Raw genomic sequence first — 72089 nt, 5'->3', positions numbered from 1 at the left:
CTCGAGTCTTAATTAACACATCGAACTGACCAGAACTTAAATCTATACTCACCCCAGTCCCAATGTATACCCCACAGTATCCGTTCAACAGATGAGCGAACGAACGAAAAATGACTATGATTTTACTTTATTTATTTTATGTTTTTCTATCAATTTCGCTAGTTAAGTTTTTTTTTTGGTAAGTATTTTTGTTCACACAATTTTACAACTTTCCGACTTTCCCAAAAAAACAGATACTAATTGTCCGTGAATTCGGCTTTTCATTTCCCTACAAAAGCTGTCATCCCTTCCTTTCGATCGTCCTGCGAAATGAAAGAAAAAGAGAAAATTTTCCTTAGGGAAAGTTTCATCGCAAGTCTTTACAAGTTCACTATACTGTTATTCATCACCATGGTAACAATTGAATAGACGGGGTAAGTTTCTAGAGAAACTGTGGTGCTGCGGCGGGTGGGGTATCACAAATATCATTTTTATCAAAAGCGTTGATAATGCAAAGTGGCCACCATAAAGAGTTTCTAAAGCTGACGTTCCTAGCCTTAGCCGTTCGTCAGAGCGAATAGAGGAATTGTGGGTGGTGTGTAGTTTACATGCAGAAAGATGGAGCTGCACTTTTGGTGAGAACATAGGAATATTTTCATGTTTTAAATTGAACTCACTTCGGTTGCGCAGAAGACGTGAAGAGTTCAGTGGATTGCTCTAAATCAGAGAGAGTAGGTGATATGTTTTCGGGAAATGGTTGAGTGGCTTTACCACTTTGTATTGCAATTGGCGTCTTCTTTCAAGTGTAAACGCCGATCAATATTAACTTACTGTTGAAAATGTTGAGTGAAACATTCTTTTCTCAAAATGCAGTCCTTCTCGTAGCCTAATAAATAAAAGAGGAAAAAAAGGATTTCAGACGCCTGAACAAAAAGACCTTTGGGAAATTCAACGGTCTAAGGAACTCTCACAATAGTCTCGCAATAGAACAGTCAAATAGAAAAGATAATTGTTTTGAGATTAACTACTAAACCAACAAGAAACGACTAGCGATGGACAAGATAAACGCCGATTGCAGTAGACATCAAATCCTTCGAATAATCGAAGTATAACTCGTAGCAAGAAGCAGCCAGTGGGACGGTTACAACTGCCAAGGCAATACCTGTGTTGACAGCTTCTTTGGCGATCTGCGCAGCGGTCTTCGACAAGGATGATATTTTAAAAGCTGTCTTGATAGCTTCATTTACGAGCTCTTCTGCGGGGAAGACTTTACTAACCAGGCCTAATAAAAAATAGGAAAACTGTCTAATTCTGTAATCTCAAGAATGAGTGTGCACCAGTTTTATCACAGGAGGGCATGCCCCAAGTTCACAGTTTAGTCCTTTAACCTAGCTGAACAATTTGAAGTAACGCGGCCTCAACTACGAATTTTTGAAAAAAGTATATAGAGCAAATCTACTCGAATCAACACGAAGAGAAAGGTTGGTGCAAATAACTTTTTCCGAGAGCTTTTAATACGAGAGGAGTACTGAAGACATGCAAGTTTACGTAAACTCTAAACAACGTCTTAGGAAGTGAACGGTTCCTTCGCGGAAATGCTAACAAACAGAGGGGAAAAATCTACGACTTTAACTCAAATTTTGCAGGCTTACACAAGTGTTTAGCATAAAACAGTGTGTCTCCGTTGTAGTCCTTGATGATGTGGAAGTACTGTACACATTTCTCAATAATTTGTGTGAGAATTTCCCTGTGCCACCGGGAAGACTTACGATGCTAAGTACCTTCCTCCTTGGCCCTTTAACCCCCAAGATCTGATTGTTAATTCTCCCCTCTAGCTGCTACACATTTCCTTTTTACGAGAGTTTGATGTTAGATCAAAATTACAACTTTGAACTGATAAGTTTTAATATTCTCACTACCCGTTTGCTGGTTGATGTATGAATATTACAGGGAGAAGTTGCATGTTGATCGATTTTGTAAGGTAAAGAGGTAATGATGAACAACTGGTCAAAATTAGGAGCTAAGGGGAAAGGAACATGAACCTGATTCCTGTGCATCTTCTGCTGAAATAGGATCTCCTGTTAGTACCATTTTCATAGCCAGAGACTTCCCAACAGCTCTTGGAAGTCGCTGTGTACCACCGGCACCTAAAAAAATGAAAGAAATCTTCGAGTTAGTTGCAGCTTTAAGCACAAACTTAAGCTTGACACAGTTAACCCTTTAACTCCCAGATCAAATTTGTAATTCTACTTATTGTCAACCCTACAATTCTTATAACATTAGTTTAAAGAATTTAATATTGGATCAACTAATTATCCCCAAATTGAAATTTTTCTTTATTCTCACCATTTATCTGGTTAATATTGTATTGATAGTGTAAAGAGAAATTCTTTCTTGATCACTCATGGGAGTTAAAGGGTTAAAGAACATATAAGCAGCAATATAAGAGAGTCTAGAATAAAAAATATCCATTTCATAAAACTGAAAGCCATCTTACTCCTATGATCTTTCCTGATTACAAGTCTTTACTTCTTCAACTAGCATCTAGTTTCTCCTTACAATATCACCCCTGAATCACACATTAAGGTCACAAGAATAAAGGAAATGATCATCAATCAACCAAGCTCTTGATTGTTAAACAAATTCTCCTTGTCAGCACATTAGGAAATGTATGGAGAAAAGTATGGAGAACTTGCAGACTGATGTTTGGGTGTAAGGGGCTAATGACTAATACTCTTAAGAAGTATAAAATAAAATCTTGGAAAGGAGAAGACATCATTTTCATTTTCTTCATCTGCTATCCTGTAGCTTATTTCTGCTCTCTGATATTTTAATCAAGGTCAGTGGAATATATTATATTTTCTTATTGTGCAAACTGATAAAGTTGTTTCTGTGGGTAATTTATGTGTGCCATACCTGGAAGAGTTCCAAGCAAAATCTCTGGTTGATCAAACTTAGCTTTGTTTCTAGCATAAATGATATCACACATCATGGCTAACTCACATCCTCCTTCAAGCTGTGAAGAAAGTATTATACAACATACTTCAATCGAGCAACAACGAAAAAAGACAAACTTTGTTTGCCACCCTTAATAACACAATGACAGCTACAAGAAAATCTCTTGATTATTGGACAATCTGAGCACTGAGCTGGTGATTTGCACCAATAACTGAGACTACTGGCATCTTATTCATAATAATATTTTGGACATATTAATAATGGTAACAGGACCGAGTGGAGTCTAATTTGGACTGTAACCATACGAGTGATTAACAAAATCGTAGGACCGCAAAGCGGGAGTCCGATTTAATCACGAGTATGATTTCAGACAGAATCGGACAACAAGAAGGCCTGTTACCAATTAATCAAAACTATGACAAAATGTGGGAAAGAAGCTAGACATTGGTTATACGTTTTCAGAAAAACCAATAACATCAGTTTACTCAGCGAAATGCGAGACAACAGCGCGCGCACATGACGCGTTCTGTCCCCTCATACAGGCATGACGTGTTAACTGTCCCTTTAACTGACCTATTACACTGTCCAATTACAAGTATGACGCGTATACTGTCTTGTTGTGCTCAAATCGGCCGGCTGGTGATAACCAATCGCGTTGGAGAATTTTGTTACAGTTTCGATTAAAAAACATAACAAGGATCTTTGTAGAAAAAGCACGAATAGCCAAGACCAGAATGTTCCAATAGAAAGTGCTCCAAGTCAAATATACTCCTGTTTAAGTCCTGATGTCTCTGAAAAAAGACTTATTCACTTACCACCATATCTTGACAAGTCACAATAGACCCTCAAAGGGTTTCCACTCTTCTCTGGGTCGATCCAATACTCTCCGTCTCCTTTGGAGTGTCCAGAGTCCAGAATTTCCTTACAGGAGAAGGCCGGATGAGCAGAATCCCAGCCTCGTTTTTCTAAATCGGAAGAGGGAAGAATAATCATTTGGAACGAGAAGAGGATCAAACTTAGAAACAAAACAGCCCTCATAGGTCTTATTCCAAATGTAGTTCCTTTCGCGTGATCATTAGATAGCTTTTGATTTTGGAAATATTTGTAGGATCCATAGCATCCTTCAATCTCAATTTAAGAGAATGGAAAAGTTATAAGGAAAGGCAAGAGATCATAAACTTTATATTCTCTGAAAAGCGCTGAGAAGAAGTATGGAATAGGTCACCATTTTTCGCTTAGAAAAAGGGGGTGGGAGGGGTAGGAGGGTCTTACCGGGGGTGGGGGGTATCCTGGTTTTCAAAGGGAACGGAAAGGGGATCAGTCGTCGCCGATAGACCTTAAAGGTTGGACCTAAATTGAAAATTGATTTGAAAATTGACTGACTCGATTTATTGTGACAACCAAAATGCTGTGACCTTTGCTTCACCCTCTTCTCCCCTTCTACCCAGGCGATAAAAATATGACTTGTTCCTAAGGTTAGGCACCTTACTCAACAGTACCTCTTCCATATTAAGTAGAACGTGGGTTACGCCTCAAGTTTTCCGGACTTGATTTTTTAGTTAAGTTACTCAGTTGACATTCCTTCTTTGCATCACTAACATCGGATTTGCTGTTGTAAGATTGGCATTTTTCATCTTGAAGGCATCTCAATCCACAGGTCATTTCGTCAGCGTATATAATGTCTTGGTGATATGACCAATTAGCTCAAATCCTAGAAAAACAACACAATCGTGTTTCATTTTATTATCATACAGTTTACTTTGGATACTTTCATAATACAGTATGTGTGTAGTTGTTCACCCTGTCTTAAGAAGTCATCTTGATTCTTGATATCGTGCACAGGTGAATATGAAGAAGCCTTAAGAGTTATGAGTGTTGTGCGTAGACAGTTTCCGTTGTTTTTACCCGATTTTGGGGCAATCCCCATGTTTTTTTTAGGAGGATTTGTTGTGGCCAACAGAGTATAAAGAGAGACCGGAAGTGTAGAAAATTGACTGCCAAAGAGGGGGTCGTAAGATTGTTACAGAGCCTTATGGGGGGAGGGATCATGTAAAGTTTATCGTTATCAGTAAGTTATATTATATTGATTTGGCGAGTTTTCGCCCATGGCAATTGACGCGTTCATATCCCGTCGGAAAAAAAATATCACGGTGTTATAACAGAGGCATAACACATTCACGTGTTACCTTCAACTCTCTCGAAAACCTCGTCCCTGCTCAAGTCAGCGCGGGCCGACGAACTGAAAGCCACAAGAAATGCAGCAACACCACTCAATAGAATGGGACAGAAATGGAAACCAACTAGAAGCCCTCTCATCCTGTAATTTGAGAAAGAAAGAAAAACAGATGACAAATGTCGCGCTTTCCCTTTTTTGATGCAACAAATAGTTTTGACTGCGAATTTAGGGTTTTAATTACACTTTGTCTGACTCGGCGAAAGAATACCGAGGCCTTTTTAAACTACCAGCTCATAATAATAATTATAATAATAATCTTTATTACCGTTTCAATGTATTTAGCTCATAGAGCTAATTGGGGACACCTACTATTACTAAACTAATAAAAAACTATGTACAGTATCACAATAAGTAACAATATAGCCGATAAACTATGCATTAAAATTTAAAAATATTTAGACATATTAACAATGTTCAGACAACATAAAAATACTTGTACCATGCAGATAATTAAAAAAAATCACGTGCTGCAAAGATTGCAGCAGTTACCACTGTCTTCCACTAGGCTGACCAGGTCAACTCTACGGATTCTAGTTTTAAAGATGCTAAGGCTTGGTAGTTCACGCATACCATTTTCTAATTTGGACCAGATATATGGTCCTTGATACCTAAGTGTGTGTTTACCATAGCGTATAGTGTTAAATCGTGGTATTTCAAAGTCACTATTCCTAAGGTTATAACGAGTACCCTTTCGAGTAAATATCTCAGATATGTAGCTGGGTACTAGATCGTTCTTTACTTTATACATTAGTATTGCTATGTCCTGTAAGCGTCTATTATGAAGGAACCTTCCCTGCTAAGGATTAAAACTTGTCCGCTGGCTTGCAAAAGTTACTCAACTCAGCGTCGAAATGATAAACGGTTCAGCTAGCTGTACTTTGGTTCAGTGACTTGACACAACCGAGAGTAGTGTGAAATAGCTAAAGCTATCGGCAAATGGTTGATAATAGGCCGTAATGGCTTAGTAACGCATCAACCTACTCAAAGGAAAGTGAAATGGTTTAGCGTGACGACAAAAGGTTTAGTACAAACCGAAACCGAAATGGTTTAGTGTTACAGCAGTTGGTTTACGCCGTAACCGCCAAAAATACAAAAGTGAAATGGATAAGTCAAGCTTGAAATGGAACAGTCTATGTGGGGTCTTACGTCACAATCCTATAGTTTTTATAGTTTTTAAGCGCCCTCTAGTTGCAGTTTGGCCGGCTTAAAGCAATGAATCACTTAATCACGTTTCCTAGCGATAGTTCTGAATGTCTAGACTGTAAGTGTGCTGTCGCGTAAAATGATGCATTTTATCTGAATTTTTGTCATTCCTTTTATTTCAGATTCTTATTTTATCTTGAGGTAGTCAAATGGAGAATTCTTCCCATGAGTAGGCGGACAATCCTCTCTCGACAATTAGTTAAATACAACAAACATGTGTCATGTCTAAAAAGTGGAAAAAACCCTTCCCCAGTCCCCGAGGGGTTGAAGGTCAAAATCTGTATGATTACTTTTTTATTGTCCGGGAGATTTCCCAGCTACCCTCGACCTCTTGTGCTAAGCATGGTTTTTCTCAAAGGCTTCCCACCATATCAAACAGGTCGTTGAAATTTTCTTGTGTCAGTAGTGATTTTTTTTCGAACTGCAAAGTATTCTTTCCCCTTCCTCTGGAATTTTTAGTATTCACGTGCGACGCTCGCGATCCGATCAACTAGCCAATCATGTTTAGAGTCCTTCAATTTAACGTTGAGGTTGACATGGTCACTAGTTAAACCTTTTATTTAAGCAGTTGTGAAAATTTAATCGTTATGTATCTCTCAACTCAAATAGGTTTTTTGATTGGACGGTTGAATATGTCACGCGCCGTGAATCAAAATACGCTAACTTTCTAGGGTGAACAAAATTCTCTAAGCCCCCGAGGAGACAACAACTTTAACTTTCGACTCTCGCGCGATAAGGTTGTTCACCGTGAAACCGCGGCAAAAGTGTGTGCCAGCCACGTACAAAAAGGGATTTTTGCAGTCATATTCGGTTTGGGATGTATGAGAAAACATTTTCAAAAATAAAAATTAAAATAAATGGCCCAACGGGACACAGTGAGGATTGCTTTCCCTTGCCCCGAAATGGAAACAAAAACAATCTTATAACCTGATGAGTGTAACGGTGCATTTGTCTTTATTTTGCTTTATTCGTTTGTTACTGTTATTCGCACAGTCAAGGGTTGCTTGATGTACATATAGACGAAACTAACGAACAAAGACTCTCCAGAAATCGCCGTTTGTGTCGTTAGTGTTACGGAGGTCATCATCACATTCCATTTTTCTGAGGTCGCCAACGTCATGCAATTGGACCCTAACTTGATACTTGTTTTTTCTCATGACGGGATACCAGTATAGCCTGTTTTGATCTTCACCATGTCCCCACTTTCCAACCCGGACCTCTCCACTTACTAGTCGACCCCATTCTTTGCAAATGCCAGCTAACTGGGAATTGTCATCCAACGTCAATCTCACAAACGAACCACAGGCGTCCGGTTGCTCATCTGTCTGACCGCTAAAGTACCGGACCACAGCTTCGCCTGAGCTGTTGGAAGTTGTGACCACGTGGAATGTGCGTCCCTGTTTCTTGCGGCAGTGGAATCTCAGCTGAGTGAAGGACAAGTGTCTTCTGAGCTCTTTCATGGCACTTTTCTGCAGAACCATGTGTGACTTACCTATTCCACGGTATGATGTCTCAATTGACACCTTAGGAGAGGGACTTCCCAACTCAACATTTGACACCAGAAGCCAACCTCCTAAAATAAAACAAACCCAGATGATCTGGTGACATCCATGTAACTAGAACTTTGGACATATTAAATAGTAACAGGACCGAGTGGAGTCCAATTGGGTCTGTAATCATACGAGTGATTTACAGAATCGTACGACCGCAAAGCGGGAGTCCGATTTGTTAATCACGAGTATGATTTCAGACAGAATTGGACAACAAGAAGGCCTGTTACCAATTAATCAAAACTATGACAAAATTTGGGAAAGAAACTAGACATTGGTTATAAGTTTTCAGAAAAACCAAAAACAACAGTTTACTCGTCGAAATGCGAGACAACAGCGCGCGCACATGACGCGTTCTGTCCCCTCATACAGGCATGACGCGTTAACTGTCCCTTTAACGGTCCTATTACACTGTTCATTTACAAATATGACACGTACACTGTCCTATTAGTGTTCAAATCGGCCGGCTGATGATAACCAATCACTTTCGAGAATGCTGCTGTAGTTTTGATTCAAAACATAATAAGGATCTTGGTAAAGAAAGCAAGAATAGCTAAGACCAGAACGTTCCAATAACAACTCTACCAAGTCAGATATACTCCTGTTGAGGTCCTCGTGTCTCAAAAAAAACAATTCATTTTCTTACCACCAGATCTTGACATGTCACAATAGACCTTCAAAGGGTTTCCACTCTTCTCTGGGTCGATCCAATACTCCCCGTCTCCTTTGGAGTGTCCAGAGTCCAGAATTTCTTTACAGGAAAAGGCCGGATGAGCAGAATCCCAACCTCGTTTACCTTTGGAGTGTCCAGAGTCCAGAATTTCTTTACAGGAGAAAGCCGGATGAGCAGAATCCCAACCTCGTTTATCTGCATCGGAAGAGGGAAGAATAATCATTTGGAACGAGGAGAGGATTAAACTAAGAGACAAAACACACCACAGAGGTCTGATTCCATAAGTAGTTCCTTTCGCGTAATTATTAGATAGCTCTTGATTTTGTAAATTTAAATTTAAACTAAGAAAATCAGATGGAAAACCTATCATTATAAGGAAAAGCAAGAGATTTTAAACTTCATATTCTCTCGGGAAATATTATACATGGATGTACACGTGACACGAAAGAGCTCTGAAAAGCGCTAATCAGAAGTAAGAAATAGGTCACCATTTTTGACTTGGAAAGAGGGGTTGGGAGGGGTGGCAGGGTCTTGGGGGAGATATCATTGTTTTCAAAAGGAATGGAGAGGGGATCAGTGGTCGCTAACAGAGTTTAAAGGTGGGACTAAAGAAAATTGACGGCCAATGAGGAAGATCGATAGAATAATTTGGAACGTTATGGAAGGATCAGGAAAACTTTACTGTGACAACCAAAATACTCCGACCCTTCATACCCCCCCTCCCACCTCCACTAACTTTTCCATAATGTTAAGCACTTTACTCAACAGTATCTCTTCCATAATAAGTAGAACGTGGGTTACGCCTCAAGTTTTCCGGACTTGATTTTTTGGTTTGATTACTTAGTTGACATTCCTTCTTTGCATCATTAGCATCGGACTTGCTGTTGTAAGATTGGCAGTTTTCATCTTGAAGGCATCTCAATCCACAGCTTATTTCGTCAGCATATAATGTCTTAGTGATGTGACCAATTAGCTCAAATCCTTGAAAAACAACACAATCGTGTTTCATGTTCTCATCACTCAATTTTTTTTGGATACTTTAATAACACAGTTTGTGTGTAGTTAATTACCCTGTCTTATGAGGTCATCTTGATTCTTGATATCGTTCAAAGGCGAATATGAAGAAGCCCTGAGAGTTATAAGAGTTGCGCGTAGAAAGTTCCTGTTGTTTTTACCCGATTTTGGGGCGATCTCATATTTTTTTGGGGGGCCAACTGTTGTGGCCAGAGTATAAAGGGGGAAGAATGGAGATTTACTACCAATGAGGGGGATTGTAAGAATGTAACAGAGCCTTATTTGGGGGGGGGGGATCATGTAAAGTTTATCGTGACACAGCCAAAATCTGTGTCATCCGATCCGAGTTTTCGCCCTTAGCACTTGAAACATTCACATCCCATCGGAAAAAAATATCACTGTGTTAGGAGGTATAAGACATTCATGTGTTACCTTCAACTCTCTCGAAAACCTCGTCCCTGCTCAAGTCAGTGTGTAAAGACGAACTGAAAGCCACAAGAAACAAAGCAACACCACTTAACAGAACGGGACAGAAATGGAAACCAACTAGAAGCCCTCTCATCCTGTAATTTGAGAAAGAAAGAAAAACAGATGACAAATGTTGCTCTTCTCCCTTCTCAGATGCAACAAATAGTTTTGATTGTGAATTTAGGGTTTTGTTAATTACACTTTGTCTGACTCAGCGAAAGAATACGAGCGCTTTTTAAACTCCCAAGTCATATAAAGGAATCTTTCCTGCTAAGGACTAAAACTTGTCCACTGGCTTGCACAAGTTACTCACCCGATAGTAAGTAAATACATCGAGTTTCTCACTCACACTCACCTTCCTTTTCTTACTTTTCCTGGACTTTCCTTCTCACGTTTACGCGGTAGTAAAGGTCTTTTGTATATATACTTCTCACTCAAACGTATTTTATCGAAGCGGCTGACTATTCAAGATTTATGTTGTTGTCAAAGTTAGAGAGCAATTTTCTCATGAAGTTTAAATTAACCAATCTTCTCCAAATTGAATGACTTGGTTACTCTTTGAAACCAGTATATTCTTACCTTCAGTTTCTTTCCACTCCTCTTGTATTTTTGTATTGAAAAACTCTTTTATCAACTTTTCATACAATTTTAATGAACCTTGGGTAACAATGAAAATTATAGAAATGAATAGAAACAGCTTGAAAACCCATACATAAATTATGCATTGGTTAGTTTTGCACGAAGTACTGATCACGACTCGATTTACCGATTCTTTACATTCGAGTAAAACGTGGGGGCGTTTGACTTTAATGGAGAAAAACCGCGATTATTCGGATTCTTTTTATTATCCGAACTTGTTTTGTCCTGCACCCTTTATGAGTATCAATAAGTCGCATTTGGAATCCATAACAACTTTTTCCCACCAAACAAAGCTAAATCCGCCTAATGGAAAAGAGCTCCAGGGTGAAATTTCAACTTAAAAAGTTTTTTCAGAAATGAAAATTGACAGAACTTCTTCCTACGTTCTGACTCGTACATTTATGAGTCATAATTTGTAGGTATATCTGCCATACCATTCCGTGCACGTTAAATCTGATAACCGAAGCCAATATACTAAGAAACATGTATTTCTTTAGATGCTCTAATTAATTTCTCATCTTTTGCACTCTAGCTACCCTGTTAATATTGTTTACTTTCGCTTTCAGACAATTCTGACACAGACTCCTGGCAAGGTAGATAAAATAATTGACTAATGTCTGACTCCAAGGGAAACAATGAGTTTTGTTTCCATTGCGGGGCAATCCTCATTGTTTCCCAGGGGGGCTTAGTGGTTCTTTACATTCGAGTAAAACGTGGGGGCGTTTGACTTTAATTGAGAAAAACCTCGATTCTTCGGATTCTTTTTAATATCCGGACTTCTTTTGTCTTGCACCCTTTATGAGTATCAATTAGTCGCATTTGGGATCCATAGCAATTTTTCCCTACCAAACAAAGCTAAATTCGCCCAATGAAAAACAGCTGCAGGATGTAATAGGATGCAACAGAGAGAGATGATTTCAGGTTCTAACTCCTACATTTATGAGTCACAATTTGTAGATATATCTGCCGTACCATACATGTAGTTATGTGTTTCTATTTCGGACCCGTGCACGGATCAAAAATCTGGTGCCGAAGCCAATATACTAAGAAATATCTATTTCTTCGATGCTCTAATTATTTCCTCATCTTTTGCACTCTAGCTACCCTGCTAATATCGTTACCTTCGCTTCTAGACAATTCTAGTACAGACATCTGGCAAAGTCGGTAAAATAAGTGACTAATGACTGACTCCTAGGGAAAAAATGAGTTTTGCGGGGCAAGAGAAAGCAGTCCTCACTGTTTCCCGTGGGGCCAGTCACTTCAATTTTCATTCTTTTTAGTATTTTCTCATACATGTCAACACCGAAATGACTGCAGAAAAATTATTTTTTTGTACGCAGGCTGTTGCGGCTTCACGGTGAACGACCTTATCATGTGAGAGTCGAAAGTCAAGTCGTTGTTTCCCTAGGGGCTAGTGAATTTTGTTTACCCTTGAAAGTTGGTGAATTTTGATTCACGGCTCGTGACATGTTCGACCCTCCAATCAAAAAATTAGACAATTCAAGAATTAAATTATGCTTTTAGCACCCATAAGCTACATTTCCTTCAAGTTTCAGTTGACTGAAATCCCAATATTAGCAACGTTATGTGCCCCTTGGAAGAAAACGTTGCCGTTGTGGCGGACCAGAGTAGGTTATGTAGGGGCTTTTTTTATACCACATGCTTGTTTACAGTTAGGAGGCTAAAATGACCGTCATTCTATACAGAGGGGGTAGTCTTATCATATCGAAGGTCTCTGTGTCAGAAAGTCAACTGAACCCACACGAGCGACAATCTCACTAAGAGGTTGAGAATGGCCATGGCTTGTTTAAAGACCATTGGTATCTATGTTCTCTCAGTGATGCAATGCCGATGCCTCGATCGCGCGTGCAACTTGTTCGATTGTTCGTAGAGGTAATCACATGATTTCAAGTGCAATTTGGAATAAATAAGCACGAGTAAGTTTTTTTAAAGACAAATTTTAACAAATTACACAAGCCCGTAGGGCGAGTGCAATTTGTGGTCTTTGAAAAAATTAACAAGCGTGTTAATAACATACATGGAAAAATACGAGATAGCTCATCATAATTAAGCATAAGCAAAGCGCGCGCATCAAGTGCATGCAGAAATTATTTATTCAAACCGTGCGTTCGGTCAAAACAACCGCGTACGATCAAAACAATAAGATGCAATAATATCTTTACAACTTTAAGGCGCAAAAAAGTCCGGCTAAACAGTTCAAGGAATTGTTCAGTCTGTGTCCGGATCACTTTCGATAAAATGGAATCTTCGTTTCCTAGGTTTAACCATGTTTGTTTTTAATTTCGTTAAGCTGGGTCGGCTCGTAATTTTCGATTTCCTTAGCAATTCTCTTCTCTGAACACCACTTTTTCCAAACTGACAACCAAATAGCAGTGCTTTTTACAGCGTTTTCGTTGTTTGAGCTGTTTTTCAGCTGCGGTGGCGAAAGAAAACCTACTTAAAACGCCGACATCCAAGGCTCACATTTGATTGGCTATTTGTGAATTTCTTTGATTATTGACCAATCAGAATGTCCGATTTGTTACTTTCTTTGCACTAAATTAACCCTCTTCTACATTGAATTAACTCTCTTCTACATTGAATTAACTCTCTTCTGCACTGAATTACCTGAAAACTGCATTTATCTTAACCAATCAGAACTGATTGATTTTTCCATGTATATTATTAATGATAAAATACTGTAAACAAATAATAACCACAACTCATGTCTGTTCTATGAGTTAATTCTCGAGTGAGGATTGTTCATTCATTTTTCTAGTTTTTTATTTAATCCTTACAGGCCTTCGGAAACGAAAGAGTTCTAAAACTAATCTGAATGCATCTCTTTACGTAATAAGATTGATAGATAAATTGATCCGTTAGTTGAATCGAGAAATTCTCACCTGCACTGATCTGTTGATAACGTTTTTCCGATTTTCGAGATCTCGAGGATGTAAAACATAGTCACTCAATTCATAGTAATATGTTCCATCGCCTTTTGGTTCGATGTTGATCGACATACAATCATCCTCTAAATAACACTTTAATTCACAATCCTCTGACGATTCTGTCACATGTACGCTGATTACGTGATCGACAACCAAGGCGCTTCCTTCATGTATAGGAAACAAAATTGAAGATGGTGTGCCTTTGAAGCCTAATTGTTTTAATAATGTTATATTTTAGAGTGTTACTTTAAACATTTTATGGTAAATGAAACATTTCTTGGTCTACATTCGTCATTCTAGCTCATCACCTGTCCTGTGCTTACAAACCTGAATTTCCTTGAATGATATCCCCAATCTCTGATTTATGATTAAAATACCCGAGAATTACGCAGAATTGTTTTATACTTCGGAATCTTTGACCTTAACATCCCTCGTCTCATTCGATCCCTTAACACGGACAATTGAGCTTTATCTAACTAGCTGAAAACGGCGATGAAGGAGACGAGAGTATAAAGAGAATACGGAAACTTTGAGCCAAACTCAAGCTTTCACGAAGGGCTTTAAAACTATAGTCAGTACTGATCACTTTTTCGTTGCTGTCAAGAACACAGATTTTTAGAGTGGTCGGAGTTTTGATATTTGTGACTATAGTTAGTTTACGTAAACTTTTTCATTTACAGAACCACGCAACACTAAACTGATTCATAAAATGTCAGATTTGTCTAACACATGAAAGCTTAAACTGACATAAAGTGTGATCTACAGTGTCGGAAAACTAATCTCATGCAGTAACATCATTACTCATTCGAGGTTTTATAGGTTATAGAGGGATTCATGAGAGGATCATGTTCTCCTGTAAATGAGAGAACCAAGGGTGGAATGATGTTCTTCATCCTCTCTTAAGGAAACATAAGTGAAAAATGTTAAACGAATAGCTTACCACTTCCTTGAGAGACTTCGAACGAGCCAAGCGCTTTGGAAAGGAAAAGTACGATCGGGAATATTCGTTCTGACATGCAAAAAATTTTGTTAAGCTGTCGGGAAAAAAGTCATAAAACTTGGCGCAGCACTTTAACCCTTTAACCCCTAAGAGTGACTAGCGTTTACTTTCTCTTTACAATATCACAGCTGAATCACACATTAGTGTCATTAGGATAAAGGAAATGATCAGCACGCGGGAAGTTTAGAGAGCACTCAAGAAGCTAGACTCTAAAAGCTAAATCTAGCTTCCTGAGTGCTCTCCAAACTTCCCGCGTGCTTCATATCTCGATGAACACACAGCTGACATATGAGCCAATTGTTATATAACATTTTCAACCGTTGGAAATTTTTTTTGCTCGAGGGATTTGTTTGCTGACGTCATGAGCGTGCACAAAAGGAATATGAAGCACGCTCGCGCAATTGAATTTGATTAGACAAATTCACTAGCTATGTTATAATTACACTTTTTCTGACTCGGCGAAAGAATACGAGCGCTTTTTAAACTACCAGCTCATATAAAGGAACCTTCCCTGCTAAGGATTATAACTTGTCCGCTGGCTTGCACAAGTTACTCAACTCAGTGCCGAAATGACAAACGGTTCAGCGTGAAATGCCTAAAGCTGTCGGCAAATGGTTGATAGTAGGCCGCAATGGCTTAGTATCGCATCAATCTACTCACCGTTGAGTGAAATGGTTTAGCGTGACGACGAAAGGTTTAGTACAAACCGAAATGGTTTAGTAATACAGCAGTTGGTTTTCGCCGTAACCGCCAAAAATACAAAAGTGAAATGGACACGTCAAGCTTTAAAGAAAACAGTCTCTATGGGGTCTACATCACAATACTATAGTTTTTATAGATTTTAGGCGCCCTTTACCTGTAGTTTCGTCGTCTTAAAACAATGAATTACTTTATTACGTTTCCTAGCTATGATTCTGATTGTCTAGACTTTAAATGTGCTGTTGCGTAAAATGATGAATTTTAACTTTATTCTTTATTTATCTTGAGGGAGTAAAATGGAGAATTCTTAACATGGTCACACGTAACCATGGTAAGAATTCTCCATTTAAAGTACAGCAGTTTTCACTATAAACTATTTATAACCATGTAGTTTTTAGCTATAAAAGCTATAAAATTGTTTTGAAGTTTTTAGGCGCCCTTTAGTTGTAGATTAGTCGTCTTAAAGCAATGAATCACTTCATCACGTTTCCTAGCCATAGCTCTGACTCTCTAGACTGTAAGTGCGCTGTCGCGTAAAATGATGCATTTTATCTGTATTTTTGTCATTCCTTTTATTTCAGATTTTTATTTAAACTTGAGGTAGTAAAATGGAGAATTCTTCTATGGTTAGGCGTAAGGCCGGTAAGGATTAAATTAAAAACTAGAAAAATGAACGGACAATCCTCTCTCGACAATTAGCTAAATACAACAAACATGAGTCATAGCTATTATTCGTTTACAGTATTTTGTCACGAACAATCGAGCAAATCTGCACGCAAGGCATCGGCATTGTATTACTGAGAGAACATAGATACCATTGCAATGTCCAGTCTCAACCTCTTAGCGAGATTGTTGATCGTGTGAGTTCAGTGGACTTCCTGACACAGAGACCTTCGATATGGTAGGACAACCCCCTCTGTATGGAATGACGATTATTTTAGCCCCCTAATTGTAAACTGCATGCGGTATGAAAAGAGCCCTTACATAACCTGCCCTGGTCCGCCACAACGGCAACGTTTTCTTGCAAAGGGCACATGACGTTGCTGATGTCGAGATTTGAGTCGACTGAAAACCCGAAGGAAAAGGAGCTTATGGGTGCTAAAAGCATAATATAGTCCTCGACTTGTGTGAAGCTCTGAACACGATAAAAAAAAAAAAAAAATATATATATATATATATATATATATATATATATATATAATGCCCGGTTATTATGTTTGATATAAACCTCTCAATCATTGAAAATTGGAGTTTCTTCGATTGTGATTGGTTACAGTCTAAAAACTCGTGTCATGTCTAAAAAGTGGAATAAACCCCTTCCCCAGTCCCTGAGGGGTTGAAGGTCAATATCTGGATGATTATTTTTTTATCGTCCGGGAGTTTTCCCAGCTAGCTTCGACCTCTCGTGCTAAGCATGGTTTTTCTCAGTGGCTTCCCGCCATATCAAACAGGTCATTGAAATTTTCTTGTGTCAGTAGTGAACTTTTTTCGAACTGCAAAGTGTACCTTCCTCTTCCTCTGGAATTTTTAGTATTCAAGCGCGACGCTTGCCATCCGATCAACTAGCCAATCATGTTTAGAGTCCTTTAACTTAACATTGAGGTTGACGTGGTCACTAGTTCGTTTTATTTAGAAGGAAGCAGTTGTGAAAATTTAATCGTTATGTACCTCTCAACTCAAATAGGTTTTTTAATTGGATGGTTGAATATGTCACGCGCCGTGAATAAAAATACTCTTACTTTCTAACGTGAATAAAATTCACTAAGTCCCCGAGGAGACAACAACTTTAACTTTCGACTCTCGCGCGATAAGGTTGTTCACCGTGTGTGCCAGCCTACGTACAAAAAGAGATTTTTGGCAGTTATATTCGGTTTGGGATGTATCAGAAAATATTTTCAAAATTAAAATTAAAATAACTGGCCCCACGGGAAACAATGAGGATTGCTTTCCCTTGCCCCGAAATGGAACGAAAAAAAATACTTATAACCTGATGAGTGTAACGGTGCATCTTTCTTTATTTTGCTTTATTGGTTTGTTACTGTTATTAGCACAGTCAAGGGTTGCTTGGTGTACAGATAGACGCAACTAACGAACAAAGACTTTCCAGAAATCGCCGTTTGTGTCATCATTGGTACCGATGCCATCATCACATTCCATTTTTTTGAGGTCGTCAACGTTATGCAGTTGGACCCTAAGGTGATACTTGTTTCTTTTGAAGACGGGAAACCGGTATAGCCTGTTTTGATCTTCACCATGTCCCCACTTTCCAACTAAGTACTTTCCACTTACTAGTCCCCAATCTTTGCAAATGCCAGCTAACTTGGAATTGTCATCCCACGTCAATCTCACAAACGAACCACAGGCGTCCGGTTGCTCATCTGTCTCACCGCTGAAGTACTGGACCACAGCTTCACCTGAGCTGTTGGAAGCTGTGACCACGTGGAATGTGCGTCCCTGTTTCTTGCGGCAGTGGAATCTCAGCTGAGTGAAGGACAAGTGTCCTCTGAGCTCTTTCATGGCACTTTTCTGCAGAACCATGTGTGACTTACCTATTCCATGGTACGATGTCTCAACTGACACCTTAGGAGAAGGACTTCCTAACTCAACATTTGACACCAGAAGCCAACCTCCTAAAATAAAACAAACCTAAATTATCTGGTGACATCCAGGTAACTAGAATTTTGGACATATTAAATGGTAACAGGACCGAGTGGAGTCCAATTCGTTCTCTAATCATACGAGTGATTTACAGAATCGTACGACCCCAAAGCGGGAGTCCGATTTGCTAATCACTCGTATCATTAGAGACAGAATTGGACGACAAGAAGGCCTGTTACCAATTAGTCAACATTATGACAAAAATTGAGAAAGAAACTAGACATCGGTTATACGTTTTCATAAAAACGAAAACCAACGGTTTACTCGGCGAAATGCGAGACAACAGCGCGCACATGACGCGTTCTGTCCACTCACACAGGCATGACGCGTTAACTGTCCCTTTAACGATCCTATTACACTGTTCAATTACAAATATGACGTGTACACTGTCCTATTAGTGTTCAAATCGGCTGGCTGATGATAACCAATCACTTTCGAGAATTCTGCTGTAGTTTTGATTCAAAACACAAGAAGGATCTTGGTAGAGAAAGCAAGAATAGCCAAGACCAGAACGTTCCAATAACAACTGCACCAAGTCAAATATACTCTTGTTGAAGTTCTCGTGTCTCAAAAAAACAATTCATTCTCTTACCACCATATCTTGACATGTCACAATAGACCTTCAAAGGGTTTCCACTCTTCTCAGGGTCGATCCAATACTCCCCGTCTCCTTTGGAGTTTCCAGAGTCCAGAATTTCTTTACAGGAAAAGGCCGGATGAGCAGAATCCCAACCTCGTTTACCTTTGGAGTGTCCAGAGTCCAGAATTTCTTTACAGAAGAAGGCCGGATGAGCAGAATCCCAACCTCGTTTACCTGCATAGGAAAAGGGAAGAATAATCATTTGAAACGAGGAGAGGATCAAACTAAGAAACAAAACACGCCACAGAGGTCTTATTCCATAAGTAGTTCCTTTCGCGTAATTGTTATATAGCTCTTGATTTTATAAATCTTTGTAGGATCCATAGCATCTTTCAATTCAAACTAAGAAAATGGAAAACTTGTCATTATAAGGAAAAGCAAGAGATTTTTAACTTCATATTCTCTCGGGAAAGATTATACATGGATGTACACGTGACATGAGAGAGCTCTGAAAAGCGCTAATCAGAAGTAAGAAATAGGTCACCATTTTTGACTTGGCCATGGAAAGAGGAGGTGGGAGGGGTGGGAGAGTCTTGGGGGGATATCATTTTTTCCAAGGGAATGGAGAGGGGATCAGTTGTCGCTAACAGAGTTTAAACGTGGGACTAAAGAAAATTGGCGGCCAATGAGGAAGATCGATAGAATAATTCGGAACGTTATGGAAGGATCAGGAAAACTTTATCGTGACAACCAAAATACTCCGACCCTTCATACCCTCCCATCTCCTCTAACTTTTCCATAATGTTAAGCACCTTACTCAACAGTACCTCTTCCATAATAAGTAGAACGTGGGTTACACCTCAGGTTTTCCGGACTTGAATTTTTGGTTTGATTACTCAGTTGACATTCCTTCTTTATATCACTAGCATCGGATTTGCTGTTGTAAGATTGGCAGTTTTCATCTCGAAGGCAACTCAAGCCACAGCTTATTTCGTCAGCATATAATGTCTTGGTAATGTGACCAATTAGCTCAAATCCTTGAAAAACAACACAATCGTGTTTCATGTTCTCATCACTCAGTTTATTTTGGATACTTTCATAATACAGTTTGTGTGTAGTTAATTACCCTGTCTTAAGAGGTCATCTTGACTCTTGATATCGTTCAAAGGTGAATATGAAGAAGCCCTGAAAGTTATGAGAGTTGCACGTATATTTTTTTCCAGGGCGAACGGCTGTGGCTAACAGAGTATAAAAGGGGAAGAATGGAAATTTACTACCAATTAGGGGAATTGTAAGAATGTCACAGGGGGGGAGGGATCAAAATCTGTGTCATCCGATCCCAGTTTTCGCCCATGGCACTTGAAACACTCACATCCCATCGGAACAAAATATCACTGTGTTGGGAGATATAATACATTCACGTGTTACCTTCTATTCGCTCGAAAACCTCGTCCCTGCTCAAGTCAGTGTGCAAAGACGAACTGAAAGCCACAAGAAACAAAGCAACACCACTCAACAGAACGGGACAGAAATGGAAACCAACTAGATGCCCTCTCATCCTGTAATTTGAGAAAGAAAGAAAAACAGATGACAAATGTTGCTCTTCTCCCTTCTTAGATGCAACAAATAGTTTTGATTGTGAATTTAGGGTTTTGCTAATTACACCTTGTCTGACTCAGCGAAGGAATACGAGCGCTTTTTAAACTACCAAGTCATATAAAGGAATCTTCCCTGCTGAGGATTATTTCTTGTCCGCTGGCTCGCACAAGTTACTCACCCGATAGTAAGTAAATACATCAAGTTTCTCACTCACACTCACCTTCCTTTTCTTACTTTTCCTCGACTTTTCTTCTCAGGTTTATGCGGTAGTAAAGGTCTTTCGTATATATACTTCTCACTCAAACATATTTATCGAAGCGGCTGACTATTCAAGATTTATGTTGTTGTCAAAGTTAGAGAGCAATCTTCTTCTGAAGTTTAAATTAACCAATTTTCTCCAAATTGAATGACTTGGTTACTCCTTGAAACCAGTATATTCTTACCTTCAGTTTCTTTCCACTCCTCTCGTATTTTTGCATTGAAAAACTCTTTTATAAACTTTTCATACAATTTTAATGAACCTTGGGTAACCATGAAAATTATAGAAATAAATAGGAACAGCTTGAGAACCCATACCTAAATTATGCATTGGTCAGTTTTGCACGAAGTACTGATCACGACTCGACTTTTCTTTCACGTTTATGCGGTAGTAAAGGTCTTTTGTATATATACTTCTGACTCAAACGTATTTATCCAAGTTAGAGAGCAATCGTCTTGAAACCAGTATATTCTTACCTTCAGTTTCCTTCCACTCCTCTCGTATTTTTGTATCGAAAAACTCTTTTGTCAACTTTTCATACAATTTTATTGAACTTTGAGACAATGATTAAAAGAAATAAATAGAAACAGCTTAAGAACCCATACATAAATTATGCATCAGTGAACTTTGCACGAAGAACTGATCACGGCTTGGGGTTAGCGTTTCTTACATTTGAGTAAAGCGTGAGGGCATTTAGCTAGAAACAAACCTAGATTACTCGGATTGTTTTTATTATGTTGTTATCAAAGTTGGAAAGCAATCTTCTTCTTAAGTTTAAATTAGCCAATTTTTTCCAAATTGAATGACTTGGTTCCTCCTTGAAACCAGTATATTCTGACCTTCAGTTTCTTTCCACTCCTCTCGTATTTTTCTATTGAAAAAATCTTTTATCAGCTTTTCATACAATTTTAATGAAACTTGAGACAATAATTAAAAAAAAAATAAAAAGAAACAGCTTGAGAACCCCTTTCGTAAATCAAGCAATAGTCAGCTTTGAACGAAGTACTGATCACGACTAACATTTCTGATTAACATTTCTTTACATTCGATTAAAGCGTGGGGTCGTTTAACATTAATAGAAACAACCTCGATCATTCGGATTGTTCTTTTTTTTTCCGAACCTCTTTTCTCTTGCACAAGGATTTCTATGAGTATCGATTGGTCGCATTCGGGATCGATGACAACTTTTTCCCACCAAACAAAGCGAAATTCGCCTAATAAAAAAGAGCTACAGGATGTAATTTCAACAGAGAGAGATGAAAAGTGACAGATTTCCTTCTCACCTTCTAACTCGTACATTTATGAGTCACAATTTGTAGATATATCTGCTGTACCATACATGTATTTCTGCGTTCCTATTTTTGACTCGTGCACGTTAATATTGGCAACGGAAGCCAATATGCTAAGAAACATTTGTTTCTTCTGATGCACTAATTATTTTCTCATCCTTTGCCCTCTAGCTACCCTACTAATAGTGTTTACTTTCGCTTCCAGACAATTATAATGTAGACACCTGGCAAAGTTGGTAAAGTAAGTGACTAATGACCGACTCCAAGGGATACCGTGAGTTTTGTTGCCATGGCAGGGCAAGGTAGAGGAATCCTCCCTGTTTCCTGTGGTGCTCGTCACTTTAATTTTTATTTTTTTAAAGTGTTTCTCATACATCCCAACTCGAAAATGACTGCAAAAAATAATTTTTATAGGCAGGCTGGCACACACATTTGCTGCGGTTTCACGGTGAACGACCTTATCACGTGAGAGTCGAAAGTCAAGTCGTTGTTTCCCCGGGGGCTCAGTAAAGTTTGTTTATCCGAGAAAGTAAGTGTATTTTTATTCACGACTCGCAACATGTTCAGCCTTTCAATCAAAAGACGTATTTAAGTTGGGCATTGCATAAATGTCGCGTTCAGAGCTCTCTACAAGTCAAGAATTATATTATGCTTTTAGCATTCATAAGCTACTTTTCCTTCAAGTTTCAGTCGACCGAGATCCCGATATTAGCAACGTTATGTGCCCCTTGGAAGAAAACGTTTCCGTTGTGGCGGACCGGAGTAGGCTATGTAGGGGCTCTTTTCATACCGCATGCATGTTTACAATTAGGAGGCTAAAATAGTCGTCATTCTATACGAGGGGGTTCTCCTATCATATCGAAGGTTTCTGTATCAGAAAGTCCTCTGAACTCACACGAGCGAAAATCTCGCTAGGAGGTTGGGACTGGCCATTGCTTGTTTGAAGACCAGTGGCATCTATGTTCTCTTAGTGATGCAATGCCGATGCCTCGATCGCGAGCAGATTTGCTCGATTGTTCATGACAAAATACTGTAAAACAAGTAGTAACTAGAGGTCATGTTTGTTCTATGAGTTAATTCTCGAGAGAGGATTGTTCGATCATTTTTCTAGATTTAGATTTAATCCTTACAGGCCTTCGGAAACAAAAGAATTCTAAAATCGTCAAATTCTCACCTGTACTGATCTGTAAATAACGTCTTTCTGATTTGCAATTTACGTTAACAATTCAGTTGATAAAACCAAATTATTTTGTCATACTTCCCCACCGACACAGCACCACTGTTTCTCTAAAAAACTTGAACGATTTGACTTTGAAATGGATGAAATAACAAATTGTAAGATTTAAAAAAACACCTTGCCCTAATATTTATATTCACGCGATTTACATATTCCGTGACCAAACAAAAGGGAAAGTCTATCTCTTCGAACCTTAATTGTTCTTGGAAATACATAAAGCAACATAAACTACTACATAGAAAACCGTGTTTATCTCATTGACTCCTTTAGGATCCGGTGTATGTAAAACTAGAACTACATGATAAAAACAGTGGAGCACTGTCGGTAAGCCTACCACAAGGAAGAAGCGAGCGTCAGACATGTGACCTAATTAGATATTTGTGCGGGTAACGGTGCATTTCTTGTGTTCGTCTCTGTTTTCAGTCTATTCGTTTGAAGAAGTTATTCTCACAGTCAAGGGTTGCTTGGTTTACAGACAGCTCTGAGTTAAACGCAACTAACTAACGAATTGAGCTAACAAGCCAACTGGGAGCTAGTCAATGAATTGGGTCCAAACAAACATCCAAGTGAATGAAGACCAGTTGGCTTGTTAGCTCAATTGGTAGAGCGCTGCACCGGTATCGCAGAGGTCATGGGTTCAAATCCCGTACGGGCCTGAAATTTTTTTCAGGTCCTATTTACAACTACTCGTTTCAGTAGTGTTCTTAGCTGCGAGGATCTCCTAATTTCATCTTTCCACCGCAGTGCAAATATGTGAATTTTCATATATCTAATATCTTCATTCACTTGGATGTTTATTTGGATCCAATTCATTGACTAGCTCCCAGTTGGCTTGTTAGCTCAATTGGTAGAGCGCTGCACCGGTATCGCAGAGGTCATGGGTTCAAATCCCGTATGGGCCTGAAATTTTTTTCAGGTCCTGTTTACAACTACTCGTTTCAGTAGTGTTCTTAGCTGCGAGGATCTCCTAACTTGGAATAGTTATCCAACGTCAATCTCACAAACGAAACACAGGCGTCCGGTTGCTCATCTGTCCGACCGCTGAAGTACTGGACCACAGCTTCACCTGAGCTGTTGAAAGCTGTGACCAAGTGGAATGTGCGTCCCTGTTTCTTACGGCAGTGGAATCTCAGATGAGTGAAGGACAAGTGTGTTCTGAGCTCTTTCATGGCACATTTCTGCAGAACCATGTGTGACTTACCTATTCCACGGTATGATGTCTCAACTGACACCTTAGGAGAGGGACTTCCGCACTCAACATTTGACACCAGGAGCTAACCTCCTAAAATAAAACAAACCTAAATGATCTGGTGACATCCATGTAAATAGAATTTTGGACATATTAATAATGGTAACAGGACCGAGTGGAGTCCAATTCGGTCTGAAATCATACGAGTGATTAACAAAATCGTACGATCCCAAAGTGGGAGTCCGATTTGTTAATCACGAGTATCATTAGAGACAGAATTGGACGACAAGAAGTCCTGTTACCAATTAATTAAAACTGTGTGAAAATTTGAGAAAGAAAATAGACATCAGTTTTCATAAAACTAGACATACGTTTTCATAAAAACAAAAAAACATAAGTTAACTCGGCGAATAGCGAGACAACAGCACACACATGACGCTATCTGTCTACTCAGGCAGGCATGACGCGTTAACTGCCCCTTTACGGTCCTATTACGCTGTCCAATTACAAGTATGACGCGTACACTCTCCTATTAGTGCTCAAATCGGCTGGCTGATGATAACCAATCACGTTTGTGACTTTTGTTATAGTTTTGATTAAAAACATAATACTATTAGCCAAGACCAGAACGTTCCAATAACAACTGCTCCAAGTCAAATACACTCCGGTTAAAGTTCTCGTTTCAAAAAAAAAATTCATTTTCTTACCACCCTATCTTGACATGTCACAATAGACCCTCAAAGGGTTTCCACTCTTCTCAAGGTCGATCCAATACTCCCCGTCTCCTTTGGAGTGTCCAGAGCCCAGAATTTTCTTACAGGAGAAGGCCGGATGAGCAGGATCTAAACCTCGTTTATCTGCATCGGAAAAGAGAAGAATAATCATTTGGAACGAGGAGAGGATCAAACTAAGAAAAAAAACACGCCACAGAGGTCTTATTCCATAAGTAGTTCCTTTCGCGTAATTATTAGATAGCTCCTGATTTTGGAAATCTTTGTAGGATTCATAGCATCCTTTAATTCAAACTAATAAAATGGAAAACTTATCATTATAAGGAAAGGGAAGATATTTTAATCTTCATTTTCTCTCGGGAAAGGTTATACATGGATCTACACGTGACTTGAGAGAGTTCTGAAAAGCGCTGACCAGAAGTAAGAAATAGTTCACGAAAGAGGGGGTAGGAGGTACTTCGAAGGGGGGGGGGGGGATCTCATGGTTTTCAAGGCAACAGAGAGGAGATCAGTTGTCGCTAACAGAGTTTAAAGGTGGGAGTAAAGAAAATTGACTGCCAGTGAGAAAGATTAGTAGAATAATTCAAAACGTTATGGAGGGATCAAGTAAATGTTATTGTGACAACCAAAATACTCCACCCCCCTTACCCCCAACTCCACTAACTTTTCCATAATGTTAAGCACCTTACTCAACAGTACCTCTTCCATAATAAGTAGAACGTGGGGTTACGCCTCAGGTTTTCCGGACTTGATTTTTTGGTTTGGTTCCTCAGTTGACATTCCTTCTTTGTATCACTAGCATCAGATTGGCTGTTGTAAGATTTTCATTTCTCATCTTGATGGCATCTCAATCCACAGCTTATTTGGTCAGCGCATAATGCCTCGGTGATATGACCAGTTACATCAAATCCTAAAATAACAACACAGTCGTGTTTCATTTTATCATCATGCAGTTTACTTTGGATACTGTGGCCAACACAGTATAAGGAAGGAGGTATAGAAAATTGATTGCCAATGAGGAGGATCGTAAGATTGTTACAGAGCCTTATGGGGGGGAGGAGGGATCATGTTAAGTTTATCATGATACAGCCAAAATCTATGTCATCCGATCCGAGTTTTCGCCCATGGCACTTGGCACCATGTAGGGAGATATAAAACATTCACGTGTTTTCTTTATCTCTCTCGAAAACCTCGTCCCTGCTCAAGTCAGTGTGCAAAGACGAACTGAAAGCCATAAGAAACAAAGCAACATCACCCAACAGAACGGGACAGTAATGGAAACCAACTAGAAGCCCTCTCATCCTGTAATTTGAGAAAGAAAGAAAAGCAGATGACGGATTTCGTCCTTTTGCCTTAAGCTTCTTAGACGCAGCAAATAGTTTTATGAGTTAAGGGTTCTGTCCATTACACTTTGTCTGAGTCGGCGAAAGAATGCGAGGGCTTTTTAAACAACCAAGTCATATAAAGGAATCATCTCGGCGAAGAATGAAAACTTGTCCGCTGGCTTGCACAAGTTACTCACCCGATAGTAAGTAAATACATCCAGTTTCTCAATCAAACTTACCTTCTGTTTCTTACTTTTCCTCGACTTTTCTTCTCACGTTTATGCGGTAGTAAAGGTCTTTTGTATGTATAATTCTCACTCAAACGTATTTATTGAAGCGGCTGACTATTCAAGATTTATGTTGTTGTCAGAGTTAGAGAGTAATCGTCTTGAAACCAGTATATTCTTACCTTCAGTTTCCTCCCACTCCTCTCGTATTTTTCTATTGAGAAACTCTTTTGTCAACTTTTCATACAATTTTAATGAACCTTGAGACAATGATTAAAATAAATAAATAGAAACAGCTTAAGAACCCATAGATAAATCATGCATCAGTCAACTTTGCACGAAGTACTGATCAAGACTTGGGGTTAGCGTTTCTTTACATTCGAGTAAAGCGTGGGGGAATTTAACTAGAAACAAACCTAGATTACTCGGATTGTTTTTATTATCCGGATTTCTTTTCTCCTGTAACCAGTTTTTTATGAGTATCAATCAGTAGCATTCAGGATACATAGTAACTTTTTCCCACCAAACAAAGCTAAATTCGCCTAGTGAAAACTGAAAGAACTACAAGATGAAATTTTAAGGTTAAAAGTTTTCTTCAGTGATTAAAATGACAGGATTCCTTCTCACGTTCTAACTCGTACATTTATGACTCACAGTGTGTTGGTATATCTGTTGTACCATACATGTTTTTGTGTGTTCCTGACTCCGGTGAATGCGTTGTTGTACACTTGGAAAATGCCAATGAATAAAAGGAAAACAAGCTGTTTGCAGTGCGTTAACCGAGCGATTAATGCCGGAAAATGATTTGTTTACCTACATTTACCGCGAAGGAAAACTATCGTATAATGGAACGAATACTGGGATTCACCGATGCGAAAACGCACAGAAAACGTTGCATTTTCCGTACGGCAAAACATGAGTAAACGTTTGAAAAATGCCGCGTTTTCCGTGAATTCAATCTAAGTCTTCCGTACAGTGAACGCTAGTTTTTTTGCCGTGATATTTTTACAGCTGTCTTGATAGTTTCAGCTCTTCTGCGGGGAAGACTTACTAACCAGGCTTAAGAAAAAATGAAAATTTTTAAGTCTGTAATTTGAATTTAGATCTAAGTGAAGAAAAATCTCGAGAATGAGTGCGCAATGTCCCACTTGACAAAGCCGACGCCAATAATTCTCAGAAGTTTATGCAGTTTTATCACAGGAGAGCATGCCCCAAGTTCATACTTTTATTAACCCTTAAACCTAACTGACAACGCGGCCTTAACTGCGACTCTTTGAAAAAGTATACAGAGCAAATGTACTTGAATCTAAACGAAGAGAAAGGTTGGCGCGAATAACTTTTGCCGAGAGCTATTAGTAAGAGAGGAGAGTACTGAAAAACTCTGAAAAACGTCTTCGGAGGTGTGCGGACATCTTCGGAAGTGACCGGTTAAGTTCGTTTGTGGAAATGCTAACAAACATAGGGTAAAAATCTACGCCTTGACTAAAATTTTCCAGGTTTATACAAGTGTTTAGCAGAGCACTGACTTAGCATAAAACAGTGTGTCTCCGTTGCAGTCCTTGATGATGTGGAAGTACTGTACACATTTCTCAATAATTTGTGTGAGAATTTCCTTGTGCCACCGGGAAGACTTGCGATGCTAAGTACCTTCCTCCTTGACCCTTTAACCCCCAAGATCTGATTGTTAATTCTCCCCTCTAGCTGCTACACATTTCCTTTTTAATTAGTTACGAGAATTTGACGTTAGATCAATAACAACTTTGAACTGATAAGTTTAAATATTCTCATTACCCGTTTGCTGGATGATGTATGTATATTACAGGGAGAAGTTGCATGTTGATCGATTTTGTAAGGTAAAGAGGTAATGATGAACAACTGGTCAAAATTAGGAGCTAAGTTGAAAGGAACATGGACCTGATTTCTGTGCATCTTCTGCTGAAATAGGATCTCCTGTGAGTACCATTTCCATAGCCAGAGACTTCCCAACAGCTCTTGGAAGTCGCTGTGTACCACCGGCACCTAAAAAAATGAAAGAAATCTTCGAATTAACTGCAGCTTTAAGCACAAACTTAAGCTTGACACAGTTAACCCTTTAACTCCCAGATCAAATTTGTAATTCTACTTATTGTTAACCATACAATTCTTATAACTTAAGTTTAAAGAATTTATTGTTGGATCAACTAATTATCCCCAAATTGAAATTTTTCTTTATTCTCACCACTTATCTGGTTAATATTGTATTGATAGTGTAAAGAGAAATTCTGTCTTGGTCACTCATGGGAGTTAAAGGGTTAAAGAACATAAAAGCAGCAATATAAGAGAGTCTAGAATAAAGAAAGATCCATTTCATAAAAAGCCATCTTACTCCTATTATCTTTCCTGATTACGTGTCTTTACTTCCCCAAATCACATCACTTTTTTTTTTAAGTTAAAGCAAATTTTAACTCTGACCCCAAAGAGTGATTAGCATCTAGTTTCTCCTTACAATATCACCCCTGAATCACACATTAAAGTCATGAGAATGAAGGAAATGATCATAAATCAAAGAAGCTCTTCATTGTTAACCAAAAACAACAGTTTACTCAGCGAAATGTGAGACAACAGCGCGTGCACATGACGCGTTCTGTCTCCTCATACAGGCATGACGTGTTAAAGGTCCATTTGACTGTCCTATTACACTGTCCAATTACAAGTATGACGCGTATACTGTCTTGTTGTGCTCAAATCGGCCGGCTGGTGATAACCAATCGCGTTGGAGAATTTTGTTACAGTTTCGATTGAAAAACGTAATAAGGATCTTTGTAGAGAAAGCACGAATAGCCAAGACCAGAATGTTCCAATAGAAAGTGCTCCAAGTCAAACATACTGCGGTTAAAGTCCTTCTGTCTCTAGAAAAAAACTTATTCTCTTATTACCATATCTTGACATGTCACAATAGACCCTCAAAGGGTTTCCACTCTTCTCGGGGTCGATCCAATACTCCCCGTCTCCTTTGGAGTGTCCAGAGTCCAGAATTTCCTTACAGGAGAAGGCCGGATGAGCAGAAATATAAACTTTATATTCTCTGAAAAGCGCTTAGTAGAAGTAAGGAACACGTCACCATTTTTCGCTAGGAAAAAGGGGGTGGGAGGGGTAGGAGGGTCTTGCGGGGGGGGGGGGGGTTTCAATGGGAACAGAGAGGGGATCAGTCGTCGCTGACGGAGTTTAAAGGTGGGACTAAAGAAAATTGGCTGACTCGATTTATTGTGACAACCAAAATGCTTCGACTTTTCCCTCCCCCTCTTCTCCCCCTCTGCCCAGGTGATAAAAATATGACTTGTTCCTAAGGTTAAGCACCTTAATTAACGGTACTTCTTCCATAATAAGTAGAACGTGGGTTACGCCTCAAGTTTTCCGGACTTGATTTTTTGGTTTGATTACTCAGTTGACATTCCTTCTTTGCATCATTAGCATCGGATTTGCTGTTGTAAGATTGGCATTTTTCATCTTGAAGGTATCTCAATCCACAGGTCATTTCATAATACGGTTTGTGTGTAGTTGTTTACCCTGTCTTAAAAGGTCATCATATGAAGAAGGGGTAAGTTTCTAAAGAAACTGTGGTGCTGCGTCGGTGGGAGAGTATAGCAGGTAATTTAGTGTTAACAACTGGGTTGAAAACGTAAATTAGCCACCGAAAAGAGAAAAAAAGCTGACGTTTCGAGCGTTAGCCCTTCGTCAGAGCGATTGACGAAGGGCTAACGCTCGAAACGTCAGCTTTTTTACTCTTTTCGGTGGCTAATTTACGTTTTCAACCCAGTTGTTAACACTAAATTACCTATCATATGAAGAAGCCCTAGGAGTTATGAGTTGCGCGTAGAGATTTTTAGGAGGATTTGTTTTGGCTAACAGAGTATAAAGAGAAACCGAAGGTGTAGAAAATTGACTGCCAAAGAGGGGGATTGTAAGATTGTTACAGAGCCTTATTGAGGGGAGGGGGAATCATGTAAAGTTTATCGTGACACAGCCAAAATCGTTCGACGTCAGCAAGTTATACTATATTGATTTGGCGAGTCAACACCTCAGTGTGCAAAGACGAACTAAAACCCACAAGAAATACAGCAACACCACTCAACAGAACGGGACAGAACTTGAAACTAACTAGATGCCCTCTCATCCTGTAATTTGAGAAAGAAAGAAAAACAGATGACAAATGTCGCGCTTTCCCTTTATCGATGTAACAAATAGTTCTGATTGTGAATTTAGGGTTTTGTTAATTACACTTTGTCTGACTTGGCGAAAGAATACGGAGGGCTTTTTAAACTACCAGCTCATATAAAGGAACCTTCCCTGCTAAGGATTAAAACTTGTCCGCTGGCTTGCAAAAGTTACTCAACTCAGTGTCGAAATGACAAACGGTTCAGCTAACTGTACTTTGGTTCAGTGACTTGACACAAACAGTTCAGAGTAGTGTAAAATGGCTCAAGCTATCGGCAAATGGTTGATAGTAGGCCGCAATGGCTCATTATCGCATCAATCTACTCACCGTAAAGTGAAATGGTTTAGCGTGACGACAATAATTTTAGTAGAAACCGAAATGGTTTAGTGTTACAGCAGTTGGTTTTCGCCGTAACCGCCAAAAATACAAAAGTGAAATGGACAAGTCAAGCTTGAAATGGAACAGTCTATGTGGGGTCCTACGTCACAACCCTATAGTTTTTATAGTTTTTAGAGGCCTTCTAGCTGTAGTTTCGCCGTCTTAAAACAATGAATCGCTTTATTACGTTTCCTGGCTATGGTTCTGACTGTCTAGACTGTGAGTGTGCTGTCGTGTAAAATGATGCATTTTATCTGTATTTTTGTCATTTATTTTATCGAGGTAGTAAAATTGAGAATTCTTACCATGGCTAGGCGTAAGGCCAGTAAGGATTAAATTAAAAACTAGAAAAATTAACGGACAAATCCTCTCTCGACAACTAGCTAAATACAACAAACATGAGTTATAGCTATTATTCGTTTACAGTATTTTGTCATGAACAATCGAGCAAATCTGCACGCGAGGCATCGGCATTGCATCACTGAGAGAACATAGATACCACTGATCTTTAAATAAGCAATGTCCAGTCTCGACCTCTTAGCGAGATTGTCGCTCGTGTGAGTTTTAGTGGACCTTCTGACACAGAGACCTTCGATGTGATAGGAGAACCCCCCTCTGTATGGAATGACGACTATTCTAGCCTCCTAATTGTAAACTGCATGCGGTATGAAAAGAGCTCTTATGTAACCTTCTCCGGTCCGCCACGACGACAACGTTTTCTTCCAAGAGGCACATGACGTTGCTGATATCGAGATTTGAGTCGACAGAAAACCTGGAGGAAAAGGAGCTTATGGGTACTAAAAGCATAGTATCGTTCTTAACTTGTGTGAAGCTCTGAACACAATAAAAAAAAAAGTATATATATATAATGCCCGGTTATTGTGTTTGATATAAACCTCTCAATCATTAAAAATTAAAATTTCTTCGATAGTGATTGGCTACAGTATAAAAACTCGTGTCATGTCTAAAAGGTGGAAAAAAATCCTCCCCCCAATCCCTGAGGGGTTGAAGGTCAATATCTGTATGATTACTTTTTTATTGTCTGGGAGGTTTCCCATGCAGCTAGCTAGCCTCGACTTCTTGTGCGAAGCATAGTTTTTCTCAATAGCTTCCCACCATATCAAACAGGTCGTTGAAATTTTCTCGAGTCAGTCGTGAATTGTTTACGAACTGCAAAGTGTTCTTTTCTCTTGCTCTGGAATTTTTAGTATTCACGCGCGACGCTCGCGATCCGATCAACTAGCCAATCATGTTTAGAATTCTTGAACTTAACACTGACGTGTTCACTAGTTCAACCTTTATTTAGAAGGAAGCAGTTGTGAAAATTTAATAGTTATGTACATCTCAACTCAAATACGTTTTTTGATTGGATGGTTGAATATGTCACGCGCCGTGAATCAAAATACACTAACTTTCTAGGGTGAACAAAATTCCCTAAGCCCCCGAAAAAACAACAACTTCAACTTTCGACTCTCGCGTGCTAAGGTCGTTCACCGTGAAACCGCAGCAAATGTGGGTGCCTGCCTACGTACCAAAAGTAATTTTTGGTATTCATATTCGAGTTGGGATGTATGAGAAAATATTTTTAAACTGGCCCCACCGGAAACAGTGAGGATTGCTTTCCCTTGCCCCGAAATGGAAACAAAAAAAATTCTTATAACTTGATGAAGGTAACGGTGCATTTGTCCTTATTTTGCTTTATTCGTTTGTTACTGTTATTCGCACAGTCCAGGGTTGCTTGGTGTACAGACAGGTCTGAGTTAAACGCAACTAACGAACAAATACTCTCCAGAAATCGCCGATTGTGTTAACGGTCTGAGAGGCAACATCATCGCATTGCATTACGTTGAGGTCACCAACGTTATTCAAGTGGACCCTTAGGTGATACGCATGTACTTTGAATGCGGGATACCAGTATAGCCTGTTTTGATCTTCACCATGTCCCCACTTTCCAACAAAGTACTCTCCACTTACTAGTCCCCAATCTTTGCAAATGTCAGCTAACTTGGAATTGTCATCCCACTTCAAACTCACAAACGAACCACAGGCATCCGGTTGCTCATCTGTCTGACCGCTGAAGTACTGGACCACAGCTTCACCTGAGCTGTTGGAAGTGGTGACCACGTGGAATGTGCGTCCCTGTTTCTTGTGGCAGTGGAGTCTCAGCTGAGTGAAGGACAAGTGTCTTCTGAGCTCGTTCATGGCACTTTTCTGCAGAACCATGTGTGACTTACCTATCCCACGGTATGATGTCTCAACTGACACCTTAGAAGAGGGGCTGCCGAACTCAACATTTGACACCAGAAGCCAACCTCCTAAAATAAAACAAGCCTCAATGATCTGGTGACATCTATGTAAATAGAACTTTGGACATATTAATAGTGGTAACAGAACCGAGCGGAGTCCAATTCGGTCTGAAATCATACGAGTGATTAACAAAATCGTAGGACCGCAAAGCGGGAGACCGAATTGTTAATCACGAGTATCATTAGAGACAGAATTGGACGACCAGAAGTCCTGTTACCAATTAATCAAAACTGTGTTAAAATCTGAGAAATCAAAACTAGACATCAGTTTTCATAAAACTAGATATACGTTTTCATAAAAACAAAAAAACAACAGTTAACTCGGCGAAATGCGAGACAACAGCGCACGTGTTAACTGTCCCCTTAACTGTCCCATTACATTGTCCACTTACAAGCATGACACGTACACTGTCCTATTAGTGCTCAAATCGGCCGTCTGGTGATAACAAATCACGTTCGAGAATTTTGCCATTGTTTTGATTAAAAACATAATACGAATAGCCAAGACCAGAATGTTCCAATAACAACTGCACCAAGTCAAACATACTCCGGTTGAAGTCCTCGTGTCTCAAAAAAAAATCCATTCTCTTACCACCATATCTTGACATGTCACAATAGACCTTCAAAGGGTTTCCACTCTTCTCTGGGTCGATCCAATACTTCCCGTCTCCTTTGGAGTGTCCAGAGTCCAGAATTTCTTTACAAGAGAAGGCCGGATGAGCAGAATCCCAACCTCTTTTATCTGCATAGGAAAAGTGAAGAATAATCATTTGGAACGAGGAGAGGATCAAAATAAGAAACAAAACACGCCACAGAGGTCTTATTCCACAAGTAATTCCTTTCGCGTAATTATTAGATAGCTCATGATTTTGGAAATCTTTGTAGGATCCATAGCATCTTTCAATTCAAACTAAGAAAATGGAAAACCTATCATTATAAGGAAAAGCAAGAGATTTTAAACTTCATATTCTCTCAGGAAAGGTTATACATGCCATGTTATACATACGCTGACCAGAAGTTAGAAATAGGTCACCACTTTTCGCTTGGAAAGAGGGGGTGGGAGGGGTGGGAGGGGGTATCTCATGGTTTTCAAAGGAAACGGAGGGGGGATCAGTCGTCGCTAACAGAGTTTAAAGGTGGGACTAAAGAAAATTGGCGGCCAATGAGGAAGATCGATAGAATAATTCGGAACGTTATGGAAGGATCAGGAAAACTTTATTGTGACAACCAAAATACTCCGACCCTTCATACCCCCCCTCCCACCTCCACTAGCTTTTCCATAATTTTAAGCACTTTACTCAACAGTACCTCTTCCATAATAAGTAGAACGTGGGTTACGCCTCAGGTTTTCCGGACTTGATTTTTCGGTTTGGTTACTCAGTTGACATTCCTTCTTTGCATCATTAGCATCGGATTTGCTGTTGTAAGATTGGCATTTTTCATCTTGAAGGCATGCGAATCCACAGTTTATTTCGTCAGTGTATAATGTCTTGGTGATATGACCAATTAGCTCAAATCCTTGAAAAACAACACAATCGTGTTTTATTTTATCATCACACAGTTTACTTTGGATACTTTCATGATACAGTTTGTGTGTTGTAGTTTACCTTATCTTAAGAGGTCATCTTGATTCTTGATAGTGCACAAAGGTAAGTATGAAGTAGCCCTAGGAGTTATGAGAGTTGAGCGTAGAAAGTTTCTGCTGTTTTTACCCGATTTTGAGGCAATCTCATATTTTTTTTAATGGGGGGGATCTGTTGTGGCAGAGTATAAAAGGGGAAGTATAGAAAAGGGGAGGGAATGTAAAGTTTATCATGACACAGCCAAAATGTGTCATCCGATCCGACTTTTCGCCCATGACACTTGAAATATTCACATCCCGTCGGGAAAAAAAATCTCTATATCGGGAGGTATAAAACATTTACATGTTACCTTCAGTTCTCTCGAAAACCTCGTCCCAGCTCAAGTCAGTGCGAGCAGACGAACTGAAAGCCACAAGATACAAAGCAACACCACTCAAAAGAACGCGACAGAAATGGAAACCAACTAGATGCCCTCTCATCCTGTAATTTAAGAAAGAAAGAAAAACAGATGACAAATGTCGCCTTTTTCCCTTTTTTGATGCAACAAATATTTTTGTGACCTTAGGGTTTTGTTAATTACAATTTTGCCGTCTGACTTGGCGATAGAATGCGAGGGCTTTTTAAACTACCAAGTTATATAAAACTATCTTTCCTGCTAAGGACTAAAACTTGTCCGCTGGCTTGCACAAGTTACTCACCCGATAGTAAGTAAATACATCGAGTTTCTCACTCACACCCACCTTCCTTTTCTTACTTTTCCTCGACTTTTCTTCTCACGTTTATGCGGTAGTCAAGGTCTTTTGTATATATACTTCTCACTCAAACGTATTTCGCGAAGCGGCTGACTATTCAAAATTTAAGTTGTTGTCAAAGTTGAAGAGCAATCTTCTTTTGAAGTTTAACTTAACCAATTTCTCCAAATTGAATGACTTGGTTACTCCTTGAAACCAGTATATTCTTACCTTCAGTTTCCTTCCACTTTTCTCGTATTTTTCTATTGAAAAACTCTAAGATCAACTTTTCATACAATTTTAATGAAGCTTGAGACAATAATTAAAAGAAATAAATGGAAATAGCTCGAGAACCGATACATAAATTATGCATCAGTCAACTTTGCACGAAGTACTGATCACGACTTGGGGTTAGCGTTTCTTTACATTGAGTAAAGCATGGGGGCATTTAACTTTAATGGAAGCAAACCTAGATTATTCGGATTTTTGTTTGGTTAGCCGGATTTTTTTTCTTCTGTACCCGGTTTTTTATGGGTATCAATTAGTCGCATTCAGGATACAAAACAACTTTTTCCTACCAGAAAAGCTAAATTCACCCAATGAAAAAGAGCTACAGGATGTAATTTCAAGGTTAAAAGTTTTCTTCAGTGATGAAACTGACAAAATTCCTTCTCACGTTCTAACTCGTACATTTATGAGTCACAGTGTGTTGGTATATCTGTTGTACCATACATGTTTTTGTGTGTTCCTGTTTTGCACCTGTGTTAGTTAAATCTAATAACCGAAGCCAATATGCTAAGAAACATATATTTCTTTCGATGCTCTAATTATTTTCTCACCTTTTGCACTCTAGCTAATACCCTGCTAATGGTGTTTACTTTCGCTTACAGACAGTTCTAATACAGACACCTGGCAATGTTGATAAATTAAGCGACTAACTGATTCCAAAGGAAACAATGAGTTTTGTTTCCACTGCGGGTCAAGGTAAAGCAATTCTCACTGTTTCCCGTGGGGCCAGTCACTTTGATTTTAATTTTCAAAAGTGTTTTGTTATACCTCCCAACTCGAAAATGACTAAAAAATTATTTTGTTTTCGCAGGCTGGCACTCACATTTGCTGCAGTTTCACAGTGCACAACCTTATCACGTGAGAGTCGAAAGTTTAAGTTCTTGTTTCCCTCAGGACTAAGTGAATTTTGTTCACTTAGAAAGTTGGTGAATTTTGATTCCCGGCCCGCGATATGTTCTCCTCAAATCAGAAAACTTATTTGAGTTGGGAGGTACATAACGATTAAATTTTCACAACTGCTTTCTTCTTAATATAAGGTCGATCTAGTGCTAAGGAAATTGACCACGTCAACTTCAAGATCAAGTTCAAGGATTTAAACATGATTGGCTAGTTGGTCGAATCACGTGCGTCGCGCGTGAATACAAACATTCCAATGGAAGAAGAAAAGAACGCTTTGCTGTTCGGAAAAAATTCACGAAAAGTCAAAAAAATTTCAAAGCAATATTTGATGTTGCGGAAAAATATTAAGAAAAACCATGCCTAGCACGAAAGGTCGAAGCTAGTTGGGAATCGTGGACTAAAAAAAAGTAATTATACAGACATTGACCTTTCTGGCTTGTTCTTGTGCCTTGCAGCAAATAAATCCTTTTCTTCCAAGAATTTGATTCAAACGAAAGAAAAGTGAACAGTGAGGAAACAAGTCGAAAAACTTGGTTTGCCTCGGATTAATTTTCCAGAAAGTTTACTGAAGAGCCGTCATTTACAGCGTCACTTAGTATTCCTGGCTCGAGTCTTAATCAACACATCGAACTGACCAGAAGTTAAATCTATACTCGCCCCAGTCCCAATGTATACCCCAGGGTATCCATTCAACAGATGAGCGAACGAACGAAAAATGACTATGATTTTACTTTATTTATTTTAATTTTTTCTATCAATTTCGCTAGTTAAGTTTTTTTTTGGTAAAAATTCATGCTAAGTGTTTTTGTTCACACAATTTTACATAAGCTTTCATTATTCTTTCACTTGCCTTAACATTCCCACACAACAATCGAAAGTTCTCGCAGGCTACGACTTTTCGAAAAAAACAGATACTAATTGTCCGTGAATTCGGCTTTTCGTTTCCCTACAAAAGCTGTCATCCCTTCCTTTCGATCGTCCTGCGAAATGAAAGAAAAGGAGAAAATTTTCCTTAGGGAAAGTTTCATCGCAAGTCTTTACAAGTTCACTATACTGTTATTCATCACCATGGTAACACTTGAATAGACGGGGTAAGTTTCTAGAAAAACTGTGGTGCTGCGGTGGGTGGGGTATCACAAAGATAAATTTTATCAAAAGCGTTGATAATGCAAAGTGGCCACCAAAGAGAGTTTCTAAAGCTGACGTTCCTAGCCTTAGCCGTTCGTCAGAGCGAATAGAGGAATTGTGAGTGGTGTGTAGTTTGCATGCAGAAAGATGGAGCTGCACTTTTGGTAAGAACATAGGAACATTTTCATGTTTTAAATTGAACTTACTTCGGTTGCGCAGAAGACGTGAAGAATTCAGTGGATTGCTCTAAATCAGAGAGAGTAGGTGATATGTTTTAGGGAAATGGTTGAGTGGCTTCACCACCTTGTATTGCAATTGCCGTCTTCTTTCAAGTGTAAACGCCGATCAATATTAACTTACCGTTGAGTGAAACATTCTTTTCTCAAAATGCAGTCTTTCTGCCAGTGACATCTCGTAGCCTAATAGATAAAAGAGGAAAAAGAGGATTTCAGACGCCTAAACAAAAGACATTTCGGAAATTCAACCATCTACGGAACTTTCAAAGGGAATGTAACGACAATAAATTGTGTTTGCATGCATTCCTTGTAAACTGTTGAACTTTTGGACTCAAGCAGGTCAGTCAAGCTGGTCAGATTTATATCCCGAGGCAACAAAACCCTACGCGAGATCAAGTTCTTCTCTGCTTAACTTGGGCAAAAATCTACCTCATTTTCTCAGTTTGTTTCAATTAAGATGATGGCTTAGAAACAATCAATTTGACTCTTGTGAATGGAAGTACGTCATGATGTTTGAGGCTATTTCGGTCACCAGAAAAAAGATGGTTTCGCAGTGGAACAGTCAAATAGGATAGATAACTGCTTTGAAGTTGACTGGTAAACCAACAAGAAACGTTTAGCGATGGACAAGATCAACACCGACTGCAATTGACATAAAATCTCTCGAATAATCGAAGTATAACTCATGACAGGAAACAGCCAATCGGAAGGTTACAACTGCCAGGGCAATACCTGTGTTAGCAGCTTCTTTGGCGATCTGTACGGCAATCTTCGACAAGGATGATATTTTTGCAGCTGTCTTGATAGCTTCATCTACGAGCTCTTCTGCGGGGAAGACTTTACTAACCAGGCCTAAGAAAAAATAAAAGTTTTTAAGTCTGCAATTTGAATTTAGATCTAAGTGAAGAAAAATCTCGAGAATGAGTGCGCAATGCCCCACCTGACAAAGCCCACGACAATAATTCTCAGAATTTTATGCAGTTGTATCACAGGAGTGCATGCCCCAAGTTCACACTTTTATTAACCCTTAAACCTAACTGAGCAACTTGAGGTAACGCGGCCTTAACTGCGACTTTTTGAAAAAGTATGCAGAGCAAATGTACTTGAATCAAAACGAAGAGGAAGTTTAGCGCGAATAACTCTTGCCAAGAGCTATTACTAAGAGAGGAGGGCACTGAACACATGCAAGTTTACGTAAACTCTAAAAAACGTCTTCGGAGGTGTGCGGACATCTTTGGAAGTGACCCGTTCAGTTCGTTCGCGGAAATGCTAACAAACAGAGGGAAAAAATCTACGCCTTTGACTCGAATTTTCCAGGTTTATGCAAGTGTTCAGCAGAGCACTGACTTAGCATAAAACAGTGTTTCTCCGTTGCAGTCCTTGATGATGTGGAAGTACTGTACACATTTCTCAGTAATTTGTGTGAGAATTTCCTTGTGCCACTGGGAAGGCTCACGATGCTAAGTACCTCCCTCCTTGATCTTTTAACCCCCAAGATCTGATTGTTAATTTTTCCCTCTAGCTGCTACACATTTCCTTTTTAATTAGTTCCGAGAATTTGACGTTAGATCAGTAACAACTTTGAACTGAGAAGTTTAAATATTCTCATTACCCGTTTGCTGGATGATATATGTTTATTACAAGGAGAAGTTGCATGTTGATCAATTTTGTAAGGTAAAGATGTAATGATGAACAACTGGTCAAAAATAGGAGCTTAGTTGAAAGGAACATGGATCTGATTTCTGTGCATCCTCTGCTGAAATAGGATCTCCTGTTAGTACCATTTCCATAGCCAGGGACTTCCCAACAGCTCTTGGAGGTCGCTGTGTACCACCGGCACCTAAAAAAATGAAAGCAATCTTCGAGTTAGTTGCAGCTTTAAGCACAGACGATAAAGCTTGACACAGTTAACCCTTTAACTCCCAGATCAAATTTGTAATTCTACTTATTGTCAACCATACAATTCTTATAATTTTAGTTTAAGGAAACATAAGTGAAAAATCTTAAACGAATGGCTTACCACTTCCTTGAGAGACTTCCAACGAGCCAAGCGCTTTAAAGAAAGGAAAAGTACGATCGGGAATACTCGTTCTGACATGCAAAAAATTTTGTAAAGCTTTCGGGAAAAAGGTCATAAAACTTGCCCCGGCACTTTAACCCTTTAACCCCTAAGAGTGACTAGCATCTAATTTCTCCTAACAATATCACCGCTGAATGACACATTAATGTCATAAGAATAAAGGAAATGATCAACAATTAAAGAAACTCTTGATTGCTAGACAAAATTTCTATGTCACAACCTTAGTTAATGTTCAGAGAACATTATGGAGAATATGCATACTGATCTTAGGGTGTAAAGGGTTACAGAAGATTGTCGCAAGCTCTAAGGTGATACTTATAACGAACAGAACGCATACCTTGGTTTGGAGTTTTAGCGGATCGAACTAACTAAGAAGAGTCGCAAGTACAGATCAAGTTGTGCAACCTTTAGTTTGTTATAATCCTCATTTCTAAAGAAGGAAAACAAGCGGCGTGACCAAACAAAAGAGAAAGGCTTACTCTTCTAACCTCAATTGTTCTTGGAAATGAGTAAAGCTACATAAAATTCTGCATAGAAAACCGCGTTTATCTCATTGACTCCCTTAGGCTGTGATGTATGTAAAACTATAAGAACACGATAAAACAGTGGAGCACTATTGGTGAGTCACAAGGAAGGGGCGAATGTCAGACATGTAACCTAATTAAATATTTGTACGCTTAAACGTCCTTATAACCTGCAGCTGGTCACGGTAACGGCGCATTTCTTGTGTTCGTCTTTGTTTTGATTATTCGTTTGTTAAAGTTATTCGCACAATCAAGGGTTGCATAGGGTACAGACGGCTCTGAGTCACACGCAACTAACGAACAAAGACTCTTCTGAAATCGCCGATTGAGTTAACAGTCTGAGAGGCGATATCATCCAAGTTAGCTGACATTCCATGTCGTAGAGGTCACCAACGTTATTCAAGTGGACCTTAAGATGATACTTGGTTGTCCGAAGGCGGGAAACCGGTATAACCTGTCTTCATCTCCTCCATTTCCCCAGTTTCCAACAAAGTACTTTCCACTTATTAGTCCCCAATCTTTGCAAATGCCAGCTAACTTGGAATTGTCATCCTACCTCAATCTCACAAACGAACCACAGGTATCCGGTTGCTCATCTGTCTGACCGCTGAAGTACTGGACTACAGGTTCATCAGAGCTGTTGGAAGCTGTGACCATGTGGAACTTGCGTCCCTGTTTCTTGTGGCAGTGGAAGTCAGTCTCAGCTGATTGAAGAACAAGTGTCTTTCATGGCACGTTTCTGCAGAACCATCTGTGACCTACCTATTCCACGGTATGATGTCTCAACTGACACCTTAGGAGAGGGGCTTCCGAACTTAACATTCGACACTAGATGCCAACCTCCTAAAATAAAGCAAACCTAAGTGATCTGGTAACATTCATGTAACTAGAATTATTTACATATGAATAATGGTAACCTGACTAAGTGGAGTCCAATTTGGTCTGGAATCGATACGAATGATTACCAAAATCGTACGACCGCGAAGCGGGAGTCCGACTTTTTTAATCACGAGTATGATTAGAGACAGAATTGGACGACAAGAAGGACACTTACCAATCAATCAAAATAAAGACAAAATTTGAGAAAGAAACTAGATATTAGTTATACGTTTTCATAAAAACGAAAAACAACACTTTACTCGGCGAAATGCGAGACAAAAGCGCCCGCACATGACGCGTTCTGTCCGCTCATACGACATGACGTGTTAACTGTCCCTTTGACGGTCCTATTACACTGTCAAATTCCAGGCATGACGCGCATGCTGCCCTGTTGTGCTCAAATAGGCAGGCTCTTGATAACTAAACACGTTCGATAATTTTTTTACAGTTTCGATTAAAAAACATAACAAGGATCTTCGTAGAGAAAGGACGAATAGTCAAGACCAGAATGTTATAATAGAAACTGCTCCAAGTCAAATATACTCCGGTTAAAGTCCTCGTGTCTCAAACAAAGACTTATTCACTTACCACCATATCTTGACATGTCACAATAGATCCTCAAAGGGTTTCCACTTTTCTCGAGGTCGATCCAATACTCCCCGTCTCCTGTGGAGAATCTTGAGTCCAGAATTTCTTAACAGGAGAAGGCCGGATGAGCAGAATCCCAGCCTCGTTTATCTACATCGGAAGAAGGAAGAATAATCATTTGGAACTTGGAGAGGATCAAACTTAGAAACAAAACACCCCACATAGGTTTTATTCCAAAAGTAGTTCCTTTCGCGTGATCATTAGATAGCTTTTGATTTTGGAAATATTTGTAGGATCCATAGCATCCTTCAATCTCAAGTAAGAAAATGGAAAAGTTATAAGGAAAGGCATGAGAACATTAACTTTATATTCTCTGAAAAACGCTGAGCAGAAGTAAGGAAAAGGTCACCATTTTTCGCTTGGAAAGAGGGGTGGGAAGAGTAGGCAGGTCTTGCGGGTGGGGGGGGGTGTGGGGGTCTCCTGGTTTTCAAAGGGAATGGAGATAGGATCAGTCGTCGCTGACAGAGTTTAAAGTTGGGACCAAAGAAAATTGACTAACTCGATTTATTGTGACAACCAAAATGCTATGACCTTTCCTTCCCCCTCCCCCCCTCCCCTACCCAGGTGATAAAAATGTGACTTGTTCCAAAGGTTAAGCACCTTAATCAACAGCACCTCTTCCATAATAAGTGAAACGTGGGTTACTCTTCAAGTTTTCCGGACTTGTTTCGTTTTATCATCATACAGTTTACTTTGGATACTTTCATAATACAGTTTGTGTGTAGTTGTTTACTCTGTCCGAAAAGGTCATCTTGATTCTTGATATCGTACAAAGGTGAATATGAAGAAGCCCTGAGAGTTATGAGAGTTGCCGTTGTTTTCCCCCGATTTTGGAGCAATCCCATGTTTTTTTAGAGGGATTTGTTGTGGCCAACAGAGTATAAAGGGGGATCGGAAGTGTATAAAACTTTGAAAAAAAAATATCACGGTGTTATAACAGAGGTATAACACATTCACGTGTTACCTTCAACTCTCTCGAAAACCTCGTACGTGCTTAAGTCAGTGTGCAAAGACGAACTGAAAGCCACAAAAAACAAAGCAACACATGGAAACCAACTAGATGTCCACTCATTCTGTAATTTGAGAGAAAGAAAAACAGATGACAAATGTCGCGCTTTCCCTTTTTTGATGCAACAAGTAGTTTTGATTGTGAATTTAGGGTTTTGTTAATTTAACAATTGGTTCATACATCAGTGTGCGTTCATCGAGATATGAAGCACGCGGGAAGTTTACAGAGCACTCAAGAAGCTAGACTCTAAAAGCTAAATCTAGCTTCCTGAGTGCTCTCCAAACTTTCCGCGTCCTTTATATCTCGATGAGCCAATTGTTTTATAACATTTTCAACCGTTGGAAATTTTTTTTGCCCGAGGGATTTGTTTGCTGACGTCATGAGCGTGCACAAAAGGAATATGAAGCACGCTCGCGCAATTGAATTTGATTAGACAAATTCACTAGCTATGTTATAATTACACTTTTTCTGACTCGGCGAAAGAATACGAGCGCTTTTTAAACTACCAGCTCATATAAAGGAACCTTCCCTGCTAAGGATTAAAACTTGTCCGCTGGCTTGCACAAGTTACTCAACTCAGTGCCAAAATGACAAACGGTTCAGCGTGAAATACCTAAAGCTGTCGGCAAATGGTTGATAGTAGGCCGCAATGGCTTAGTATCGCATCAATCTACTCACCGTTGAGTGAAATGGTTTAGCGTGACGACGAAAGATTTAGTACAAACCGAAATGGTTTAGTAATACAGCAGTTGGTTTTCGCCGTAACCGCCATAAATACAAAAGTCACGGACAAGTCACGCTTTAAAGAAAACAGTCTCTATGGGGTCTACATCACAATACTATAGTTTTTATAGATTTTAGGCGCCCTTTACCTGTAGTTTCGTCGTCTTAAAACAATGAATTACTTTATTACGTTTCCTAGCTATGATTCTGACTGTCTAGACTTTAAATGTGCTGTTGCGTACAATGATGAATTTTAACTTTATTCTTTATTTATCTTGAGGGAGTAAAATGGAGAATTCTTAACATGGTCACACGTAACCATGGTAAGAATTCTCCATTTAAAGTACAGCAGTTTTCACTATAAACTATTTATAACCATGTAGTTTTTAGCTATAAAAGCTATAAAATTGTTTTGAAGTTTTTAGGCGCCCTTTAGTTGTAGATTAGTCGTCTTAAAGCAATGAATCACTTCATCACGTTTCCTAGCCATAGCTCTGACTCTCTAGACTGTAAGTGTGCTGTCGCGTAAAATGATGCATTTTATCTGAATTTTTGTCATTCCTTTTATTTCAGATTTTTATTTTATCTTGAGGTAGTAAAATGGATAATTTTTACCATGGTTAGGCGTAAGGCCGGTAAGGATTAAATTAAAAACTAGAAAAATGAACGGACAATCCTCTCTCAACAATTAACTAAATACAACAAACATGAGTCATAGCTATTATTCGTTTACAGTATTTTGTCACGAACAATCGAGCAAATCTGCACGCGAGGCATCGGCATTGTATTACTGAGAGAACATAGATACCATTGGTCTTTAAACATGCAATGTCCAGTCTCAACCTCTTAGCGAGGTTGTTGATCGTGTGAGTTCAGTGGACTTCCTGACACAGAGACCTTCGATATGGTCAACCCCCTCTGTATGGAATGACGATTATTTTAGCCCCCTAATTGTAAACTGCATGCGGTATGAAAAGAGCCCTTACATAACCTGCCCTGGTCTGCCACAACGGCAACGTTTTCTTCCAAGGGGCACATGACGTTGCTGATGTCGAGATTTGAGTCGACTGAAAACCTGAAGGAAAAGGAGCTTATGGGTGCTAAAAGCGTAATATAGCTCTTGACTTGTGTGAAGCTCTGAACACGATAAAAAAAATATATATATATCTATATATATATATATATATATATAATGCCCGGTTATTATGTTTAATATCAACCTCTTCGATTGTGATTGGTTACAGTATAAAAACTCGTGTCATGTCTAAAAAGTGGAATAAAACCCTTCCCTAGTCCCTGAGGAGTTGAAGGTCAATATCTGGATGATTATTTTTTTATCGTCCGGGAGATTTCCCAGCTAGCTTCGACCTCTCGTGCTAAAGCATGGTTTTTCTCAGTTGCTTCCTGCCATATCAAACAGGTCATTGAAATTTTCTTGTGTCAGTAGTGAACTTTTTTCGAACTGCAAATTGTACCTTCCTCTTCCTATGGAATTTTTAGTATTCACGCGCGACGCTCGCGATCCGATCAACTAGCCAATCATGTTTAGAGTCCTTTAACTTAAGATTGAGGTTGACGTGGTCACTAGTTCGTTTTATTTAGAAGGAAGCAGTTGTGAAAATTTAATCGTTGTGTACCTCTCAACTCAAATACGTTTTTTGATTGGATGGTTGAATATGTCACCGGCCGTGAATAAAAATACTCTTACTTTCTTCTTTCTAAGTCACTGAGGAGACAACAACTTTAACTTTCGACTCTCGCGCGATAAGGTTGTTCACCGTGAGACCGCGGCAAATGTGTGTGCCAGCCTACGTACAAAAAGAGATTTTTGGCAGTTATATTCGGTTTGGGATGTATCAGAAAATATTTTCAAAAATAAAAATTAAAATAACTGGCCCCATGGGAAACAATGAGGATTGCTTTCCCTTCCCCCGAAATGGAAAGAAAAAAAATACTTATAACCTGATGAGTGTAACGGTGCATCTGTCTTTATTTTGCTTTATTCGTTTGTTACTGTTATTCGCATAGTCAAGGGTTGCTTGGTGTACAGATAGACGCAACTAACGAACAAAGACTTTCCAGAAATCGCCGTTTGTGTCATCATTGGTACCAGTGCCATCATCACATTCCATTTTTTTGAGGTCGTCAACGTTATGCAGTTGGACCCTAAGGTGATACTTGTTTCTTTTGAAGACGGGAAACCGGTATAGCCTGTTTTGATCTTCACCATGTCCCCACTTTCCAATCAAGGACTCTCCAGTTACTTGACCCCAATCCTTGCAAATGCCAGCTAAGTAGGAATTGTCATCCCACGTCACTCTCACAAACGAACCACAGGCGTCCGGTCGCTTATCTGTCTGACCGCTGAAGTACTGGACCACAGCTTCGCCTGAGCTGTTGGAGGCTGTGACCACGTGGAATGTGCGTCCCTGTTTCTTGCGGCAGTGGAATCTCAGCTGAGTGAAGGACAAGTGTCCTCTGAGCTCTTTCATGGCACTTTTCTGCAGAACCATGTGTGACTTACCTATTCCATGGTATGATGTCTCAACTGACACCTTAGGAGAAGGACTTCCTAACTCAACATTTGACACCAGAAGCCAACCTCCTAAAATAAAACAAACCTAAATTATCTGGTGACATCCAGGTAACTAGAATTTTGGACATATTAAATGGTAACAGGACCGAGTGAAAGTTCAATTCGTTCTCTAATCATACGAGTGATTTACAGAATCTTACGACCGCAAAGCGGGAGTCCGATTTGCTAATCACTCGTATCATTACAGACAGAATTGGACGACAAGAAGGCCTGTTACCAATTAGTCAAAATTATGACAAAAATTGAGAAAGAAACTAGAAATCGGTTATACGTTTTCATAAAAACGAAAAAAAAAACAGTTTACTCGGCGAAATGCGAGACAACAGCGCGCTCATGACGCGTTCTGTCCACTCACACAGGCATGACGCGTTAACTGTCCCTTTAACGGTCCTATTACACTGTTCAATTACAAATATGACAGATACACTGTCCTATTAGTGTTCAAATCGGCTGGCTGATGATAACCAATCACTTTCGAGAATTCTGCTGTAGTTTTGATTCAAAACACAAGAAGGATCTTGGTAGAGAAAGCAAGAATAGCCAAGACCAGAACGTTCCAATAACAACTCTACCAAGTCAGATATACTCCTGTTGAAGTTCTCGTGTCTCAAAAAAACAATTCATTCTCTTACCACCATATCTTGACATGTCACAATAGACCTTCAAAGGGTTTCCACTCTTCTCGGGGTCGATCCAATACTTCCCGTCTCCTTTGGAGTGTCCAGAGTCCAGAATTTCTTTACAGGAAAAGGCCGGATGAGCAGAATCCCAACCTCGTTTACCTTTGGAGTGTCCAGAGTCCAGAATTTCTTTACAGGAGAAGGCCGGATGAGCAGAATCCCAACCCCGTTTACCTGCATAGGAAAAGGGAAGAATAATCATTTGGAACGAGGAGAGGATCAAACTAAGAAACAAAACACGCCACAGAGGTCTTATTCCATAAGAAGTTCCTTTCGCGTAATTGTTAGATAGCTTTTGATTTTATAAATCTTTGTAGGATCCATAGCATCTTTCAATTCAAACTAAGAAAATGAAAAACTTGTCATTATAAGGAAAAGCAAGAGATTTTTAACTTCATATTCTCTCGGGAAAGATTATACATGGATGTACACGTGACATAAGAGAGCTCTGAAAAGCGCTAATCAGAAGTAAAAAATAGGTCACCATTTTTGACTTGGCCATGGAAAGAGGAGGTGGGAGGGGTGGGAGAGTCTTGGGGGGATATCATTTTTTCCAAGGGAATGGAAAGGGAACCAGTTGTCGGTAACAGAGTTTAAAAGTGGGACTAAAGAAAATTGGCGGCCAGTGAGGAAGATCGATAGAATAATTCGGAACGTTATGGAAGGATCAGAAAAACTTTATCGTGACAACCAATATACTCCGACCCTTCATACCCTCCCACCTCCTCTAACTTTTCCATAATGTTAAGCACCTTACTCAACAGTACCTCTTCCATAATAAGTAGAACGTGGGTTACACCTCAGGTTTTCCGGACTTGAATTTTTGGTTTGATTACTCAGTTGACATTCCTTCTTTATATCACTAGCATCGGATTTGCTGTTGTAAGATTGGCAGTTTTCATCTCGAAGGCAACTCAAGCCACAGCTTATTTCGTCAGCATATAATGTCTTGGTAATGTGACCAATTAGCTCAAATCCTTGAAAAACAACACAATCGTGTTCTCATCACTCAGTTTATTTTGGATACTTTCATAATACAGTTTGTGTGTAGTTAACTACCCTGTCTTAAGAGGTCATCTTGACTCTTGATATCGTTCAAAGGTGAATATGAAGAAGCCCTGAAAGTTATGAGAGTTGCACGTAGAAAGTTCCTGTTGTTTTTACCCAATTTTGTGGCGATCTTATATTTTTTTCCAGGGCGAACGGCTGTGGCTAACAGAGTATAAAAGGGGAAGAATGGAAATTTACTACCAATTAGGGGGATTGTAAGAATGTCACAGGGGGGGAGGGATCAAAATCTGTGTCATCCGATCCCAGTTTTCGCCCATGGCACTTGAAACACTCACATCCCATCGGAACAAAATATCACTGTGTTGGGAGGTATAACACATTCACGTGTTACCTTCTAGTCGCTCGAAAACCTCGTCCCTGCTCAAGTCAGTGTGCAAAGACGAACTGAAAGCCACAAGAAACAAAGCAACACCACTCAACAGAACGGGACAGAAATGGAAACCAACTAGAAGCCCTCTCATCCTGTAATTTGAGAAGGAAAGAAAAACAGATGACAAATGTTGCCCTTCTCCCTTCCTAGATACAACAAATAGTTTTGATTGTGAATTTAGGGTTTTGCTAATTACACCTTGTCTGACTCAGCGAAGGAATACGAGCGCTTTTTAAACTACCAAGTCATATAAAGGAATCTTCCCTGCTGAGGATTATTTCCTGTCCGCTGGCTTGCACAAGTTACTCACCCGATAGTAAGTAAATACATCAAGTTTCTCACTCACACTCACCTTCCTTTTCTTACTTTTCCTCGACTTTTCTTCTCAGGTTTATGCGGTAGTAAAGGTCTTTTGTATATATACTTCTCACTCAAACATATTTATCGAAGCGGCTGACTATTCAAGATTTATGTTGTTGTCAAAGTTAGAGAGCAATCTTCTTCTGAAGTTTAAATTAACCAATTTTCTCCAAATTGAATGACTTGGTTACTCCTTGAAACAAATATATTCTTACCTTCAGTTTCTTTCCACTCCTCTCGTATTTTTGCATTGAAAAACTCTTTTATAAACTTTTCATACAATTTTAATGAACCTTGGGTAACCATGAAAATTATAGAAATAAATAGGAACAGCTTGAGAACCCATACCTAAATTATGCATTGGTCAGTTTTGCACGAAGTACTGATCACGACTCGACTTTTCTTTCACGTTTATGCAGTAGTAAAGGTCTTTTGTATATATACTTCTCACTCAAACGTATTTATCCAAGTGGCTTAATATTCAAGATTTGTGTTATCAAAGTTAGAGAGCAATCTTGTTGAAACCAGTATATTCTTACCTTCAGTTTCCTTCCACTCCTCTCGTATTTTTGTATCGAAAAACTCTTTTGTCAACTTTTCATACAATTTTAATGAACTTTGAGACAATGATTAAAAGAAATAAGTAGAAACAGCTTAAGAACCCATACATAAATTATGCATCAGTCAACTTTGCACGAAGTACTGATCACGGCTTGGGGTTAGCGTTTCTTTACATTTGAGTAAAGCGTGAGGGCATTTAGCTAGAAACAAACCTAGATTACTCGGAGTGTTTTTATTATGTTGTTATCAAAGTTGGAAAGCAATCTTCTTCTTAAGTTTAAATTAACCAATTTTTTCCAAATTGAATGACTTGGTTCCACCTTGAAACCAGTATATTCTGACCTTCAGTTTCTTTCCACTCCTCTCCTATTTTTCTATTGAAAAAATCTTTTATCAGCTTTTCATACAATTTTAATGAAACTTGAGACAATAATTAAAAAAAAAAGAAAAAGAAACAGCTTGAGAACCCCTTTCGTAAATCAAGCAATAGTCAGCTTTGAACGAAGTACTGATCACGACCAACATTTCTGATTAACATTTCTTTACATTCGAGTAAAGCGTGGGGGCGTTTAACATTAATAGAAACAACCTCGATCATTCGGATTTTTCTTTTTTTTCCGAACCTCTTTTCTCTTCCACAAGTATTTCTATGAGTATCGATTGGTGGCATTCGGGATCGATTACAACTTTTTCCCACCAAACAAAGCGAAATTCGCCTAATAAAAATGAGCTACAGGATGTAATTTCAACAGAGAGAGATGAAAAGTGACAGAATTCCCTCTCACCTTCTAACTCGTACATTTATGAGTCACAATTTGTAGATATATCTGCTGTACCAAACATGTATTTCTGCGTTCCTATTTTTGACTCGTGCACGTTAAAATTGGCAACGGAAGCCAATATGCTAAGACACATTTGTTTCTTCTGATGCACTAATTATTTTCTCATCCTTTGCCCTCTAGCTACCCTACTAATAGTGTTTACTTTCGCTTCCAGACAATTATAATGTAGACACCTGGCAAAGTTGGTAAAGTAAGTGACTAATGACCGACTCCAAGGGATACCGTGAGTTTTGTTGCCATGGCAGGGCAAGGTAGAGGAATCCTCACTGTTTCCTGTGGTGCTCGTCACCTTAATTTTTATTTTTTTAAAGTGTTTCTCATACATCCCAACTCGAAAATGACTGCAAAAAATAATTTTTATAGGCAGGCTGGCGCACACATTTGCTGCGGTTTCACGGTGAACGACCTTATCACGTGAGAGTCGAAAGTCAAGTCGTTGTTTCCCCGGGGGCCAAGTGAATTTTGTTTATCCTAGAAAGTAAGTGTATTTTGATTCACGACTTGCGACATGTTCAGCCCTCCAATCAAAAGACGTATTTAAGTTGGGCATTGCATCACCTGAGAGTCGAAAGTCAAGTCGTTGTTTCCTCGGGGGCTCAGTGAAGTTTGTTTGTTTGGGCCGAGTGAATTTTGTTTATCCGAGAAAGTAAGTGTATTTTTATTCACGACTCGCAACATGTTCAGCCCTTCAATCAAAAGACGTATTTAAGTTGGGCATTGCATAAATGTCGCGTTAGGAGCTCTCTACAAGTCAAGAATTATATTATGCTTTTAGCACCCATAAGCTACCTTTCCTTCAAGTTTCAGTCTACCGAGATCCCGATATTAGCAACGTTATGTGCCCCTTGGAAGAAAACGTTTCCGTTGTGGCGGACCGGAGTAGGCTATGTAGGGGCTCTTTTCATACCGCATGCATGTTTACAATTAGGAGGCTAAAATAGTCGTCATTCTATGCGAGGGGGTTCTCCTATCATTTAGAAGGTTTCTGTATCAGAAAGTCCACTGAACTCACACGAGCGAAAATCTCGCTAGGAGGTTGGGACTGGCCATTGCTTGTTTGAAGACCAGTGGCATCTATGTTCTCTCAGTGATGCAATGCCGATGCCTCGATCGCGAGCAGATTTGCTCGATTTTTCATGAAAAAGTACTGTAAAACAAGTAGTAACTAGAGGTCATGTTTGTTCTATGAGTTAACTTTCGAGAGAGGATTGTTCGATCATTTTTCTAGATTTAGATTTAATCCTTATAGGCCTTCGGAAACAAAAGAATTCTAAAACTAATCTGAATGCATCCCCTTACGGAATAAGATTGATAGAAAAGTTGATCCGTCAGTTAAATCGTCAAATTCTCACCTGTACTGATCTGTAAATAACGTCTTTCTGATTTACAATTTACGTTAACAATTCAGTTGATAAAACCAAATTATTTTGTCATACTCCACCACCGACACAGCACCACTGTTTCTCTAAAAACTTACCCCCTTTATACTTCAGACAAAGTTCCTCGTGCTCTCAAAAACTTGAACGATTTGACTTTGAATTGGATGAAATAACAAATTGTAAGATTTAAAAAAACACCTTGCCCTAATATTTATTTATATTCACGCGGAAATCAGTATATTTACATATTCCGTGACCAAACAAAAGGGAAAGTCTATCTCTTTGAACCTTAATTGTTCTTGGAAATACATAAAGCAACATAAACTACTACATAGAAAACCGTGTTTATCTCATTGACTCCTTTAGGATCCGGTGTATGTAAAACATTAGAAAAACAGTGGAGCACTGTCGGTAAGCCTAAGGAAGAAGCGAGCGTCAGACATGTGACCTAATTAGATATTTGTGCGCTAAAACGGCTTTACAATCCACAGCTGAGGGTAACGGTGCATTTCTTGTGTTTGTTTCTGTTTTCAGTCTATTCGTTTGAAGAAGTTATTCTCACAGTCAAGGGTTGCTTGGTTTACAGACAGCTCTGAGTTAAACGCAGCTAACGAACAAAGACAGAAATCGCCGATTAAGTTTACACTCTGAGAGGCGACATCATCACATTCCATATCGTTGTCGCTATTCAAGTAGACCCTAAGGTGATACTTAAATTGTCAGAAGGCAGGGAAGCTGTATAACCTCTTTTGATCTCCACCATGTCCCTACTTTCCAACATAGTACTTTCCATTTACTAGTCCCCAATCTTTGCAAATGCTAGCTAACTTGGAATTGTCATCCAACGTCAATCTCACAAACGAAACACAGGCGTCCGGTTGCTCGACCGCTGAAGTACTGGACCACAGCTTCACCTGAGCTGTTGAAAGCTGTGACCACGTGGAATGTGCGTCCCTGTTTCTTACGGCAGTGGAATCTCAGCTGAGTGAAGGACAAGTATCTTCTGAGCTCTTTCATGGCACTTTTCTGCAGAACCATATGTGACTTACCTATTCCACGGTATGATGTCTCAACTGACACCTTTGGAGAGGGACTTCCGCACTCAACATTTGACACCAGGAGCTAACCTCCTAAAATAAAACAAACCTAAATGATCTGGTGACATCCATGTAAATAGAATTTTGGACATATTAATAATGGTAACAGGACTGAGTGGAGTCCAATTCGGTCTGAAATCATACGAGTGATTAACAAAATCGTACGATCCCAAAGTGGGAGTCCGATTTGTTAATCACGTGTATCATTAGAGACAGAATTGGACGACAAGAAGTTCTGTTACCAATTAATCAAAACTGTGTTAAAATTTGAGAAAGAAGCTAGACATCAGTTTTCATAAAACTAGACATACGTTTTCATAAAAACAAAAAAACAACAGTTAACTCGGCGAAATGCGAGACAACAGCACACATCTCAATCCACAGCTTATTTCGTCAGCGCATAATGCCTCGGTGATATGACCAGTTACCTCAAATCCTAAAATAACAACACAGTCGTGTTTCATTTTATCATCATGCACTTTACTTTGGATACTGTGGCCAACACAGTATAAGGGGGGAGGTAGAGAAAATTTATTGCCAATGAGGATGATCGTAAGATTGTTACAGAGCCTTATGGGGGGGAGGGGGGGATCATGTAAAGTTTATCATGACACAGCCAAAATCTATGTCATCCGATCCGAGTTTTCGCCCATGGCACTTGAATTATTTACATCCCGTCGGCAAAAAGAAAATCACCATGTGGGGAGATATAAAACATTCCTCGTCCCTGCTCAAGTCAGTGTGCAAAGACGAACTGAAAGCCACAAGAAACAAAGCAACATCACTCAACAGAACGGGACAGTAATGGAAACCAACTAGAAGCCCTCTCATCCTGTAATTTGAGAAAGAAAGAAAAGCAGATGACGGATTTCGTCCTTTTGCCTTAAGCTTCTTAGACGCAGCAAATAGTTTTATGAGTTAAGGATTCTGTCCATTACACGGCGAAAGAATGCGAGGGCTTTTTAAACAACCAAGTCATATAAAGGAATCATCCCTGCGAAGAATGAAAACTTGTCCGCTGGCTTGCACAAGTTACTCACCCGATAGTAAGTAAATACATCCAGTTTCTCAATCAAACTTACCTTCTGTTTCTTACTTTTCCTCGACTTTTCTTCTCACGTTTATGCGGTAGTAAAGGTCTTTTGTATGTATAAATGCCAATGAATAAAAGGAAAACAAGCTGTTTGCAGTGCGTTAACCGAGCGATTAATGCCGGAAAATGATTTGTTTACCTGCATTTACCGCGAAGGAAAACTATCGTATAATGGAACGAATACTGGGATTCACCGATGCGAAAACGCACAGAAAACGTTGCATTTTCCGTACAGCAAAACATGAGTAAACGTTTGAAAAATGCCGCGTTTTCCGTGAATTCAATCTAAGTCTTCCGTACGGTGAACGCTAGTTTTTTTGCCGTGATATTTTTACAGCTGTCTTGATAGCTTCATCTACGAGCTCCTCTGCGGGGAAGACTTACTAACCAGGCTTAAGAAAAAATGAAAATTTTTAAGTCTGTAATTTGAATTTAGATCTAAGTGAAGAAAAATCTCGAGAATGAGTGCGCAATATCCCAACTGACAAAGCCGACGCCAATAATTCTCAGAAGTTTATGCAGTTTTATCACAGGAGTTGTGACGGTGTGTTAGGACATTAATATACCAAAGGTTCCAAACCTCGATATTTTATTACAATAAATAACGGATGAAGGTTATGACAAAATCCATGGATATGGATCGGAGATTCGAAATCTGTAAAGTAATGCGTTAACAAATTAGTTTCAGTTCATATCGATAATATCAAAAGAAATCAAGGTAAATATTTACCCATTGGTTCTAGGTGTCCATAACACTGTCTAGCGATAGAAAATCTTAACAATTATATTTGTTATGTCATCAAATTATAATGCGCAAAGAAATTAGAATTTTGCGCAATACAGGAGTGCATGCCCCAAGTTCATACTTTTATTAACCCTTAAACCTAACTGACAACGCGGCCTTAACTGCGACTTTTTGAAAAAGTATACAGAGCAAATGTACTTGAATCAAAACGAAGAGAAATGTTGGCGCGAATAACTTTTGCCGAGAGCTATTAGTAAGAGAGGAGAGTACTGAAGACGTACAAGTTTACGTAAACTCTGAAAAACGTCTTCGGAGGAGTGCGGACATCTTCGGAAGTGATCGGTTTAGTTCGTTCGCGGAAATGCTAACAAACATAGGGAAAACATCTTTGCTTTGACTCGAATTTTCCAGGTTTATACAAGTGTTTAGCAGAGCACTGACTTAGCATAAAACAGTGTGTCTCCGTTGCAGTCCTTGATGATGTGGAAGTACTGTACACATTTCTCAATAATTTGTGTGAGAATTTCCTTGTGCCACCGGGAAGACTTACGATGCTAAGCACCTTCCTCCTTGACACTTTAACCCCCAAGATCTGATTGTTAATTCTCCCCTCTAGCTGCTACACATTTCCTTTTTAATTAGTTACGAGAATTTGACGTTAGATCAATAACAACTTTGAACTGATAAGTTTAAATATTCTCATTACCCGTTTGCTGGATGATATATGTTTATTACAAGGAGAAGTTGCATGTTGATCGATTTTGTAAGGTAAAGAGGTAATGATGAACAACTGGTCAAAAATAGGAGCTAAGTGGAAAGGAACATGGACCTGATTTCTGTGCATCTTCTGCTGAAATAGGATCTCCTGTTAGTACCATTTCCATAGCCAGAGACTTCCCAACAGCTCTTGGAAGTCGCTGTGTACCACCAGCACCTAAAAAAATGAAAGCAATCTTCGAGTTAGTTGCAGCTTTAAGCATAAAATTAAGCTTGACACAGTTAACCTTTTAACTCCCAGATCAAATTTGTAATTCTACTTATTGTCAACCATACAATTCTTATAATTTTAGTTTAAAGAATTTAATATTGGATCAACTAATTATCCCCAAATTGAAATTTTTCTTTATTCCCACCACTTATCTGGTTAATTTTGTATTGATAGTGTAAAGAGAAATTCTGTCTTGGTCACTCATGGGAGTTAAAGGGTTGAAGAACATAAAAGCAGCAATATAAGAGAGTCTAGAATAAAAAAATATCCATTTCATAAAAAAGCCATCTTACTCCTATGATCTTTCCTGATTACGAGTCTTTACTTCCCCAAATCATATCACTGTTTCTTTAGGTTAAAGCAAATTTTCACTCTTTGACCCCAAAGAGTGATTAGCATCTAGTTTCTCCTTACAATATCAGCCCTGAATCACACATTAAGTTCATGAGAATAAAGGAAATGATCATCAATCAAACAAGCTCGTGATTGTTAAACAAATTCTCCTTGTCAGCACATTAGGAAACGTATGGAGAAAAGTATGGAGAACTTGCAGACTGATGTTTGGGTGTAAGGGGCTAATGACTAATACTCTTAACAAGTATAGAAAAATCTTGGAAAGAAGAAGACATAATTTTGATTTTCTTCATCTGCTATCCTGTAGCTTATTTCTGCTCTCTGATATTTTAATCAAGGTCACTGGAATATATTATATTTTCTTATTGTGCAAACTGATTAAGTTGTTTCTGTGGGTAATTTATGTGTGCCATACCTGGAATAGTTCCAAGCAAAATCTCTGGTTGACCAAACTTAGCTTTGTTTCCAGCATAAATGATATCACACATGATGGCTAACTCACATCCTCCTTCAAGCTGTGAAGAAAGTATTGTACAACATACTTCAATCGAGCAACAATGGAAAAAGACAAACTTTGTTTGCCACCCATAATAACACAATGACAGCTACAAGAAAATCTCTTGATTATTGAACAATCTGGGCACTGAGCTGGTGATTTGCACCAATAACTTAGACTACTGGCATCTTATTCATAATAATATTTTGGACATATTAATAATGGTAACAGGACCGAGTGGAGTCTAATTTGGACTGTAACCATACGAGTGATTAACAAAATCGTAGCAAAGCGGGAGTCCGATTTGTTAATCACGAGTATGATTTCAGACAGAATTGGACAACAAGAAGGCCTGTTACCAATTAATCAAAACTATGACAAAATTTGGGAAAGAAACTAGACATTGGTTATAAGTTTTCAGAAAAACCAAAAACAACAGTTTACTCGGCGAAATGCGAGACAACAGCGCGCACGTGACGCGTTCTGTCCCCTCGTACAGGCATGACGTGTTAACTGTCCCTTTAACTGACCTATTACACTGTCCAATTACAAGTATGACGCGTATACTGTCTTGTTGTGCTCAAATCGGCCGGCTGGTGATAACCAATCGCGTTGGAGAATTTTGTTACAGTTTCGATTAAAAAACATAACAAGGATCTTTGTAGAGAAAGCACGAATAGCCAAGACTAGAATGTTCCAATAGAAAGTGCTCCAAGTCAAACATACTCCGGTTTAAGTCCTGGTGTCTCTGAAAAAAGACTTATTCACTTACCACCATATCTTGACAAGTCACAATAGATCCTCAAAGGGTTTCCACTCTTCTCGGGGTCGATCTAATACTCCCCGTCTCCTTTGGAGTGTCCAGAGTCCAGAATTTCCTTACAGGAGAAGGCCGGATGAGCAGAATCCCAGCCTCGTTTTTCTACATCGGAAGAGGGAAGAATAATCATTTGCAACGAGGAGAGGATCAAACTTAGAAACAAAACAGCCCACCTAGGTCTTATTCCAAATGTAGTTCCTTTCGCGTGATCATTAGATAGCTTTTGATTTTGGAAATATTTGTAGGATCCATAGCATCCTTCAATCTCAATTTAAGGGAATGGAAAAGTTATAAGGAAAGGCATGAGAACATTAACTTTATATTCTCTGAAAAGCGCTGAGGAGAAGTATGGAATAGGTCACCATTTTTCGCTTAGAAAAAGGGGGTGGAAGGGGTAGGAAGGTCTTACCGGGGGTGGGGGGTATCCTGGTTTTCAAAGGGAACGGGAAGGGGATCAGTCGCCGCTGACAGACCTTAAAGGTTGGACCAAAATTGAAAATTGATTTGAAAATTGACTGACTCAATTTATTGTGACAACCAAAATGCTGTGACCTTTCCTTCCCCCTCTTCTCCCCTTCTACCCAGGCGATAAAAATATGACTTGTTCCTAAGGTTAAGCACCTTACTCAACAGTACCTCTTCCATATTAAGTAGAACGTGGGTTACGCCTCAAGTTTTCCAGACTTGATTTTTTAGTTAAGTTACTCAGTTGACATTCCTTCTTTGCATCGCTAACATCGGATTTGCTGTTGTAAGACTGGCATTTTTCATCTTGAAGGCATCTCAATCCACAGGTCATTTCGTCAGCGTATAATGTCTTGGTGATATGACCAATTAGCTCAAATCCTAGAAAAACAACACAATCGTGTTTCATTTTATTATCATACAGTTTACTTTGGATACTTTCATAATACAGTATGTGTGTAGTTGTTCACCCTGTCTTAAGAAGTCATCTTGATTCTTGATATCGTGCACAGGTGAATATGAAGAAGCCCTAAGAGTTATGAGAGTTGTGCGTAGACAGTTTCCGTTGTTTTTACCCGATTTTGGGGCAATCCCCATGTTATTTTTAGGAGGATTTGTTGTGGCCAACAGAGTATAAAGAGAGACCGGAAGTGTAGAAAATTGACTGCCAAAGAGGGGGATCGTAAGATTGTTACAGAGCCTTATGGGGGGAGGGATCATGTAAAGTTTATCGTTATCAGTAAGTTATATTATATTGATATGGCGAGTTTTCGCCCATGGCAATTGACGCGTTCATATCCCGTCGGAAAAAAAATATCACGGTGTTATAACAGAGGCATGACACATTCACGTGTTACCTTCAACTCTCTCGCAAACCTCGTCCCTGCTCAAGTCAGCGCGGGCCGACGAACTGAAAGCCACAAGAAATGCAGCAACACCACTCAACAGAATGGGACAGAAATGGAAACCAACTAGAAGCCCTCTCATCCTGTAATTTGAGAAAGAAAGAAAAACAGATGACAAATGTCGCGCTTTCCCTTTTTTGATGCAACAAATAGTTTTGACTGCGAATTTAGGGTTTTAATTACACTCTGTCTGACTCGGCGAAAGAATACGGAGGGCTTTTTAAACTACCAGCTCATATAAAGGAACCTTCCCTGCTAAGGATTAAAACTTGTCCGCTGGCTTGCAAAAGTTACTCAACTCAGTGTCGAAATGATAAACTGTTCAGCTAGCTGTACTTTGGTTCAGTGACTTGACACAACCGAGAGTAGTGTGAAATAGCTAAAGCTATCGGCAAATGGTTGATAGTAGGCCGTAATGGCTTAGTAACGCATCAACCTACTCAAAGGAAAGTGAAATGGTTTAGCGTGACGACAAAAGGTTTAGTACAAACCGAAACCGAAATGGTTTAGTGTTACAGCAGTTCGTTTACGCCGTAACCGCCAAAAATACAAAAGTGAAATGGATAAGTCAAGCTTGAAATGGAACAGTCTATGTGGGGTCTTACGTCACAATCCTATAGTTTTTATAGTTTTTAAGCGCCCTCTAGTTGCAGTTTGGCCGGTTTAAAGCAATGAATCACTTAATCACGTTTCCAAGCGATAGTTCTGAATATCTAGACTGTAAGTGTGCTGTCGCGTAAAATGATGCATTTTATCTGAATTTTTGTCATTCCTTTTATTTCAGATTCTTATTTTATCTTGAGGTAGTCAAATGGAGAATTCTTCCCATGATTAGGCGTAAAGCCGGTAAGGATTAAATTAAAAACAAGAAAAATGAGCGGACAATCCTCTCTCGACAATTAGTTAAACACAACAAACATGTGTCATGTCTAAAAAGTGGAAAAAACCCTTCCCCAGTCCCCGAGGGGTTGAAGGTCAAAATCTGTATGATTACTTTTTTATTGTCCGGGAGATTTCCCAGCTACTCTCGACCTCTTGTGCTAAGCATGGTTTTTCTCAAAGGCTTCCCACCATATCAAACAGGTCTTGGAAATTTTCTTGTGTCAGTAGTGATTTTTTTTCGAACTGCAAAGTATTCTTTCCTCTTCCTCTGGAATTTTTAGTATTCACGTGCGACTCTCGCGATCCGATCAACTAGCCAATCATGTTTAGAGTCCTTCAACTTAACGTTGAGGTTGACATGGTCACTAGTTAAACCTTTTATTTAAGCAGTTGTGAAAATTTAATCGTTATGTATCTCTCAACTCAAATAGGTTTTTTGATTGGACGGTTGAATATGTCACGCGCCGTGAATCAAAATACACTAACTTTCTAGGGTGAACAAAATTCTCTAAGCCCCCGAGGAGACAACAACTTTAACTTTCGACTCTCGCGCGATAAGGTTGTTCGCCGTGAAACCGCGGCAAATGTGTGTGCCAGCCTACGTACAAAAAGTGATTTTTGCAGTCATATTCGGTTTGGGATGTATGAGAAAATATTTTCAAAAATTAAAATTAAGATAAATGGCCCAACGGGAAACAGTGAGGATTGCTTTCCCTTACCCCGAAATGGAAACAAAAACAATCTTATAACCTGATGAGTGTAACGGTGCATTTGTCTTTATTTTGCTTTATTCGTTTGTTACTGTTATTCGCACAGTCAAGGGTTGCTTGGTGTACAGATAGACACAACTAACGAACAAAGACTCTCCAGAAATCGCCGTTTGTGCCAACATTGGGAGCGGAGCTATCATCACATTCCAGTTTTCTGAGGTCGCCAACGTTATGCAGTTGGACCCTAAGTTGACGACTCTTTTTTATCAAGACGGGAAACCAGTATAGCCTGTTTTGATCTTCACCATGTCCCCACTTTCCAACTCTCCACTTAATTTCGGACTCCACTTACTTGTCGACCCCAATCTTTGCAAATGCCAGCTAACTCGGAATTGTCATCCCGCGTCACTCTCACAAACGAACCACAGGCGTCCGGTTGCTCATCTATCTGACCGCTGAAGTACCGGACCACAGCTTCACCTGAGCTGTTGGAAGCTGTGACCACGTGGAATGTGCGTCCCTGTTTCTTGCGGCAATGGAATCTCAGCTGAGTGAAAGACAAGTATCTTCTGAGCTCTTTCATGGCACTCTTCTGCAGAACCATGTGTGACTTACCTATTCCACGGTATGATGTCTAAACTGACACCTTAGGAGAGGGACTTCCGAACTCAACATTTGACACCAGAAGCCAACCTCCTAAAATAAAACAAACCTAAATGATCTGGTGATATCCATGTAACTAGAATTTTGGACATAATAAATGGTAACAGGACCGAGTGGAGTCCAATTCTCTCTGTAATCATACAAGTGATTTCCAGAATCGTACGACCGCAAGCGGAAGTCCGATTTGTTAATCACTCGTATCACTACAGACAGAATTGGACGACAAGAAGGCCTGTTACCAATTAGTCAAAACTATGACAAAATTTGAGAAAGAAACTAGACATCGGTTGATACGTTTTCATAAAAACGAAAAACAACAGTTTACTCGGCGAAATGCGAGACAACAGCGCGCACATGACGCGTTCTGTCCACTCACACAGGCGTAACGCGTTAACTGTCCCTTTAACGGTCCTATTACACTGTTCAGTTACAAATATGACGCGTACACTGTCCTATTCGTGTTCAAATCGGCCGGCTGTTGATAACCAATCACTTTCGAGAATTCAGCTGTAGTTTTGATTCAAAACATAATAAGGATCTTGGTAAAGAAAGCAAGAATAGCCAAGACCAGAACGTTCCAATAACAACTCTACCAAGTCAGATATACTCCTGTTGAAGTCCTCGTGTCTCAAAAAAAAATTCATTCTCTTACCACCAGATCTTGACATGTCACAATAGACCTTCAAAAGGTTTCCACTCTTCTCTGGGTCGATCCAATACTCCCCGTCTCCTTTGGAGTGTCCAGAGTCCAGAATTTCTATACAGGAGAAGGCCGGATGAGCAGAATCCCAACCTCGTTTATCTGCATCGGAAAAGGGAAGAATAATCATTTGGAACGAGGAGAGGATCAAACTAAGTGACAAAACACGCCACAGAGGTCTTATTCCATAAGTAGTTCCTTTCGCGTAATTATTAGATAGCTTTTGATTTTGGAAATTTAAATTTAAACTAAGAAAATGGAAAATCTATCATTATAAGGAAAAGCAAGAGATTTTAAACTTCATATTCTCTCGGGAAAGATTATACATGGATGTACACGTGAAATAAGAGAGCTCTGAAAAGCGCTTATCAGAAGTAAGAGATAGGTCACCATTTTTGACTTGGAAAGAGGGGTTGGGAGGGGTGGCAGAGTCTTGGGGGGGCTATCATTGTTTTCAAAGGGAACGGAGAGGCGATCAGTCGTCGCTGACAGAGTTTAAAGGTGGGACTAAAAAAAGTTGGCGGCCAATGAGGAAGATCGATAGAATAGTTCGGAACGTTATGGAAGGATCAGGAAAACTTTATTGTGACAATCAAAATACTCCAACCCCCCAGCCCTCCTCACACCTCCACTAACTTTTCCATAATGTACCTTACTCAACAGTACCTCTTCTATGATAATAAGTAGAACGTGGATTACGCCTCAGGTTTTCCGGACTTGATTTTTTGGTTCGATTACTCAGTTTACATTCCTTCTTTGCATCATTAGCATCGGACTTGCTGTTGTAAGATTGGCAGTTTTTATCTTGAAGGCATCTCAATCCACAGCTTATTTCGTCAGCATATAATGTCTTGGTGATGTGACCAATTAGCTCAAATCCTTGAAAAACAACACAATCGTGTTTCATGTTCTCATCACTCAGTTTATTTTGGATACTTTAATAATACAGTTTGTGTGTAGTTAATTACCCTGTCTTAAGAGGTCATCTTGATTCTTGATATCGTTCAAAGGTGAATATGAAGAAGCCCTGAGAGTTAGGAGAGTTGCGCGTAGAAAGTTCCTGTTGTTTTAACCCGATTTTGAGGCGACCCCATATTTTTTTTGAGGGCGAACTGCTATGGCAACAGAGTACAAAGGGGGAAGACTGGAGATTTACTACCAATGAGGGGGATTGTAAGAATGTCACACATCCTTTATTGGGGGGGAGGGGATCATGTAAAGTTTATCGTGACACAGCCAAAATCTTTGCCATCAGATTCGAGTTTTCGCTCATGGCACTTGAAACACTCACATCCCATCGGAAAAAAATATCACTGTGTTGGGAGGTATAACACATTCACGTGTTACCTTCAACTCTCTCGAAAACCGCGTCCTTGCTCAAGTCAGTGTGCAAAGACGAACTGAAAGCCACAAGAAACAAAGCAACACCACTCAACAGAACGGGACAGAAATGGAAACCGACTAGAAGCCCTCTCATCCTGTAATTTGAGAAAGAAAGAAAAACAGATGACAAATGTTGCCCTTCTCCCTTCTTAGATGCAGCAAATAGTTTTGATTGTGAATTTAGGATTTTGTTAATTACACTTTGTTATGCATCAGTCAACTTTGCACGAAGTACTGATGACGACTCTTGGGGTTAGCGTTTCTTTACATTTGAGTAAAGCGTGCCGGCATTTAACTAGAAACAAACCTAGATTACTCGGATTGTTTTTATTATGTTGTTATCAAAGTTAGAAGGCAATCTTCTTTTAAGTTTAAATTAACCAATTTTTTCCAAATTGAATGACTTGGTTACTCCTTGAAACCAGTATATTCTGACCTTCAGTTTCTTTCCACTCCTCTCGTATTTTTCTATTGAAAAAAATCTTTTATCAACTTTTAAGTGAAACTTGAGACAATAATTAAAAGAAATAAAAGAAACAGCTTGAGAACCCCTTACGTAAATCAAGCATTAGTCAGCTTTGCACGAAGTACTGATCACGACTAACATTTCTGATTAACATTTCTTTACATTCGAATAAAGCGTCGAGGCGTTTAACTTTAATAGAAACAAACCTGGATTCTCTTGCACACGGATTTCTATAAGTATCGATTAGTCGCATTATGGATCGATGACAACTTTTTCCCACCAAACAAAGCGAAATTCGTCTAATAAAAAATAAGCTGCAGGATGTAATTTCAACAGAGAGAGATGAAAAGTGACAGAATTCCCTCTAACCTTCTAACTCGTACATTTATGAGTCATAATTTGTAGATATATCTGCTGTACCATACATGTATTTCTGTGTTCCTATTTTGGACTCGTGCACGTTAAAATTGGCAACGGAAGCCAATATGCTAAGAAACATTTGTTTTTTTTATGATGCCCTAATTATTTCTCATCTTTTGCCCTCTAACTACCCTACTAATAGTGTTTACTTTCGCTTCCAGAAAATTATAATGTAGACACCTGGCAAAGTTGGTAAAATAAGTGACTAATGACCGACTCCAAGGGAGACAGTGAATTTGTTGCCCTGACAGGGCAAGGTAAAGCAATCCTCACTGTTTGCCGTGGGGCCAGTCACTTTAATTTTATTTTTTTAAAGTGTTTCTCATACATCCCAACTCGAAAATGACGGCAAAAAAATAATTTTTATAGGCAGGCTGGCACACACATTTGCTGCGGTTTCACGGTGAACGACCTTATCATGTGGGAGTCGAAAGTCAAGTTGTTGTTTCCCCGGGGGCCTAGTGAATTTTGTTTATCCTAGAAAGTAAGTGTATTTTGATTCACGACTCCCGACATGTTCAGCCCTCCAATCAAAAGACGTATTTAAGTTGGGCATTGCATTACGTGAGAGTTGAAAGTCAATTCATTGTTTCCCCGGGGGCCAAGTGAATTTTGTTTATCCTAGAAAGTAAGTGTATTTTGATTCACGACTCGCGACATGTTCAGCCCTTCAATCAAAAGACGTATTTAAGTTGGGCATTGCATAAATGTCGCGTTCAGAGCTCTCTACAAGTCAAGAATTATATTATGCTTTTAGCACCCATAAGCTTCTTTTCCTTCAAGTTTCAGTCGACTGAAATCCCGATATTAGCAACGTTAGGTGCGACATTCATCTCCTGATAATAAATGCATACGAAACGTCATTCGCTCTAACAAAGGTCTAACATTAAAAACATCAGCTTTTAAGCTCTTTGTGGTGGCCAATTTACGTTAACAATTCAGTTGATAAAACCAAATTATTTTGTCATACTTCCCCACCGACACAGCTCCACTGTTTCTCTCAAAACTTACCCCCTTTATACTTCAGACAAAGTTCCTCGTGCTCTCGAAAACTTGAACGATTTGACTTTGAAATGGATGAAATAACAAATTGACAGATTTAAAAAAACACCTTGCCCTAATATTTATTTATATTCACGCGGAAATCAGTATATTTACATATTCCGTGACTAAACAAAAGGGAAAGGCTAACTCTTCGAACTTTAACTGTTCTTTGAAATTAGTAAAGCAACATATTAAACTACTACATAGAAAACCGTGTTTATCTTATTGACTCCTTTAGGATGCGGTGCGGTGCATGTAAAACTATAACTACATGATACAAACGGTGGAGCACTGTCGGTAAGCCTACCACAAGGAAGAAGCGAGCGCCAGACATGTGACCTAACTAGATGTTTGTGCGCTTAAACGTCGTGCAGCTGGTCACGGTGACGGCGCATTTCTTGTGTTCGTCTTTGTTTTGATTATTCGTTTGTTAAAGTTATTAGCACAATCAAGCGTTCCTTAGGGTACAGACAGCTCTGAGACAAACGCAACTAACGAACAAAGACTCTCCAGAAATCGTCGATTGAGTTAACAGTCTAAGAGGCGATATTATCGCATTCCATGTCGTTGAGGTCACCAACGTTATTCAAGTGGACCAAAGGTGGGAAACCGGTATAACCTGCTTTCAATTCTCCATGTCCTCACTTTCCAAAAAAGTACTTTCCACTTGCTAGCCCCCAATCTTTGCAAATGCCAGCTAACTTAGAATTTTCATCCTACTTCAATCTCACAAACGAACCACAGGCATCCAATTGCTCACCTGTCTGACCGCTGAAGTATTGGACCACAGGTTCACCAGAGCTGTTGGAAGCTGTGACCATGTGGAATGTGCGTCCCTGTTTCTTCTGGCAGTGGAAGTCGGTCTCAGCTGAGTGAAGAACAAGCGCCTTCTGAGCTCTTTCATGGCACTTTTCTGCAGAACCATGTGTGACTTAACTATTCCATGGTATGATGTCTCGACTGACACCTTAGGAGACGGGCTTCCAAACTTAACATTTGACACTAGAAGCCAACCTCCTAAAATAAAACCAGCCTAAGTGATCTGGTGACATTCGCGTAACTAGAATATTTTACATATGAATAATGGTAACAGGACCGAGTGGAGTCCAATTTGGTCTGTAATCATAAGAGTGATTTACAGAATTGTACGACCGCAAAGCGGGAGTCCGATTTTTTTTATCACGAGTATGATTACAGACAGAATTGGACGACAAGAAGGCCTGTAACCAATTAATCAAAACAATGACAAAATTTGAGAAAGAATCTAGATATCAGTTATACGTTTTCAGAAAAACGAAAAACAACACGGCGTAGTGCGAGACAACAGTGCCCGCACATGACGCGTTCTTTTCCCTCATACAGGCATGACGTGTTAACTGTCCCTTTAACGGTCCTATTACACTGTCAAATTGCAAGCATGATGTGTGTGCTGTCCTGTTGTGCTCAAATCGGCAGGCTGGTGATAACCAAACACGTTCGAGAATATTACGGTTTCGATTAAAAAACACTGAAAACAGGGATCTTCGAAGAGAAAGCACGAATAGCCAAGATCAGAATGTTCTAATAGAAACTGCTCCAAGTCAAATATACTCCAGTTAAAGTCTTTTGGAAATATTTGTAGTATCCATAGCAAGAGGGATTTGTTGTGGCCAACAGAGTATAAAGGGGGATCAGAAGTGTACAAAACGTCGGAAGAAAATATCATGGTGTTATAACAGAGGTATAACACATTCACGCGATACCTTCAACTCTCTTGAAAACCTCGTCCCTGCTTAAGTCAGTGTGCAAAGGCGAACTAAAAGTCACAAGAAACAAAGCAACACCACTCAACAGAATGGGACAGAAATGGAAACCAACTAGATGTCCTCTCATTTTGCAATTTGAGAGAAAGAATGTAATGTCTCGCTTTCCCTTTTTCGATGCAACAAGTAGTTTTGATTGTGAATTTAGGGTTTTGTTAATTACACTTTGTCTGACTCGGCGAAAGACTAACAGCGCTTTTTAAGCTACCAGCTAATATAAAGGAACCTTCCCTGCTAAGGATTAAAACTTGTCTGCTGACTTGCAAAAGTTACTCAACTCAGTGTCGAAATGACAAACGGTTCAGCTAACTGTACTTTGGTTCAGTGACTTGACACAAATGAGAGTAGTGTGAAGTGGCTAAAGCTATCTGCAAATGGTTAATATTAAGCTGTAATGGCTTAGTATCACATCAATCTATTCACCGTAAAGTGAAATGGTTTAGCGTGACGACAAAAGGTTTAGTACAAACCGAAATTGTTTAGTGTTACAGCAGTTGGTTTACGCCGTAACCGCCAAAAATACAAAAGTGGAATGGACAAGTCAAGCTTGAAATGGAATAGTCTATGTGGAGTCTTACGTCACAATCCTATAGTTTTTATAGTTTTTAGGCGCCCTTTAGTTGTAGTTTCGTCGTCTTGAAACAATGAATCGCTTTATTACGTTTCCTAGCTATGATTCTGACTGTCTATACTTTAAATGTGCTGTTGCGTAAAATGATGCATTTTATCTGTATTTTTGTCATTCCTTTTATTTCAGATTCTTATTTTATCTTGAGGGAGTACAATGGAGAATTCTTACCATGGTTAGGCGTAAGGCCGGTAAGGATTAAATTAAAAACTAGAAAAATTAACGGACAATCCTCTCTCGACAATCAGCTAAATACAACAAACATGAGTCATATTATTCGTTTACATTATTTTGTCATGAACAATCGAGCAAATCTGAACGCGAGACATCGGCATTGTATCACTGAGAGAACATAGATACCACTGGTCTTTAAACAAGCAATGTCCAGTCTCAATCTGTTAGCGAGATTGTTGCTCGTGTGAGTTCAGTGGACTTCCTGACACAGAGACCTTCGATATGGTAGGACAACCCCCTCTGTATGGAATGACGATTATTTTAGCCTCCTAATTGTAAACTGCATGCGGTTTGAAAAGAGCCCTTACATAACCTGCCCTGGTCCGCCAACAACGGCAACGTTTTCTTCCAAAGGGCAAATGAAATTGCTGATATCGAGATTTGAGCCGACTGAAAACCCGAAGGAAAAGGAGCTTATGGGTGCCAAAAGCATAATATAGTTCTTGACTTGTGTGAAGCTCACAATAAGGGAATAACATGACTTTTTGAGGGAATATTGTTTATTTGCGCCCGCAAATGACACTACAAGGGCGCAAATAAACAATATTCCCGAAAAAGTCATGTCATTATCATTATTATCAATAAACAAGGCCAAATGATAGACGATTTTAAGCATTTTTTCGGTAATTTTCAATAAGTTCACTATTTGATTCTTTAATAGCTTGTTCAATCAACACTTACATGATGATTTGAACTGACTTTTAATTCGTCATTCACTTAGCTTATATTATTAAAACTCGCATTCTTGATATCATTTGGCCTTGTTTATTGATAATAATGATGATGACATGACTTTTTTCGGGAATATTGTTTATTTGTGCCCTTGTATTTGTCTATCGTCTTTTGCTTCTAATTTGTCCAAATCTTCTAGCCCCAAATCTGAGTTTTGACTGCTAATTTCTTCCATTTCTTCAGTTTTCGCTCGAAGACGATTCGACGACTGAAATAACTGCAGTTCAAAACCGGAGTTTCGCAAATGAATGGTTTTCCCGCGTCAACACTTGGCTTACTCTAATTGGTTAAAATCCATCGGATGATGAAGCAAGAGCCAATCAGCTGTATGGCTGATAATGCATTAGCAGCCCGCTGTCAGTCTTTTGCGGCCCGCTGAGCGTGTGTTTTGAAGAGGCCGATTCTCTATTTGGCCGCGTATATTGATAATAATGCCCGGTTATTATGTTTGATATAAATCTCTCAATCATTGAAAATTAAAATTTCTTTTAATGTGATTGGTTACAGTATAAAAACTCGTGTCATGTCTAAAAAGTGGAATAAAACCCTACCCAGTCCCCGAGGGGTTGAAGGTCAAAATCTGTATGATTACTTTTTTATTGTCCGGGAGATTTCCCAGCTAGGCTCGACCTCTTGTGCTAAGCATGGTTTTTCTCAATGGCTTCCCGCCATATCAAACAGGTCGTTGAAATTTTCTTGTGTCAGTAGTGAGTTTTTTTCGAACTGCAAAGTGTCCTTTCCTCTTCCTCTGGAATTTTTAGTATTCACGTGCGACGCTCGCGATCCGATCAACTAGCCAATCATGTTTAGAGTCCTTCAACTTAACGTTGAGGTTGACGTGGTCACTAGTTCAACCTTTTATTTAAGCAGTTGTGAAAATGTTATCGTTATGTATCTCTCAACTCAAATAGGTTTTTTGATTGGACGGTTGAATATGTCACGCGCCGTGAATCAAAATACACTAACTTTCTAGGGTGAACAAAATTCTCTAAGCCCCCGGGGAGACAACAACTCTAACTTTCGACTCTCGCGCGATAAGGTTGTTCACCGTGAAACCGCGGCAAATGTGTGTGCCAGCCACGTACAAAAAGTGATTTTTACAGTCATATTCGGTTTGGGAAATATGAGAAAATATTTTCAAAAATTAAAATTAAAATAGATGGCCCCACGGGAAACAGTGAGGATTGCTTTCCCTTGCCCCGAAATGGAAACAAAAACAATCTTATAACCTGATGAGTGTAACGGTGCATTTTTTTATTTTGCTTTATTTGTTTGTTACTGTTATTCGCACAGTCAAGGGTTGCTTGGTCTACAGATAGACGCAACTAACGAACAAAGACTCTCCAGAAATCGCCGTTTGTGCCAACATTGGGAGCGGAGCTATCATCACATTCCATTTTTCTGAGGTCGTCAACGTTATGCAGTTGGACCCTAAGATAATACCTCTTTATTCTTAAGACGGGATACCAGTATAGCCTCTCTTGATCTTCACCATGTCCCCACTTTCCAACCATGAACTCTCCACTTACTAGTCGACCCCAATCTTTGCAAATGCCAGCTAACTCGGAATTGTCATCCAACGTCAATCTCACAAACGAACCACAGGCGTCAGGTTGCTCATCTGTCTGACCGCTGAAGTACCGGACCACAGCTTCGCCTGAGCTGTTGGAAGCTGTGACCACGTGGAATGTGCGTCCCTGTTTCTTGTGGCAGTGGAATCTCAGCTGAGTGAAGGACAAGTGTCTTCTGAGCTCTTTCATGGCACTTTTCTGCAGAACCATATGTGACTTACCTATTCCACGGTATGATGTCTCAACTGAAACCTTAGGAGAGGGACTTCCGAACTCAACATTTGACACCAGAAGCCAACCTCCTAAAATAAAACAAACCTAAATCATCTGGTGACATCCATGAAACTAGAATTTTGAACATATTTAATGGTAACAGGACCGAGTGGAGTCCAATTGGGTCTGTAATCATACGAGTGATTTAGTGATTTACAGAATCGTACGACCGCAAAGCGGGAGTCCGATTTGTTAATCACTCGTATCATTACAGACAGAATTAGACGACAAGAAGGCCTGTTACCAATTAATTAAAACTATGACAAAATTAGAGAAGAAACTGGACATCGGTTATACGTTTTCATAAAAACGAAAAACAACAGTTTCTTCGGCGAAATGCGAGACAACAGCGCGCACATAACGCGTTCTGTCCACTCACACAGGCATGACGCGTTAACTGTCCCTTCAACGGTCCTATTATACCGTCCAATCACAAGTATGACGCGTACACTGTCCTATTAGTACTCAAATCGGCCTGCTGATGATAACCATTCATTTTCGAGAATTCTGCTATACTTTTGATTCAAAACATAAGAAGGATCTTTGTTGAGAAAGCAAGAATAGCCAAGACCAGAACGTTCAAATAGAAAATGCTCCAAGTCAAATATACTCCTGTTGAGGTCCTCGTGTCTCAAAGAAAAAAACAATTCATTCTCTTACCACCAGATCTTAACATGTCACAATAGACCTTCAAAGGGTTTCCACTCTTCTCTAGGTCGATCCAATACTCTCCGTCTCCTTTGGAGTGTCCAGAGTCCAGAATTTCTTTACAGGAGAGGGCCGGATGAGCAGAATCCCAACCTCGTTTACCTGTATAGCAAAAGGCAAGAATGATCATTTAAAACGAGGAGAGGATCAAACTAAGAAACAAAACAAGCCACAGATGTCTTATTCCATAAGTAGTTCCTTTCGCGTAATTATTAGATAGCTCTTGATTTTGGAATTAAGAGATCAAATCAAATTGGGATTTTAAATTAAGAAAATGGACAACCTATCATTATAACGAAAAGCAAGAGATTTTTAACTTCATATTCTCTCGGGAAAGATTATACGTGGATGTACACGTGACATGACAGAGCTCTGAAAAGCGCTTATCAGAAGTAAGAAATAGGTCACCATATTTGACTTGGAAAGAGGGGGTGGGAGGGGTGGCAGGGTCTTAGGGGGGAATATCATTGTTTTCAAAGGGAACGGAGAGGGGAGCAGTGGTCGCTAACAGAGTTTAAAGGTGGGATTAAAGAAAATTGACTGCCAATGAGGAAGATCGATAGAATAATTCGGAATGTTATGGAAGGATCAGGAAAACTTTATTGTGACAACAAAAAATACTCCGACCCTTCATACCCTCCCACCTCCACTAACGTTTCCATAATGTTAAGCACCTTACTCAACAGTACCTCTTCTATGATAATAAGTAGAACGTGGGTTACGCCTCAGGTTTTCCGGACTCGATTTTTTGGTTTGATTACTCAGTTGACATTCCTTCTTTGCATCATTAGCATCGGACTTGCTGTTGTAAGATTGGCAGTTTTCATCTTGAAGGCATCTCAATCCACAGCTCGTTTCGTCAGCATATAATGTCTTGGTGATGTGACCAATTAGCTCAAATCCTTGAAAAACAACACAATCGTGTTTCATGTTCTCATCACTCAATTTCTTTTGGATACTTTAATAACACAGTTTGTGTGTA

General features: G+C 39.4%; 1 protein-coding gene across 1 annotated transcript; it reads right to left on the bottom strand.

Annotated features, from left to right (window-relative positions):
- Positions 1–37756: 37756 nt before the first annotated feature.
- LOC136282957 (enoyl-CoA hydratase, mitochondrial-like) lies at positions 37757–66084 on the bottom strand. Its single transcript, XM_066171118.1, has 6 exons — positions 65920–66084; positions 56621–56720; positions 55693–55797; positions 38939–39058; positions 38331–38389; positions 37757–37822 (listed from the first exon to the last, which is right to left on the bottom strand). The coding sequence occupies exons 1-6, from the start codon at positions 66082–66084 to the stop codon at positions 37757–37759; spliced, it is 615 nt and encodes a 204-aa protein (XP_066027215.1).
- Between the last annotated feature and the right edge of the window lie 6005 nt (positions 66085–72089).

The sequence above is a fragment of the Pocillopora verrucosa genome, chromosome 8 (genome assembly GCF_036669915.1).
Source record: "Pocillopora verrucosa isolate sample1 chromosome 8, ASM3666991v2, whole genome shotgun sequence".
Lineage (NCBI taxonomy): Eukaryota > Metazoa > Cnidaria > Anthozoa > Scleractinia > Pocilloporidae > Pocillopora > Pocillopora verrucosa.
This window is presented reverse-complemented; position numbering and strand designations above follow the sequence as displayed.

Coding starts and splice junctions, on each gene's coding strand:
- LOC136282957 (XM_066171118.1), bottom strand. CDS start 66,084: ATGGTTCTGCAGAAAAGTGCCATGAAAGAGCTCAGAAGGCGCTTGTTC. Junction 55,798..56,620: donor TTTGCTTGGAACTATTCCAG/GTATGGCACACA, acceptor TCATTTTTTTAG/GTGCTGGTGGTACACAGCGA. Junction 39,059..55,692: donor AGAAGATGCACAGAAATCAG/GTCCATGTTCCT, acceptor ATTTTTTCTTAG/GCCTGGTTAGTAAAGTCTTC.